This window comes from Zea mays, chromosome 1 (assembly GCF_902167145.1).
Source record: "Zea mays cultivar B73 chromosome 1, Zm-B73-REFERENCE-NAM-5.0, whole genome shotgun sequence".
Lineage (NCBI taxonomy): Eukaryota > Viridiplantae > Streptophyta > Magnoliopsida > Poales > Poaceae > Zea > Zea mays.
The window spans coordinates 183,728,538-183,789,336 of NC_050096.1; the positions used below are offsets into that span (position 1 = coordinate 183,728,538).

Genomic DNA, 60,799 nt, shown 5'->3' on the forward strand with positions numbered 1-60,799 from the left:
TACTTAGGGCGCTAGCTCTCCTCCGCTAGACACATTAGCACTCTGCTACACCCCCCATTGTACACCTGGATCCTCTCCTTACGCCTATAAAAGGAAGGACCAGGGCCCTCTTACAGAAGGTTGGCCACGTGGGGAAGAGGACGGGACAGGCGCTCGCGTGAGGCCGCTCGCTCCCTCCCGCGTGGACGCTTGTAACCCCCTACTGCAAGCGCACCCGACCTGGGCGCGGGACAAACACGAAGGCCGCAGGATTTCCACCTCTCACGCCCGTCTCCTCCCCCTTCGCGCTCCGTCTCGCGCCGACCCATCTGGGCTGGGGCACGCGGCGACATTTCACTCGTCGGTCCAGGGATCCCCCCCGGTCTCGAAACGCCGACAAGATTCAAGAAGAGGCTAGCAAGAAAATGAGATTGGTTCATTGGTCTTTCATAGCTTCTCCTGACTCAACTTTGACTCTGGAAACTTTAACTTGCGGATCAGTTGCTTTGACCTTCAGATGCTCGAGGTCGATTGATATAATTCTTGAGAATCCCTTGGACCTGTGGGTTAGGACCCACACACGCTTCCGCTGCTTCACTTTGATGTTTTCCTCCGTCAAGAGAGAGAAATTCTCAAGTTCAATTTGAGTGTGTTTGGTTCGAGGAATGAAGTGATCCATGTTCTTCTCACTCCTCACTTTTTTATTTGGTTTGTGGAATAAAATGGGTTGATCCATCACCACCCAATTCCTTATAAGCTAATAATTAGTATATACATGAGGAGTGGGTTGATTCCACCAAAATTGATGGAATGAACTTATGATGAATCACCTCATGAAGCATAGAGTGACTCCATAAACCAAACACACCGTTTATCTGCCTTTATTTTTACTTGCTCAAATCCTTGATCGACATGTAATATATGTACAAGCGGTATTTATCTGCCAGGTCTTTATTTGTAGCAGCTACAAGAAATACAAGCAGCAAAGTCTATGACCTCTTGGTATCCATGAGATGCTCTAGCATGGAAGGAGTTTTCCAGTTGCTACACTTGGGTGAACTCCAACGCGTTCCCGTCTGGGTCTCTTGCAAAGATCGCTGGCCTCCCAGATTTGCTTAGCGTGTAGCTGATTCCTGCATTTACCACTATTTCATTAGTATCGAGATAGAGCAAACCATATCTTCATACGGTTGGTAAAAGAAAGTTATGCTGGTTTACAGTCAGTCTTTACTCTTCAATGATAATCTGGCCTGATGAAAAACAGACCACAATACCGAATCATGTCATGGTAAAGGCTTATTAAGGGAGGCCTTATTTATTTTTATCGTATATTATATAAATTGGATTATGGTGGAAGAGTAAAAAGATAAAATATCACTTTGAAATTACAAATAAGCTAAAATAAATTACACAATGCTCGCTTCTTTCAGCTTATTCGTAGTCACAAATTGATATTTTACCCTCCTATTTCACCATAATCCAACTTATATAATCTAGTAGAAAAACAAAAACACTCTAAGTTGAAAGAGTTTATGACTTCACTGACGTTACAAATAGCTTTTCTAGGATTGAGCGAGATGATCAACACAACAAAGATCATGTCACATAGCAGCATATAATTAGGGCAAAACAAAGGAGGAAGTGAAGATCCGGGCGTACCAGCTTCATCAAAAACTTCTTTCAGCTTCAGAACATCTCTAATCGCTATACAGGTATGCCGATCACGTCCGCCGTGCTCGGGGCGTCCGGTCAACGGATCAGGATTCGGCAGCTCCATCAGGTGGATCATCTCAGAACCCACCCAGAGCCAAGCGCCCCTGTACGGGAGCTTGTCGTTTGGCCGAGCTGGATTCACCCTCAGACCTGGTTGAGCAATTGATTCCGTCAGCTCATTTGCTTTCCAGGCGAACACGCCGCAGAGAAGAGCAGAAACACGAGGTGAATAGCCAGCTCACCCAGTAGGTCCTTGTAGAACGCCAGTGACCTCTCAAGATTCTCGCACAGGATCCCGACATGGTGAATGCTTACAACTCCATAATCAGGTTCTGCTGCCCCACCAAAGAGCAGACGGCAAATCTGTTAACAACTCGTACTGGGAAATTAAAGATGAGCAGCCACGGGAAACCTAATGTCCGGTTCTGGATCCAGTGGTAGGATAGTTCGTGGACATAGTGCGAAGCTAACTACAGTGGGTCGGATTGGATTTGACATTTTATATAGCAGCCAGGCAGCAGCAAGAGGCAGTCACGACTCACCGTGCGCCGGTTCCTGCGCGGTGACGAGCTGCTGCTCGCCCCCGCCCGTGGCAACCGAAAGTCGCGCTGGGATGCGGCGTGGCGCGGCGGCGGAGGGGAGAGGCTGTGCCCTGGCCGCCGACGGGGCTGTGGATGCGGAGCGGAGGGGGAGAGACCCTGCGAGCCACCCCGTCGCCATTGCTGCCTTTGTTGCCAGGGACGCCTCCGCTTGCGTTCTACCCCGCGGCCCGCGCGCGACTTGTGGACTGTATGGTATTGGGCCTCTTTCTTTGTGTCGCTCCGGCCTTTCTGTCATTTTCTCCCCCACTTTTGCTTTTGCTGGTTGTTTCAACTTATTTCAGGCTTCTTGTCTCCCCCCCCCCCCCCCCTTGTGTCGCTTCAAGTTGCTGACAACCACCAAACGTTAGTTTTCAGATCGTTTTTATAAGAATCATTTTAATAAAAAATCGTCTAAATTCATCATAAGAATTATTTTAATGAAAATCGTCAAAATTCAACCTAAACATATAATCACAGAGTTGTCACGATAGTAGGAGTCTAGATCTTAACCTCTATAGACATCCTTCATCTTTCTATGTACATAATCACGTGATATTCTTCCCCAACCAAATTCTTAGCAAACCTCGCCAGAAAATAATGAAATAAACATACCCATAATCACTTCTTTCGGACGGTTTTCGACGATTTTTGAATTTTAGATCTGTTTGCAAATTCAAAACAAAAAAAATTTTCATGAATCCCGACGAAAAACCGTGTTTCTGTCTGGTTTTCGGTATTTCTCAAAAAATCGGTGTACAGGTTTTTACTTTTAAAAAAATCCTGAATTCCAATTTTCTTTGGGAAAATTTATTGTTTGTTACAAAAAAAATATGATTTTTTAAATAAAAATAAGTATAAGATATACCATGTTGCTCAAAACACATGTAGTTTTCATCATAATTTTTCCTCTGTTTTTTTTAATGTTTAGAATCTTAAAGCAAAATTTTAAAGACCAGGAACGAGAAATCGGCCTAAACCCCACGGTTCCCGACCGATTTATAAAACTTGATGAACGCCGGCTAATCGGGCACTACAGTTCCTGGAAACTAATACTAGTCGTTAGATTTTTTTTATAGATTATTGTGAATATGAATTCTAATAAAATATATACATATATATAATTTAATATATTAAATCCTATGATATCATTTAGGGATGTGAATTTTGACGGGTTGTATATATAAATTTTGATATATGAAATGTAGGTGTGTTTTGGCTTTTGTTTAAGCGGTATCATTATCTCGTTTGGTGGCTCCAATCAAGATTAATGTTTTTTTATTTGTCGTGAGTCCAACTCTAACTGAGACTAAAGGGGAAAAAAAAACTATTCACTACTAGTGTTGATTAAGGTTGTAACATCGATTATTCAGGATCGTATCGTCTATACTGATTAGCGGTGGCAGCAATTCTGATTAGTGTTGCTGCTTTGAAATTGGTTGTGCTGTTTGGTGTTGTCTAGGATTTTTTTAACTCGAATATTTGTCGTACGGCTAGTTTATTTTTGAACGCAGAAGAAGAAACGTGGATGTCGTGTCTACGGTGCCTCAGGGCTCCCAGAACTCGATCGCTTTGGAGCAAGTTTGTGTATAATTGTGTACGTGATGGAGCTACACTGCTCGATGATGGATGACGATCATCGAGTCTAGAGTACATATTCATAGCAATCAACTGTAATGGCATGCCTTTAGTCATACTAAATGTGTTTAGTCATACTAGTAGTAGATTGTAACACAGTTGTGCGTTAAATCAGATTCAGAGGTGTCTTTGTGTCACGTTGGAGAAGATTCAGATTCAGATTCAGAGGTGAGCAGTCAGAGTGACAGTGACAGTCAGCCGTATCCGAGCAGCTTCGGGGCGAGCCTGAGCAGCGGCTGCAGCGTGCCGGGCGCCAGCTTCCTTGCGAACAAAAAGCACACCTGCGCCGGCTGGCCGTTGTAGGTGCAGTTGCCCTGGTCCTTCCCGGGCGCCGTGAGCCGCCTGAGGAACGCCTCGCCGACGTCGGCCTCCCCGAACGTGGCCGGGTGCGCGCCGCCGCGGGACCAGTCCACCCACGTGACGCTGCGGTTGGCGATCCGCGCGGGGGCCAGGATGGAGAGCGCCGTCGGCAGGTAGTGCTCGTCCGCGTAGCACGGCGGCCGGCAGTGCTCCCGGAACTTGGGGTAGTAGCGGCCGTCGGCGACCACGTCGACGGCGAGGGCGCGCTCCAGTTCGAACCACTGCGCGCCCTTGCGGAACTGCTCGCGGACCACCTCCGGGGCCAGCCCGCCCTGGTACCGGCCCCGGCCTCCCGGGCCCGGGTCGTCGAACGCGCCCACGAAGCTCTCCCGCGACCGCGTCAGGTAGCTGTACACCGCCGGGAAGCCGTACAGCGGCACGCACGACTCGGACAGCAGCACGAAGCGCTCGTTGCCCGGGTCCAGCAGCGCGTTCGCCAGCAGCCGCCGCTCCGCGTCGAACATGCTCGGCTCGCCCCACTCGGCCACCTGTAGCACGCAGTTGAAAATAAATGGCCGTCATTTTCAGCTCCGATCCCCCCCTTCTCCGCCATCCATCCACATTCCACGACCCCACGTCGTCGTCAACGTAGAGGAGCCGTGCAACATGGACGGCCATGATGGTAGGCCGCCGGCCGCCCGGACGATCGTCAAAGCGAAACTGAAACTCGCGAGCCCACGTCAACGCAGAGGATCGGAGAGCTAGCCGCCGTACGTGCGCGGGTGGCGCGCGTACGTACCTGGCTGGGCACTTGGCGGCGGTAGAAGGCGGACGCCGGCGCGAAGTCGGGGCGGTACCCCGGCGTGGCGTGCACGTAGACGGAGAAGAGGCCGGCGTCCCCGCCCCCGGCGCCGGCGAAGAAGCGCTCCCACAGCGGCGCCAGCGGCAGCGGGCCGCGGGTCAGGAACATGAAGGCCACCTTGGGCGTCCGGCGGTACGGGTAGCGCCGGACGCTGGGGCGCCACGACGCCGCCCACAGCAGCTCGTCGTCGGTCATGTTGTGCCACGCGGACGCCGGCGCCCGCGCCCACCGCTCCAGCGGCTGCTTCCCGCCGCCCGACGGCGGCGCGGGCGGCAGGGCGACCGGCGGGCGCGGGAGCGCGGACGAGTAGGCGGGGCCGCCGACGAGCAGCGCCACGGCGGCGAGGAAGCCCGTGCCGAGCACCGCCACGAGGAGGAGAGGGCGGAGGAGCTTCAGGGGCAGCGCCGCCGCCGGACGGACGGTGCTGGGGTCCTTGCCGTGCACTACTGCTGCTGCTGCCTGCGGCATGCCGATCAGCTGAAAGGAAATCAGAGAGATTAGTAATTCGTATGGGGGAATTGATTGCTGAGCCGGAGCCGGAGCCGGGTGAGGCCGCGTGGGATCAAAGAGATGACGAAAGCTTTGGACTGGTCGTGGTCGATCATCAAGGAAGCTGGTAACAGCAGCCAGCACTCAGCAGTGCGGCGGTTATTTGTGAACTGAAGCCTGGATGGAACAGCATAAAGACGACAAGCGCACGCAGCTTCGGTCGGCGCGACGACGGCGGAGAAGACGACGAGAAGAGGTCCCCACGGGCCACGGCCACGCCACAGCTCGGGTAAACGAAAACAAGCAGGTGGCTGAGTGGGAACTGGGAAGGGACGGAACCGTACCATGTGGGCGACGCTGTTTCAGTTCAAGAGAGAGAGGACGGCGTAGGAGAGGAGCCGTCGTCTGCTCGTCTTCGTCTTCTTCTCGGGCGGCGCGCAACGGCCGGCCTCGGTTCAGCTCAGCTCCTCGGCGGGCGCGACGGACTGGCGAGGGAGACGACAACGCAGGGCAGAGGAGGGTGGGAGGGGGCGAGGGCGACGGAGAGGTCGCGGCTCTCCGGTGTGCGTTGGCACTTGGCAGGCAGGAGGTGCACCGGTGCAGTCCAAATCAGAATCCGGGATTTCAGTTTTCAGCAAGCAGTGGTGAAGTGGTGGTGGTGACGAGTTATGTCACGCACTTGTTTATCTCCTCTCCTCTGTTTGCCAGTACAATCCTAGTGCTCAAAAAATTAACTAACAACCAATATTTTCTACATCACAACGAAAGGCGAGCGTATATGATCTGCAAGCGCGTGACTAGATAGATATAAACACTACCGGAATCAGCTCCTTTGCCTTTACACTCGGCAAAGGCTTTGCCGAGTGTAACACTCGGCAAAGAACGCTCGGCGAACTGTACATCGGCAACGGCATCTTTGCCGAGTATTTTTTGTCGAGCACTCGGCAAAAACTTTGCCGAATGCCATTTGGCACTCGACAAAGAAAAGTCACCGTCACGGCGCCAAGTGACGGTGACGGATCCTTTGCCGAGTGCCTACGGCGACACTCGGCAAAGACTGGTCCAGTGGACCCCACAGCCAGTCCCTGTGTCGAGAGCCCTAGTAGGCACTCGGCAAAGGAGGTTTCATGTGTAGAAACCTAGGAGAACTACATTGAAACTCTATGATTTCATGTGTAGTTCTCCTAGGTTTCTACACATAGTGTCCCACAACTTTCTCCAAACATTCTAAAATTTTTATCGCAGCCTGTACATATGATATCATGACACGTGGACAAGTTTCAGGATTTTCTGACTTTGTTTGTGTTTTATACAATTTTTAAACATGTGTATGACAAGTTCACGGCCATGTTTAGTGAGCATGTTGCTCGAAGTTTCCGGTCCGCTCCTAGAATCGGTCGTAACTTATGCTAAGTAACATGAATATCATTTTTGCATGCACGGTTTTCCAAGTTTCGAGTGACCTACAGTTCAAATCTAAATTTTCCGAAGAAATTCAAATAAACGAACTAAATCTACTAACGATTGAAAACTCTGTTAAAATTGTCCACAAATGATACATGTAGGTCTACATAGTGTAGGAACATACCACAAATTTTTTGAGAGACAAAATAAAAAAATACAAATACACTTTGCCGAGTGTCCAGAGATGACACTCGGCAAAGTATGCTTTGCCGAGTGCCTAGTATGCGGCACTCGGTACAGAACCTCTTTGCCGAGAGCCAACGGCTGGCACTCGGCAAAGACTAACGGCCGTCAACTTTGGGACGGCCGCTGACGGCCGTTTGCCGAGAGCCCCTTTGCCGAGAGTTTGACACTCGGCAAAGTTGTCTGTGCCGAGTGTCGTTCTGTGCCGAGTGTTCAACTCTCGGCAAAGCACGTTTTGCCGAGTGCCTAACTTTACCGAGTGCGACACTCGACAAAGCTTTCTTTGCCGAGTGCCCGACAAAAGGCACTCGGCAAAGAAGCCAACACTCGGCAAAGCCTCGGATTCCGGTAGTGAAAGAAAGATAGTGTCCTGAGGATATACTAATATGTTTACACCCTGTAGACTTATATTGTGTACTGCTTCACGTGAACTTAATAAAATCCGTATCTCTAAGAGCGTGTTTGGCATGGCTCCAGAGCAAAACTCCAAGGAGGAGCTGGCTAGGGCATGCCAAACACACTAACTCTAGAGCTGTAAATTCTATGGAGTTTTTGGAGCTGCAATACAATTTTTTGGAGTACCTCTTTTGCTGCTCCAAAAACTCCAAAAAAACAATCTAGTCATGGAGTTTGGAGTTATTTACCCGCCACTGTCACCGGTTATGAGAAACAATCTAAACTCTGGAGCAGAGTTGCTCTACCTAGAGTTTTTAGAGTAGATCTGCTCTGGGGTGGAGCAGAGCCATGCCAAACACACCCTAAATAAGATTTTTAGATAATAGAAAAAAATCAGCTCCGGCTTTTTACAGTTGCTTGCATATGGCTTTGCAAAACAGTACACACAAATCTTGAGCGAACTAAAAGTGACATAAAAAAGAAAGCCTAAGATATATGCAGACAATCACTAAGACGATATAATTATTACGACTAACATGTGCATTTGCAAACGATGTTACTTGGTGAGGTCACAGTGGCGATGACTGTTTCGGACAAATATGGTTCCATGTCTCTATTAAATGGTATTCAATTCCAGTTTTAAAATGGACAAATATGGTTGTCTCTTCATCTACCATGCTATGTTGACTTTTGTCGCTAGAGATGTTAGCCTTCTCTTCATCGTTTGGATCAATTTCATTTGTTAACATAAAGAGCTCTCAACTATGGCCACAGTTGCACGTGTTGTTACATGTGTAGAGCTTTGTGGTTGATGCTTTCGTGATGTCGGTGAGAGCAACTCAGTTTGATGCCATAATGGGTTCGTTGTGATAGCTCAGCTGGAGGAATGAAAAGGATTCCTGAGTAGTAGCACATCTAGCCAATGTATGATCTTCCCTTATGACGTGGCGACGAGGACTAGGCCCTATTGAGCGCCTACCGGCAAGACTTATTCTTCTTTGTCTCTCTCCTGCTGTGGCATCAGGTTCCTTAAAACCTGAACCGATTTCGAGCGCTCTCCGCGTTCGGCGGCTGTTCCGCCCGTCTCGCACCGACCCGTGGCGGACCCGAATTTATTATCAAATTGCGTTGAGCTATCTCGGGTCCGCTCCCTACGGCCTCTCTCTCCCCCGCCTGCTTCCCACTCCCACTGTCCCACGCCGCCTCCCGCTTCCCCTCGCGCTCGCTGGCGGCTTAAGCGTCTACCGACGGTCTGCTTGGTCCCCACCACCGTCACAGACACACGGCTCCAGGTTCAGGTGAGTCTCCATCCTTTCCTCCTCTCCCCACACCTGACCCCGCTTCCCCTCAATCCTGGTCGCCGGCTCGCTAGGGTTACTTCACAGTCACCCGCGCGCGGATCATCGCCTCCCTCACTCCATCTTTCCCATGTGTTTGCTTCCTCCCGCTCCTGGGCCCCTCGCGCGCTACCTTGGCATCCCGTAGATAGCCAGGGCGGCGGTGGCAAGCCAGTGAGCCGTGACGGCCTGGATTCGGCGCCGCCTGGGTGCCGATGTTCGAAGAAGGTGACCTCTGTCTTCCCTGTGAGGCCACGTTCCCGGCCCAGTGGAGGCGCAACATCCTGGAGGACGTGTTGGCGCAGGCCACGTGGCATATTGGGGGTCTTCTTGGGGCGCACCTATCTGCAGTCTAGCTCGATGTTCGGTACAGGCAGGGATGGTTAGTTTCTGGCCGTCGCCTGCTCCTGCACATAACTGTAGGGGTGGATGTCTCCATCCTGGTGATGTCAGAGTACTTGAAGTTGTATATGACCCTAGATTGGATGTTAGGGGTCATATTGATTGTGTGTTGTATTTCCTCGGAGAGGGGAAATGTATGATTTCTATTCTGAAGCTAAAAAATACTATCTCAGAACGTGGCTTTCAATTTCTCTGTCCATGCCTATGAAGCAACCTGTCTACTGAATTGAGACACTATATTTGTCTCTGTTAGCAATGATATCCATATTATGTTAATATCTAGTTGTGTAGCTTACAGTTAGCCATTTGGATTGGTGTTAATGCTTGCACTATCCTTACTTGAAACCTTCAAATTAATTAGGCCTCATCCTAATGGATGCTTCGGGGCGATTTGGATGGTGACCTCTGCTTTATTACTTGGGATGACAAACTGATTCCAAAGAAGGTTGATTATATGGACTACACTGCAATGAGGTCACACATAATGGACCATGTTGTTACACTAGAGGTACGCTCCTTACTCGAGTGTCTTTCAATTGCTTGTTTTTTGGATTATGTATACTGTCGTTGATTTGCCTTTCTTATTTAGTTAAAGTGAGATGCCAGATTTCTATACTTGCAAAATATATATTTACAAATTGCTGCGACCTTTCCCCTAAGAGGGTGCTGCATTCCAATTTAATGATATGTATGTATTGTATCGAGCTAAGGAACCTTGCATGTTTCTAAAATGTGTGTGTAATTAGGGTGACTTCATTAAATAGATGATGATAGGGCAATAACGAGCATATAGATCTGGCTATTAAGACCATTCAGGTAACATGGTAATGTGCATTGGCATGTAGAAGTAATCTACCTACTTGAAAAATACATGCTTAGAATGGAAAAAATAATATTATATTTGTAGTCTAAATTCGTACCCCCAGTTTCTGAGCTAGGTCCAGATGCTCTATTTGAGCCAACGTCTGTTGATAATTTCTTAGACTCCCTGGGTAGAAAGAAAATAGGAGTAAAAACTCTTCTTCAATAGATTTTACTGATATTACTTGATTTGTTCACTTTGATATTAATTGCTTTTGTAAAATACCGTCCAGGTAACATGGTATTAATGTGCATTGCCATGTAGAGGTAATATACCTACTTGCAAAATACTTGAAATCTGTTGTTCAATTGATTTTACTGATATTTCCATATTTAAAGTGCATTCATTTCATATTTTGATACTTCATTTTGTGCTAATGATTTGTGCCATTCTTCTCTGAACTCTAGGTTCCAGGACCAGCTAAGTCGGGTTATTCAGGTGATAGAGATGGATGAGTGTGCGTATCAAGAGATGATTACACACTTGCACCTTTGTTCCATCATGTGCCCAAGAAGGTACATGACATAATCCTTCTATATTGTTGGTACCTTACCATTATGAACTTCTTTATTTGACTTATATACAATTACTAAAAGAACAAGCAGAAAGCGTAGATCTTGCTTTGTGTCGTTGCTGTTTGAGTTGGTGGAATGCAAGTTTTTACAATTTTCCCTGTATATTTTATATTTTATCTGCAAAAAAACAAGTCCTGAGATTTTTTTTCTTGTGCTTTTGGAGATGATGGTTCTTATCAAAGGCTGTTTCCAAGGGGAGCCAAGAGCTTTCCCCTGTGCTGCAAGACAACTAATTGCCATTCCGATCCAAAGCACATGTTGCCTACTTGTTCATGGAGCGATCTTTTTATATCTTTACTATTGTTTTTTATAAATATAAACAGGGACGCCAAGATGAGCCCGAGGCAGAGTCCAGGGACGCTAAGATGAGCCCGACCGCAACCGCCTAGCCGTCAGCTCTAAAGAAGAAGCCAGGGGACCGGTGGACGTCAGGGTTCCGTCGTGGTGGCCTGCTAGATCCAGATTCAGCAACAAAGGTTTGTGATTCGTTTGGCCTTAGGATGACAAACAATTTTTATTTTTCCAGAATCCCACTGAAAGAGAGATGGAGTTGAATGAGAAATCTGAAAAGAATACGCAAGAGGTAGATGAGAAGTTCCAAAACACAAACTTGTATTTCAAGAACTTAGAGATGGAGCTTCGGGGTATGCTACCATTCATGTCTCCAATCATGCTTAGATTACTGTCTGTGTGTATGTTCTAGGGTTGTTTGTTCTGGTCCCCCCTCTTCACAAATTATCTTTACCTTTTTCATGTTCTTTTCGGTAGAGTTACACGTTCTTCATAAGGAATCAGATAGATCTGAAAGTTTTACTGTCACACCCGGTTTTAGAAGGCAAACCGAATGCGAACCATGTACGTGCCAGGATCAGTTATTCACGTACACAGCAGTTACATAATATGGACATCATCACACAGTGCTCAAAATAGTATTAATAAGGGAAATAGTCGATTACATCATACGTCTGAGACGTCCATATAGTTCTTACAATAAATCAAAGTGCGGAAAAGAAACGTAGATAACGCGGCCTTCACAGGCAGCCGACTGGGGGTTGCCGCTAACCCACACCTAGAACTCGTCGTAGTCTTGGAACTCCTGGAAGTCTCCTTCCACAGCTTCATCTTCGCCTGAGCAGTGGTTGCAATGCTGACAACCTGGGGGGGGGTTTGGTGTGTAGAGCAAGGGTGAGTACACATCAACATACTCAGCAAGTATCCTGTTTGGCTGTAGTGGACTAACTTTATGTGGGGATAAGTCAAGCAGTTGCTTTTAGTTGGTCAGGTTATTACTTACTAGTAGAAAGCCAGGTTTTAACATTAACCCAAGTTATTAGCCCAATGTATCCTTTCCAAACGGAAAGAATACCACTTACCAATACCATAATCGTAATCAGAACCATCAATCTCATTGTCACCTGCACCAAAGTATCTCTGATCAAGTATCACTAATCTCTGGAGCTCCCTTGGCCGCTCATAACCGCGAGCACGGCTGATATATCAGTTTCATAACACTCTGCAGAGGTTGTGCACTTTACCCACAAGCCGTGATTCCCTCTCTGGCCCGGGCTTGCAAGACCCTTATTCACTCCCGAGGTGAATGGCCAAGGATTCACTATGAAGCCTTTACAAAGATTCCCCGGGGCTGTAGCCACCCGTTAGGTTTCCTAAATGTACCGCACTCCTCCCCAAGGGACAAATCAACCTTGGCAGAGCGAGCCGCATACACCGAGCCCCATTGACGGCACGACGGCGAAGCGAACTACACCCCGGATCCTCTAATTATTCAGCTAAGGGCACCCCATTCCACCCTTATGGTTGCACTGTTTTCCCGGGCGGTCATCCATTGAACAGGTCCTTACGGAGAGGCACTCGAGAAACCGCTCGAGTCCCCTTAAATGCCACAAGTATAATCATAAATAAGAACGGGAAAACAGCGTATCATAGATAACCACATCATGTTCATTGATTAAAGTTGAGCAATAGCATCAAACTAAGCAGTAATAATCCGACCCAAATAGGTAAACAAGGACATGGATAACAAAAAGCTAGTCAATCCTTAGGTATAAATGTGTGATGCGGGAGGTGAATTAAAGAATGATTAGGACAGAGATAGGTCAAAGGACACTTGCCTCCACCAACCGACTGCTGCTCAGGGGCTTCTCCTGCGAATTCCTCGGGCTCTTCGACCGGATCGTTCTCTATGCGAGCGCAAACATACATACATCCATCCACATATTTAATACAAAAGAACAGTACACCATACAAGGGAACAAATAAAGTGAGTATGCATCAAGTATGACATTCGATATCGCATTTGTTATGGTTAGAAAGAAACGGGAAAGGGTCTCGCAGGGGGTTAAATCTTATGCACTAACGATCAATTACAATTGGTTCTTAACAAAAGACTTCTGTTACATATACACTAATGGAAACCTAATCATTTTAAGTTGATCAACATTGCACGAGATAAACAATTAACTACATGAATCAATTAGTATAACGGAATTTTAAATTAAACTTCCTATTTCAATGGCATGAACAATGATTAGCCTACCTAAAATAAAATAGCTATGAGCGCAGAAAGTAAATAAAATAAAATAAAAAAAATAAAAAAAACAGAGGGGGGGGGGGCGGTTGAACCGGCCCTAGGGGCGGTTGAACCGGCCCTGCGCAGGGGGCGCGGCCAAGGGCCAGGCGGGCGGGCCAGGCGCGGCCAGCGGCCGGCCGGGGCGCGGCTGGGGCGGCTGGGGGCTGGCCGGGGGCGCCAGGGCGCGGCCGAGCGGCCGGCTGGGGCGCGCGGCCAGGGGCCGGCTGGGGGCGCGGCCAAGGCGGTGGCCGAGGAGAGAGGAGGGGGAGGGGAGAGGGAGGGAGGAGGGAGAGAGGGAGGAGGGGGGGGGGCTCACCGGCGGGGGCGGCCGACGGCGGGGAGCGGCGGCCGAGCGCTAGGGCAGGGCGGCGGTTGGGCAGGGGTAGGGGTGGCGGCGGCTTAGGGTGGGGGAGAGAAAATGAGAGAAAATGAGAGGGAGGGAGAGAGAATTGGGGAAAAAGGGGAGGTGGGGGGGGGAGCGGTTGGGCCTTCCAAGGCCCAAGAGGGGGCGCCAGGGGCGGCTGGGCCGGCCGGGGTCGGCCCACGGCGCGGGAGAGAGAGAAAAAGAGGAGAGAGAAAGAGAGAGAAAAAGAAAGAAAAGATCTTCTTCTCATTTTCAAAATCCGATCTTTCTACATGAATGCATTTGCACTTTCAAAGCAATCAAAAGAAATGCAAGGTTCGGCATGGTGCATCAAACAACATAAAGTATTTAGGGTTTTTCTTACACGGGAAATCCAAACCGAATCCCGCTAGAACTTTGGAAAAGGTCAAGGTTTAGCGAGGGAAAAAGAAAAAGAAAAGGTAACGCCCGAATTTTGGCGAGTAAAGAAAAAATTCAACTGCAAAAAATTCGGGGCGTTACAAACCTATCCCCCTTAAAAGAATCTCGCCCTCGAGATTCAGGGCTGGCTAGCAAAGAGCTCTGGGTACTTGGCCACTAGATCATCTTCACGCTCCCAGGTTGCTTCTTCCTCAGAGTGGTGATTCCATCTGACTTTGCACATTCTGATGGTCTTCCTTCGGGTGACTCTGTCTGCAATCTCAAGGATTTGAGCTGGCTTCTCAACATAGGTCAAGTCCTCCTGGACCTCAAGACCTTCCACTGGCAACTGCTCTTCTGGCACACGCAAGCACTTCTTCAACTGAGACACATGAAAGACATCATGCACAGCAGACAAATTCTCTGGCAGGCTGAGCTGATAAGCCACTTCTCCACGCTTTGAGAGGATCTGGTACGGACCAATGTAGCGGGGTGCTAGCTTGCCTTTCACTCCGAATCTTCTGACTCCTCTGATCGGTGACACTTTCAGATAGACAAAGTCTCCGACTTCAAAACTCAGCTCTCTTCTTCTTGTGTCTGCATAGCTTCGCTGCCTCGATTGCGCTATCTTTAGATTCTCTCGGACCATCTTGATGTTCTCTTCGGCTTCAAGCAGAATGTCTGGCCCAAACACTTGCTTCTCTCCAGGCTGATCCCATTGCAACGGAGTTCTACAACTCCTTCCATAAAGCGCCTGAAACGGTGACATCTTCAAACTGGCCTGGTAACTGTTGTTATAGGAAAACTCTGCATAAGGCAATCGCTTGTCCCATCCGGACTGATCTTGCAACGCACAGGCTCTCAACATATCTTCGAGAATTTGATTGGTCCTTTCAGTCTGGCCATCTGTCTGCGGATGATAAGCTGAACTGAAATTCAGATGCGTGCCCAAGGCTTCATGCAACTGCTGCCAGAAGTGAGAGGTGAACTGCGTTCCTCTGTCTGACACTATCTTCTTTGGCACACCATGAAGACAAACGATCCGAGACATATACAACTCTGCCAATACTGCACTGTTGTAACTGGTCTTGACAGGTATGAAGTGGGCTGACTTGGTCAAACGGTCCACCACTACCCAAATAGAATCGTAGCCGGCTCGAGTGCGAGGCAATCCGACTATGATATCCATACCAATTTCATCCCATTTCCACTGAGGGATCTGCAACGGTTGCAACAATCCAGCTGGTCTCTGGTGCTCTGCCTTAATTCTTCGACAACTATCGCACTTAGCCACATGCTCTGCGATTTCCCTCTTCATTCCGTACCACCAGAATTTCTTCTTCAGATCCTGATACATCTTCTCACTACCAGGGTGAATCGAATAGGCTGTCTCATGAGCTTCCTTGAGGATCAACTCTCGAATAGACTGGACATTGGGAACACATAAGCGGTCTTTGAACCATATCACGCCTTCAGCATCTTCTCGAAAATCTTTGCCTCTGCCATCTAGAATCAATCGCCGAATCTCACTGATCTTTTCATCATTCTTCTGCGCTTCTTTGATTTCTCGCTCCAAGGTAGGTTCCAATTCAACTGTGACTCCTCGCGAATTGTTCAGAAACCCGAGACTCAACCTGTCGAACTCCTTGGCCAACTCATAAGGCATCGGGCGAGCGACCATCAGATTGACTTGACTCTTTCTGCTCAAAGCATCTGCCACTACGTTTGCTTTGCCTGGATGGTAATGAATCTCCAACTCATAGTCTTTGATCAGCTCTAACCATCTTCGTTGCCTCATGTTCAGCTCTGTCTGAGTGAATATGTACTTCAGACTCTTGTGATCTGTGTAAACATCGCATTTCTGTCCATACAGATAGTGCCTCCATGTCTTCAGTGCGTGAACCACTGCTGCCAACTCTAGATCATGGATTGGGTAATTCTTCTCATGAACCTTCAACTGTCGGGACGAGTAAGCCACAACTCTTCCCTCTTGCATCAACACGCATCCCAAACCTGTGTAACAAGCATCACAATACACCGAGAAGGGCTTGTGCACATCAGGCAAGATTAGGACAGGCGAGGTAGTCAACTTCTCTTTCAGCGCTTCAAAGGCCTCTCGACATTTCTGGGTCCACTTGAACTCAACTTTGTTGCCTAGCAACGCTGTCATTGGTTTTGCAATCTTCGAAAACCCTTCAATGAATCGCCGATAGTATCCGGCCATTCCAATGAAGCTCTTGATTCCTCGAGCATCCGTTGGCGCTTTCCAGTTCAGAATGTCTGCCACTTTCTTCGGATCCACAGCCAATCCTTCTTTGTTGATTATGTGACCCAAGAACAGGACTTCACTGATCCAGAACTCACACTTGCTCAACTTTGCATACAACTGGTGCTCTCGCAATCTCTGCAATACCATCCTCAAATGATCTGCATGCTCTTCTTCGCTTTGAGAATAAATCAGAATGTCATCAATGAATACCACCACAAACTTATCGAGATAATCCATGAATACACTGTTCATCAGATTCATAAAGAAGGCTGGTGCATTGGTCAAACCAAAAGACATCACTGTGAACTCATATAAACCATACTTGGTAATGAATGCCGTCTTCGGTATGTCTGAAGGTCGGATCCTGAGCTGATGATAACCTGACCTCAGATCGATCTTGGAGAACACACTGGCTCCTCTCAACTGGTCGAACAGATCTTCTATTCTGGGCAAGGGATACTTGTTCTTGATCGTGACCTCATTCAAAGCTCGATAATCGATGCACATCCTCTTGGTGCCATCTTTCTTTTCCACAAATAAGACAGGGGCGGCCCAAGGCGAGGTGCTTGGCCGGGTGTAACCTTTCTCTGACAGCTCATCAATCTGCTTCTTAAGCTCAACCAACTCTGGTCCGGATATTCTGTAAGCTCTCTTAAAGATGGGGGCGGTTCCAGGAAGAAGCTCTATGGCAAACTCAACTTTCCGCTCTGGTGGCATACCCGGTAAATCCTTTGGAAACACATCTGGGAATTCAGACACAACCTTGATACTCTCAACTGGATCTGCTTCACTGCTATCGACAGCCATCTGATAACAACTTCCTTTCTTCGGCTCAGGTGGGACTAACTCGGTCACCACTTCCTCTCCTAGTGGGGACACCAACTTTATTGTCCTCTTATCACAACTGATAACTGCCTGATACTTATCTAGCCAATTCATCCCTAGGATGACATCTATTCCCTGAGTACCCATTACTATAAGGTTGGCGGGAAACGCTATCCCCCTTATTTCCACACTTATATTTAAACAAATGCTATCAGCTCGAATTCTACCACCAGCTGAGTCAATTTGAATGGGGGTTGACATGGTAGTAATCGGAAGATTATGTGCTTCTACCCATGATGCAGTAATGAAAGAATGCGTTGCTCCAGTATCAAATAACACTTCTGCAATATGGGAGTCGACTGGGAACATACCTACTATCATGCCGGGGGTCTCCTGAACTGCTTCAGCCTCCAAGTGATTCAATCTTCCATGATTATAGCGCTGTTGAGGGCGGTTGCCTGCTCCAGGCTGAGACACATTCTGCTTTGCTGGGGCATTGGGGCCTGACTGCTGCTGGGCTGCCTTCTTCGGACATTGCATCACCCAATGGCCCTGCTCTCCATAGTGGAAACATGCCCTGTTTCCAACCTGAGCTGGTGCTGCCTGACTGTTCTGCTGGTTTGCTGGGGCAGGAAGACGGGGTGCTTGCTGATTCTGCCTTTGAAACTGACCTTCTGACTGATTTCTCTGACGGTTCTGGTACTGATGCTGAGGATACTGCCTTTGGAACTGCTGATGCTGCTGACGCTGCTGAGGCGGACGCTGGTTCTGCCTGAACTGCTGAGGTTGATTGCCTGAAAAACGAGGGCGATTGCTGCTTCCAGGCTGGGGTCCACTGATCTTGCGCTTACGATCTTCCATCTCCTTGCGCTTCCTTTCTGTCATGATTGCTCTGTCAATCAGGTGCTGGAATGTTGGGAAGGTGTGATTCATCAGTTGATACTGCAGGGGGTCGACCAAGCCTCTCAGAAAACGGTATTGTCGCTTGGCGTCAGTGTTGACATCCTCAGGAGCATAGCGAGACAATTGCAGAAACCTGTCTCGATACTCACTGACAGATGATGACCCTTGCTTAAGGGCCAGGAACTCCTCCTTCTTCACTGTCATCAGACCTGCAGGCACGTGGTACTGACGAAAGCTACCTCTGAATTCTTCCCAGGTGATGGTGTCGGGGTTGGCATGGGTGGCGAGGTAAGACTCCCACCATGATTGGGCTGCTCCTCTCAACAGACGGGGACCATACAGAACCTTCTCCCTGTCATCGCACTGAGCGGTATGCAACTCCCGCTCCACAGTGCGCAGCCAATCTTTAGCATCCATGGGGTCAGAAGAATGAGCGAACGTTGGTGGATGACCTCTCATGAATTCAGCACGCTTGTCTCTGGGCATCTGAGGCATCTGAGGCTGGGGTGGTGCTTGCTGCTGTTGCTGCTGCTGCTGCTGCTGCTGAATGGCGGCCAGAGTCTGACCGATGGCCTGAACTGCCTGAGTCTGCATCAGAAACATCTGCTCGATCGACATCGGGGGCGGGGGCGGCAGCTGCTGCTGCTGGGGCACCTCATCTTGTTGACCGGCTTGCTCCTGCTGAGCACGCCTTCCTCCTCTGCGCCTGTTCTCTGACATCTGCAGAATGCAACCACACATCAGAACTGATCTGGCAAATCTTGCAGCATAAGAAAAGAGTATAGAATTCTTCAACAGCACTGAGCAGGTGAGCATCTTCACTGATCTCCAACACAGACCACACAGCTTCTCAGATCAAGAGGAAAGTGGAATAAAAGGTTTCCCAACTATATAACTAACTCCATTAACATAATATGTAAACCAAAATGCAGGGGATACCCACACTCTGGTAACAGTCATTACAAAGATCCAAACCAAACATAGTTCATCATGACAAACATAAATGCACAGGATATAGCAAACTACCCTGTCTAACTAAGACTAACTAAGACCGAGATTAACGCTAAGACTGAAGCTTCTATGCATATATTTCGTATTAATTACAAGATCCAACTCTAGCGATCTATGGTTCTAGATTTATCTTGGTCTTGTAGTCGGGATTGCCATAAGGCTGGTGTCCACGCTGAGGTGAGCGGTACGGGTGCTGAGTCCCGACGGGAGCGGGGGAACCACCATCCAGATGACGACGTTCCGCGCGCTCAGCCCGCAGCAGGGCGATCTCAGCACGAGCCCTACTCAGCTCGTCTAATGCATGGTCCAGTTCCGTGTTTAGCACGGCGGCTAGGTTGACTGTGCTGCTCAACCTAGGATTGCCCTCACCGACAGGTGAGACAATCACGCCTCCTGTGCTGCCAGATGGACGGCGGGGGTAATACTTCAGGTCAAGACCGTCAGCTGCCCCACCGAAAACCGAGCAGTAGTGCGAAAGCGCACGCCGTGCAGCATCTTGCATGGCTGCCTCAGCTGAGTCCCGTTCAGAGATAGAATAGTGCTCTGAGCAGGCCTCTGCACCCTGGAGACTGTCCTCCGGACAGCGCACCAAGCAAGTCGCCTCCCAGCGGTCCGGGTAGACCCCGCGACTATGCTGGTAGACCACACAGCGATACTCGACGGACCAAGTATGCCGGTCAAATGCCCGACGTAGCAGGGTGTCGAGCGCATCGTGGAAGTGACACCCGCGAGCAGCGTCGCGAGTGATGGGTCGAGCAACCCATCCTTCCGGCTCAGGGTTAGCAGAGAAGTCGGTGTCGTGGCTCGAGCCGTCGTCGCCATCTCCGTCGTCTGGGTCTCCTCCAGCAGCTACTCCAGAAGCTGGGGCGCCCAGTGGTGGTGCAGGGGGCGCCTCCAGAGGAAGCACAGGAGAGCAGCTCCTCACAGACTCTATCTCCTAGTGGAGCGAGAAAGAAGAGCCCTGCTGCTCCTGTCGTCGACGTTCCTGCTCCTCACGCAGGCGGTGGTGTAGTCTCTCCAAGTGGCTGGACTGTCCGGCCACGGGACGGCGAAGCGGACGCTCAGCAAGGCGAGAGGGTAAGAAGGGGATGACGGACTTTCGTGCAGTGTGTCTAAGTCGAGCCATCTATAAAAGACATCGCAAGCAAAAGGGTGAGAACAGAATTAATATGACCAGCAAATAATGAATCATAAGTGAATGAAGGATTAGAATAAAACATGATTTTCAGCAAGGTATAATATATAGTAGAACATAGGTTTGGTCGGTATGACCAACTTTTGAAGGGATATCAAAGTCAAGGCAGAGACAGGGGTCTATAGTCCTTAGAACGACCATTCTACTCTAGGTCAGCGGTCCTACAGTCAGCACGGCTTTGATACCACTTATGTCACACCCGGTTTTAGAAGGCAAACCGAATGCGAACCATGTACGTGCCAGGATCAGTTATTCACGTACACAGCAGTTACATAATATGGACATCATCACACAGTGCTCAAAATAGTATTAATAAGGGAAATAGTCGATTACATCATACGTCTGAGACGTCCATATAGTTCTTACAATAAATCAAAGTGCGGAAAAGAAACGTAGATAACGCGGCCTTCACAGGCAGCCGACTGGGGGTTGCCGCTAACCCACACCTAGAACTCGTCGTAGTCTTGGAACTCCTGGAAGTCTCCTTCCACAGCTTCATCTTCGCCTGAGCAGTGGTTGCAATGCTGACAACCTGGGGGGGGGGGTTTGGTGTGTAGAGCAAGGGTGAGTACACATCAACATACTCAGCAAGTATCCTGTTTGGCTGTAGTGGACTAGCTTTATGTGGGGATAAGTCAAGCAGTTGCTTTTAGTTGGTCAGGTTATTACTTACTAGTAGAAAGCCAGGTTTTAACATTAACCCAAGTTATTAGCCCAATGTATCCTTTCCAAACGGAAAGAATACCACTTACCAATACCATAATCGTAATCAGAACCATCAATCTCATTGTCACCTGCACCAAAGTATCTCTGATCAAGTATCACTAATCTCTGGAGCTCCCTTGGCCGCTCATAACCGCGAGCACGGCTGATATATCAGTTTCATAACACTCTGCAGAGGTTGTGCACTTTACCCACAAGCCGTGATTCCCTCTCTGGCCCGGGCTTGCAAGACCCTTATTCACTCCCGAGGTGAATGGCCAAGGATTCACTACGAAGCCTTTACAAAGATTCCCCGGGGCTGTAGCCACCCGTTAGGTTTCCTAAATGTACCGCACTCCTCCCCAAGGGACAAATCAACCTTGGCAGAGCGAGTCGCATACACCGAGCCCCATTGACGGCACGACGGCGAAGCGAACTACACCCCGGATCCTCTATTTATTCAGCTAAGGGCACCCCATTCCACCCTTATGGTTGCACTGTTTTCCCGGGCGGTCATCCATTGAACAGGTCCTTACGGAGAGGCACTCGAGAAACCGCTCGAGTCCCCTTAAATGCCACAAGTATAATCATAAATAAGAACGGGAAAACAGCGTATCATAGATAACCACATCATGTTCATTGATTAAAGTTGAGCAATAGCATCAAACTAAGCAGTAATAATCCGACCCAAATAGGTAAACAAGGACATGGATAACAAAAAGCTAGTCAATCCTTAGGTATAAATGTGTGATGCAGGAGGTGAATTAAAGAATGATTAGGACAGAGATAGGTCAAAGGACACTTGCCTCCACCAACCGACTGCTGCTCAGGGGCTTCTCCTGCGAATTCCTCGGGCTCTTCGACCGGATCGTTCTCTATGCGAGCGCAAACATACATACATCCATCCACATATTTAATACAAAAGAACAGTACACCATACAAGGGAACAAATAAAGTGAGTATGCATCAAGTATGACATTCGATATCGCATTTGTTATGGTTAGAAAGAAACGGGAAAGGGTCTCGCAGGGGGTTAAATCTTATGCACTAACGATCAATTACAATTGGTTCTTAACAAAAGACTTCTGTTACATATACACTAATGGAAACCTAATCATTTTAAGTTGATCAACATTGCACGAGATAAACAATTAACTACATGAATCAATTAGTATAACGGAATTTTAAATTAAACTTCCTATTTCAATGGCATGAACAATGATTAGCCTACCTAAAATAAAATAGCTATGAGCGCAGAAAGTAAATAAAATAAAATAAAAAAATAAAAAAAAAACAGAGGGGGGGGGGCGGTTGAACCGGCCCTAGGGGCGGTTGAACCGGCCCTGCGCAGGGGGCGCGACCAAGGGCCAGGCGGGCGGGCCAGGCGCGGCCAGCGGCCGGCCGGGGCGCGGCTGGGGCGGCTGGGGGCTGGCCGGGGGCTGGCCGGGGGCGCCAGGGCGCGGCCGTGCGGCCGGCTGGGGCGCGCGGCCAGAGGCCGGCTGGGGGCGCGGCCAAGGCGGTGGCCGAGGAGAGAGGAGGGGGAGGGGAGAGGGAGGGAGGAGGGAGAGAGGGAGGAGGGGGGTGGGCTCACCGGCGGGGGCGGCCGACGGCGGGGAGCGGCGGCCGAGCGCTAGGGCAGGGCGGCGGTTGGGCAGGGGTAGGGGCGGCGGCGGCTTAGGGTGGGGGAGAGAAAATGAGAGAAAATGAGAGGGAGGGAGAGAGAATTGGGGAAAAAGGGGAGGTGGGGGGGAGCGGTTGGGCCTTCCAAGGCCAAAGAGGGGGCGCCAGGGGCGGCTGGGCCGGCCGGGGTCGGCCCACGGCGCGGGAGAGAGAGAAAAAGAGGAGAGAGAAAGAGAGAGAAAAAGAAAGAAAAGATCTTCTTCTCATTTTCAAAATCCGATCTTTCTACATGAATGCATTTGCACTTTCAAAGCAATCAAAAGAAATGCAAGGTTCGGCATGGTGCATCAAACAACATAAAGTATTTAGGGTTTTTCTTACACGGGAAATCCAAACCGAATCCCGCTAGAACTTTGGAAAAGGTCAAGGTTTAGTGTCACACCCGGTTTTAGAAGGCAAACCGAATGCGAACCATGTACGTGCCAGGATCAGTTATTCACGTACACAGCAGTTACATAATATGGACATCATCACACAGTGCTCAAAATAGTATTAATAAGGGAAATAGTCGATTACATCATACGTCTGAGACGTCCATATAGTTCTTACAATAAATCAAAGTGCGGAAAAGAAACGTAGATAACGCGGCCTTCACAGGCAGCCGACTGGGGGTTGCCGCTAACCCACACCTAGAACTCGTCGTAGTCTTGGAACTCCTGGAAGTCTCCTTCCACAGCTTCATCTTCGCCTGAGCAGTGGTTGCAATGCTGACAACCTGGGGGGGGGGTTTGGTGTGTAGAGCAAGGGTGAGTACACATCAACATACTCAACAAGTATCCTGTTTGGCTGTAGTGGACTAGCTTTATGTGGGGATAAGTCAAGCAGTTGCTTTTAGTTGGTCAGGTTATTACTTACTAGTAGAAAGCCAGGTTTTAACATTAACCCAAGTTATTAGCCCAATGTATCCTTTCCAAACGGAAAGAATACCACTTACCAATACCATAATCGTAATCAGAACCATCAATCTCATTGTCACCTGCACCAAAGTATCTCTGATCAAGTATCACTAATCTCTGGAGCTCCCTTGGCCGCTCATAACCGCGAGCACGGCTGATATATCAGTTTCATAACACTCTGCAGAGGTTGTGCACTTTACCCACAAGCCGTGATTCCCTCTCTGGCCCGGGCTTGCAAGACCCTTATTCACTCCCGAGGTGAATGGCCAAGGATTCACTACGAAGCCTTTACAAAGATTCCCCGGGGCTGTAGCCACCCGTTAGGTTTCCTAAATGTACCGCACTCCTCCCCAAGGGACAAATCAACCTTGGCAGAGCGAGCCGCATACACCGAGCCCCATTGACGGCACGACGGCGAAGCGAACTACACCCCGGATCCTCTATTTATTCAGCTAAGGGCACCCCATTCCACCCTTATGGTTGCACTGTTTTCCCGGGCGGTCATCCATTGAACAGGTCCTTACGGAGAGGCACTCGAGAAACCGCTCGAGTCCCCTTAAATGCCACAAGTATAATCATAAATAAGAACGGGAAAACAGCGTATCATAGATAACCACATCATGTTCATTGATTAAAGTTGAGCAATAGCATCAAACTAAGCAGTAATAATCCGACCCAAATAGGTAAACAAGGACATGGATAACAAAAAGCTAGTCAATCCTTAGGTATAAATGTGTGATGCGGGAGGTGAATTAAAGAATGATTAGGACAGAGATAGGTCAAAGGACACTTGCCTCCACCAACCGACTGCTGCTCAGGGGCTTCTCCTGCGAATTCCTCGGGCTCTTCGACCGGATCGTTCTCTATGCGAGCGCAAACATACATACATCCATCCACATATTTAATACAAAAGAACAGGACACCATACAAGGGAACAAATAAAGTGAGTATGCATCAAGTATGACATTCGATATCGCATTTGTTATGGTTAGAAAGAAACGGGAAAGGGTCTCGCAGGGGGTTAAATCTTATGCACTAACGATCAATTACAATTGGTTCTTAACAAAAGACTTCTGTTACATATACACTAATGGAAACCTAATCATTTTAAGTTGATCAACATTGCACGAGATAAACAATTAACTACATGAATCAATTAGTATAACGGAATTTTAAATTAAACTTCCTATTTCAATGGCATGAACAATGATTAGCCTACCTAAAATAAAATAGCTATGAGCACAGAAAGTAAATAAAATAAAATAAAAAAAATAAAAAAAACAGAGGGGGGGGCGGTTGAACCGGCCCTGCGCAGGGGGCGCGGCCAAGGGCCAGGCGGGCGGGCCAGGCGCGGCCAGCGGCCGGCCGGGGCGCGGCTGGGGCGGCTGGGGGCTGGCCGGGGGCGCCAGGGCGCGGCCGAGCGGCCGGCTGGGGCGCGCGGCCAGGGGCCGGCTGGGGGCGCGGCCAAGGCGGTGGCCGAGGAGAGAGGAGGGGGAGGGGAGAGGGAGGGAGGAGGGAGAGAGGGAGGAGGGGGGGCTCACCGGCGGGGGCGGCCGACGGCGGGGAGCGGCGGCCGAGCGCTAGGGCAGGGCGACGGTTGGGCAGGGGTAGGGGCGGCGGCGGCTTAGGGTGGGGGAGAGAAAATGAGAGAAAATGAGAGGGAGGGAGAGAGAATTGGGGAAAAAGGGGAGGTGGGGGGGGGAGCGGTTGGGCCTTCCAAGGCCCAAGAGGGGGCGCCAGGGGCGGCTGGGCCGGCCGGGGTCGGCCCACGGCGCGGGAGAGAGAGAAAAAGAGGAGAGAGAAAGAGAGAGAAAAAGAAAGAAAAGATCTTCTTCTCATTTTCAAAATCCGATCTTTCTACATGAATGCATTTGCACTTTCAAAGCAATCAAAAGAAATGCAAGGTTCGGCATGGTGCATCAAACAACATAAAGTATTTAGGGTTTTTCTTACACGGGAAATCCAAACCGAATCCCGCTAGAACTTTGGAAAAGGTCAAGGTTTAGTGTCACACCCGGTTTTAGAAGGCAAACCGAATGCGAACCATGTACGTGCCAGGATCAGTTATTCACGTACACAGCAGTTACATAATATGGACATCATCACACAGTGCTCAAAATAGTATTAATAAGGGAAATAGTCGATTACATCATACGTCTGAGACGTCCATATAGTTCTTACAATAAATCAAAGTGCGGAAAAGAAACGTAGATAACGCGGCCTTCACAGGCAGCCGACTGGGGGTTGCCGCTAACCCACACCTAGAACTCGTCGTAGTCTTGGAACTCCTGGAAGTCTCCTTCCACAGCTTCATCTTCGCCTGAGCAGTGGTTGCAATGCTGACAACCTGGGGGGGGGGGTTTGGTGTGTAGAGCAAGGGTGAGTACACATCAACATACTCAGCAAGTATCCTGTTTGGCTGTAGTGGACTAGCTTTATGTGGGGATAAGTCAAGCAGTTGCTTTTAGTTGGTCAGGTTATTACTTACTAGTAGAAAGCCAGGTTTTAACATTAACCCAAGTTATTAGCCCAATGTATCCTTTCCAAACGGAAAGAATACCACTTACCAATACCATAATCGTAATCAAAACCATCAATCTCATTGTCACCTGCACCAAAGTATCTCTGATCAAGTATCACTAATCTCTGGAGCTCCCTTGGCCGCTCATAACCGCGAGCACGGCTGATATATCAGTTTCATAACACTCTGCAGAGGTTGTGCACTTTACCCACAAGCCGTGATTCCCTCTCTGGCCCGGGCTTGCAAGACCCTTATTCACTCCCGAGGTGAATGGCCAAGGATTCACTACGAAGCCTTTACAAAGATTCCCCGGGGCTGTAGCCACCCGTTAGGTTTCCTAAATGTACCGCACTCCTCCCCAAGGGACAAATCAACCTTGGCAGAGCGAGCCGCATACACCGAGCCCCATTGACGGCACGACAGCGAAGCGAACTACACCCCGGATCCTCTAATTATTCAGCTAAGGGCACCCCATTCCACCCTCATGGTTGCACTGTTTTCCCGGGCGGTCATCCATTGAACAGGTCCTTACGGAGAGGCACTCGAGAAACCGCTCGAGTCCCCTTAAATGCCACAAGTATAATCATAAATAAGAACGGGAAAACAGCGTATCATAGATAACCACATCATGTTCATTGATTAAAGTTGAGCAATAACATCAAACTAAGCAGTAATAATCCGACCCAAATAGGTAAACAAGGACATGGATAACAAAAAGCTAGTCAATCCTTAGGTATAAATGTGTGATGCGGGAGGTGAATTAAAGAATGATTAGGACAGAGATAGGTCAAAGGACACTTGCCTCCACCAACCGACTGCTGCTCAGGGGCTTCTCCTGCGAATTCCTCGGGCTCTTCGACCGGATCGTTCTCTATGCGAGCGCAAACATACATACATCCATCCACATATTTAATACAAAAGAACAGTACACCATACAAGGGAACAAATAAAGTGAGTATGCATCAAGTATGACATTCGATATCGCATTTGTTATGGTTAGAAAGAAACGGGAAAGGGTCTCGCAGGGGGTTAAATCTTATGCACTAACGATCAATTACAATTGGTTCTTAACAAAAGACTTCTGTTACATATACACTAATGGAAACCTAATCATTTTAAGTTGATCAACATTGCACGAGATAAACAATTAACTACATGAATCAATTAGTATAACGGAATTTTAAATTAAACTTCCTATTTCAATGGCATGAACAATGATTAGCCTACCTAAAATAAAATAGCTATGAGCGCAGAAAGTAAATAAAATAAAATAAAAAAAAATAAAAAAAAACAGAGGGGGGGGGGGCGGTTGAACCGGCCCTGCGCAGGGGGCGCGGCCAAGGGCCAGGCGGGCGGGCCAGGCGCGGCCAGCGGCCGGCCGGGGCGCGACTGGGGCGGCTGGGGGCTGGCCGGGGGCGCCAGGGCGCGGCCGAGCGGCCGGCTGGGGCGCGCGGCCAGGGGCCGGCTGGGGGCGCGGCCAAGGCGGTGGCCGAGGAGAGAGGAGGGGGAGGGGAGAGGGAGGGAGGAGGGAGAGAGGGAGGAGGGGGGGGGCTCACCGGCGGGGGCGGCCGACGGCGGGGAGCGGCGGCCGAGCGCTAGGGCAGGGCGGCGGTTGGGCAGGGGTAGGGGCGGCGGCGGCTTAGGGTGGGGGAGAGAAAATGAGAGAAAATGAGAGGGAGGGAGAGAGAATTGGGGAAAAAGGGGAGGTGGGGGGGGGAGCGGTTGGGCCTTCCAAGGCCCAAGAGGGGGCGCCAGGGGCGGCTGGGCCGGCCGGGGTCGGCCCACGGCGCGGGAGAGAGAGAAAAAGAGGAGAGAGAAAGAGAGAGAAAAAGAAAGAAAAGATCTTCTTCTCATTTTCAAAATCCGATCTTTCTACATGAATGCATTTGCACTTTCAAAGCAATCAAAAGAAATGCAAGGTTCGGCATGGTGCATCAAACAACATAAAGTATTTAGGGTTTTTCTTACACGGGAAATCCAAACCGAATCCCGCTAGAACTTTGGAAAAGGTCAAGGTTTAGCGAGGGAAAAAGAAAAAGAAAAGGTAACGCCCGAATTTTGGCGAGTAAAGAAAAAATTCAACTGCAAAAAATTCGGGGCGTTACAAACCTATCCCCCTTAAAAGAATCTCGCCCTCGAGATTCAGGGCTGGCTAGCAAAGAGCTCTGGGTACTTGGCCACTAGATCATCTTCACGCTCCCAGGTTGCTTCTTCCTCAGAGTGGTGATTCCATCTGACTTTGCACATTCTGATGGTCTTCCTTCGGGTGACTCTGTCTGCAATCTCAAGGATTTGAGCTGGCTTCTCAACATAGGTCAAGTCCTCCTGGACCTCAAGACCTTCCATTGGCAACTGCTCTTCTGGCACACGCAAGCACTTCTTCAACTGAGACACATGAAAGACATCATGCACAGCAGACAAATTCTCTGGCAGGCTGAGCTGATAAGCCACTTCTCCACGCTTTGAGAGGATCTGGTACGGACCAATGTAGCGGGGTGCTAGCTTGCCTTTCACTCCGAATCTTCTGACTCCTCTGATCGGTGACACTTTCAGATAGACAAAGTCTCCGACTTCAAAACTCAGCTCTCTTCTTCTTGTGTCTGCATAGCTTCGCTGCCTCGATTGCGCTATCTTTAGATTCTCTCGGACCATCTTGATGTTCTCTTCGGCTTCAAGCAGAATGTCTGGCCCAAACACTTGCTTCTCTCCAGGCTGATCCCATTGCAACGGAGTTCTACAACTCCTTCCATAAAGCGCCTGAAACGGTGACATCTTCAAACTGGCCTGGTAACTGTTGTTATAGGAAAACTCTGCATAAGGCAATCGCTTGTCCCATCCGGACTGATCTTGCAACGCACAGGCTCTCAACATATCTTCGAGAATTTGATTGGTCCTTTCAGTCTGGCCATCTGTCTGCGGATGATAAGCTGAACTGAAATTCAGATGCGTGCCCAAGGCTTCATGCAACTGCTGCCAGAAGTGAGAGGTGAACTGCGTTCCTCTGTCTGACACTATCTTCTTTGGCACACCATGAAGACAAACGATCCGAGACATATACAACTCTGCCAATACTGCACTGTTGTAACTGGTCTTGACAGGTATGAAGTGGGCTGACTTGGTCAAACGGTCCACCACTACCCAAATAGAATCGTAGCCGGCTCGAGTGCGAGGCAATCCGACTATGATATCCATACCAATTTCATCCCATTTCCACTGAGGGATCTGCAACGGTTGCAACAATCCAGCTGGTCTCTGGTGCTCTGCCTTAATTCTTCGACAACTATCGCACTTAGCCACATGCTCTGCGATTTCCCTCTTCATTCCGTACCACCAGAATTTCTTCTTCAGATCCTGATACATCTTCTCACTACCAGGGTGAATCGAATAGGCTGTCTCATGAGCTTCCTTGAGGATCAACTCTCGAATAGACTGGACATTGGGAACACATAAGCGGTCTTTGAACCATATCACGCCTTCAGCATCTTCTCGAAAATCTTTGCCTCTGCCATCTAGAATCAATCGCCGAATCTCACTGATCTTTTCATCATTCTTCTGCGCTTCTTTGATTTCTCGCTCCAAGGTAGGTTCCAATTCAACTGTGACTCCTCGCGAATTGTTCAGAAACCCGAGACTCAACCTGTCGAACTCCTTGGCCAACTCATAAGGCATCGGGCGAGCGACCATCAGATTGACTTGACTCTTTCTGCTCAAAGCATCTGCCACTACGTTTGCTTTGCCTGGATGGTAATGAATCTCCAACTCATAGTCTTTGATCAGCTCTAACCATCTTCGTTGCCTCATGTTCAGCTCTGTCTGAGTGAATATGTACTTCAGACTCTTGTGATCTGTGTAAACATCGCATTTCTGTCCATACAGATAGTGCCTCCATGTCTTCAGTGCGTGAACCACTGCTGCCAACTCTAGATCATGGATTGGGTAATTCTTCTCATGAACCTTCAACTGTCGGGACGAGTAAGCCACAACTCTTCCCTCTTGCATCAACACGCATCCCAAACCTGTGTAACAAGCATCACAATACACCGAGAAGGGCTTGTGCACATCAGGCAAGATTAGGACAGGCGAGGTAGTCAACTTCTCTTTCAGCGCTTCAAAGGCCTCTTGACATTTCTGGGTCCACTTGAACTCAACTTTGTTGCCTAGCAACGCTGTCATTGGTTTTGCAATCTTCGAAAACCCTTCAATGAATCGCCGATAGTATCCGGCCATTCCAATGAAGCTCTTGATTCCTCGAGCATCCGTTGGCGCTTTCCAGTTCAGAATGTCTGCCACTTTCTTCGGATCCACAGCCAATCCTTCTTTGTTGATTATGTGACCCAAGAACAGGACTTCACTGATCTAGAACTCACACTTGCTCAACTTTGCATACAACTGGTGCTCTCGCAATCTCTGCAATACCATCCTCAAATGATCTGCATGCTCTTCTTCGCTTTGAGAATAAATCAGAATGTCATCAATGAATACCACCACAAACTTATCGAGATAATCCATGAATACACTGTTCATCAGATTCATAAAGAACGCTGGTGCATTGGTCAAACCAAAAGACATCACTGTGAACACATACAAACCATATTTGGTAATGAATGCCGTCTTCGGTATGTCTGAAGGTCGGATCCTGAGCTGATGATAACCTGACCTCAGATCGATCTTGGAGAACACACTGGCTCCTCTCAACTGGTCGAACAGATCTTCTATTCTGGGCAAGGGATACTTGTTCTTGATCGTGACCTCATTCAAAGCTCGATAATCGATGCACATCCTCTTGGTGCCATCTTTCTTTTCCACAAATAAGACAGGGGCGGCCCAAGGCGAGGTGCTTGGCCGAGTGTAACCTTTCTCTGACAGCTCATCAATCTGCTTCTTAAGCTCAACCAACTCTGGTCCGGATATTCTGTAAGCTCTCTTAAAGATGGGGGCGGTTCCAGGAAGAAGCTCTATGGCAAACTCAACTTTCCGCTCTGGTGGCATACCCGGTAAATCCTTTGGAAACACATCTGGGAATTCAGACACAACCTTGATACTCTCAACTGGATCTGCTTCACTGCTATCGACAGCCATCTGATAACAACTTCCTTTCTTCGGCTCAGGTGGGACTAACTCGGTCACCACTTCCTCTCCTAGTGGGGACACCAACTTTATTGTCCTCTTATCACAACTGATAACTGCCTGATACTTATCTAGCCAATTCATCCCTAGGATGACATCTATTCCCTGAGTACCCATTACTATAAGGTTGGCGGGAAACGCTATCCCCCTTATTTCCACACTTATATTTAAACAAATGCTATCAGCTCGAATTCTACCACCAGCTGAGTCAATTTGAATGGGGGTTGACATGGTAGTAATCGGAAGATTATGTGCTTCTACCCATGATGCAGTAATGAAAGAATGCGTTGCTCCAGTATCAAATAACACTTCTGCAATATGGGAGTCGACTGGGAACATACCTACTATCATGCCGGGGGTCTCCTGAACTGCTTCAGCCTCCAAGTGATTCAATCTTCCATGATTATAGCGCTGTTGAGGGCGGTTGCCTGCTCCAGGCTGAGACACATTCTGCTTTGCTGGGGCATTGGGGCCTGACTGCTGCTGGGCTGCCTTCTTCGGACATTGCATCACCCAATGGCCCTGCTCTCCACAGTGGAAACATGCCCTGTTTCCAACCTGAGCTGGTGCTGCCTGACTGTTCTGCTGGTTTGCTGGGGCAGGAAGACGGGGTGCTTGCTGATTCTGCCTTTGAAACTGACCTCCTGACTGATTGCTCTGACGGTTCTGGTACTGATGCTGAGGATACTGCCTTTGGAACTGCTGATGCTGCTGACGCTGCTGAGATGGACGCTGGTTCTGCCTGAACTGCTGAGGTTGATTGCCTGAAAAACGAGGGCGGCTGCTGCTTCCAGGCTGGGGTCCACTGATCTTGCGCTTACGATCTTCCATCTCCTTACGCTTCCTTTCTGTCATGATCGCTCTATCAATCAGGTGCTGGAATGTTGGGAAGGTGTGATTCATCAGTTGATACTGCAGGGGGTCGACCAAGCCTCTCAGAAAACGGTATTGTCGCTTGGCGTCAGTGTTGACATCCTCAGGAGCATAGCGAGACAATTGCAGAAACCTGTCTCGATACTCACTGACAGATGATGACCCTTGCTTAAGGGCCAGGAACTCCTCCTTCTTCACTGTCATCAGACCTGCAGGCACGTGGTACTGACGAAAGCTACCTCTGAATTCTTCCCAGGTGATGGTGTCGGGGTTGGCATGGGTGGCGAGGTAAGACTCCCACCATGATTGGGCTGCTCCTCTCAACAGACGGGGACCATACAGAACCTTCTCCCTGTCATCGCACTGAGCGGTATGCAACTCCCGCTCCACAGTGCGCAGCCAATCTTCAGCATCCATGGGGTCAGAAGAATGAGCGAACGTTGGTGGATGACCTCTCATGAATTCAGCACGCTTGTCTCTGGGCATCTGAGGCATCTGAGGCTGGGGTGGTGCTTGCTGCTGTTGCTGCTGCTGCTGCTGCTGAATGGCGGCCAGAGTCTGACCGATGGCCTGAACTGCCTGAGTCTGCATCAGAAACATCTGCTCGATCGACATCGGGGGCGGGGGCGGCAGCTGCTGCTGCTGGGGCGCCTCATCTTGTTGACCGGCTTGCTCCTGCTGAGCACGCCTTCCTCCTCTGCGCCTGTTCTCTGACATCTGCAGAATGCAACCACACATCAGAACTGATCTGGCAAATCTTGCAGCATAAGAAAAGAGTATAGAATTCTTCAACAGCACTGAGCAGGTGAGCATCTTCACTGATCTCCAACACAGACCACACAGCTTCTCAGATCAAGAGGAAAGTGGAATAAAAGGTTTCCCAACTATATAACTAACTCCATTAACATAATATGTAAACCAAAATGCAGGGGATACCCACACTCTGGTAACAGTCATTACAAAGATCCAAACCAAACATAGTTCATCATGACAAACATAAATGCACAGGATATAGCAAACTACCCTGTCTAACTAAGACTAACTAAGACCGAGATTAACGCTAAGACTGAAGCTTCTATGCATATATTTCGTATTAATTACAAGATCCAACTCTAGCGATCTATGGTTCTAGATTTATCTTGGTCTTGCAGTCGGGATTGCCATAAGGCTGGTGTCCACGCTGAGGTGAGTGGTACGGGTGCTGAGTCCCGACGGGAGCGGGGGAACCACCATCCAGATGACGACGTTCCGCGCGCTCAGCCCGCAGCAGGGCGATCTCAGCACGAGCCCTACTCAGCTCGTCTAATGCATGGTCCAGTTCCGTGTTTAGCACGGCGGCTAGGTTGACTGTGCTGCTCAACCTAGGATTGCCCTCACCGACAGGTGAGACAATCACGCCTCCTGTGCTGCCAGATGGACGGTGGGGGTAATACTTCAGGTCAAGACCGTCAGCTGCCCCACCGAAAACCGAGCAGTAGTGCGAAAGCGCACGCCGTGCAGCATCTTGCATGGCTGCCTCAGCTGAGTCCCGTTCAGAGATAGAATAGTGCTCTGAGCAGGCCTCTGCACCCTGGAGACTGTCCTCCGGACAGCGCACCAAGCAAGTCGCCTCCCAGCGGTCCGGGTAGACCCCGCGACTATGCTGGTAGACCACACAGCGATACTCGACGGACCAAGTATGTCGGTCAAATGCCCGACGTAGCAGGGTGTCGAGCGCATCGTGGAAGTGACACCCGCGAGCAGCGTCGCGAGTGATCGGTTGAGCAACCCATCCTTCCGGCTCAGGGTTAGCAGAGAAGTCGGTGTCGTGGCTCGAGCTGTCGTCGCCATCTCCGTCGTCTGGGTCTCCTCCAGCAGCTACTCCAGAAGCTGGGGCGCCCAGTGGTGGTGCAGGGGGCGGCTCCAGAGGAAGCACAGGGGAGCAGCTCCTCACAGACTATCTCCTGGTGGAGCGAGAAAGAAGAGCCCTGCTGCTCCTGTCGTCGACGTTCCTGCTCCTCACGCAGGCGGTGGTGTAGTCTCTCCAAGTGGCTGGACTGTCCGGCCACGGGACGGCGAAGCGGACGCTCAGCAAGGCGGGAGGGTAAGAAGGGGATGACGGACTTTCGTGCAGTGTGTCTAAGTCGAGCCATCTACAAAAGACATCGCAAGCAAAAGGGTGAGAACAGAATTAATATGACCAACAAATAATGAATCATAAGTAAATGAAGGATTAGAATAAAACATGATTTTCAGCAAGGTATTATATATAGTAGAACATAGGTTTGGTCGGTATGACCAACTTTTGAAGGGATATCAAAGTCAAGGCAGAGACAGGGGTCTATAGTCCTTAGAACGACCATTCTACTCTAGGTCAGCGGTCCTACAGTCAGCACGGCTTTGATACCACTTATGTCACACCCGGTTTTAGAAGGCAAACCGAATGCGAACCATGTACGTGCCAGGATCAGTTATTCACGTACACAGCAGTTACATAATATGGACATCATCACACAGTGCTCAAAATAGTATTAATAAGGGAAATAGTCGATTACATCATACGTCTGAGACGTCCATATAGTTCTTACAATAAATCAAAGTGCGGAAAAGAAACGTAGATAACGCGGCCTTCACAGGCAGCCGACTGGGGGTTGCCGCTAACCCACACCTAGAACTCGTCGTAGTCTTGGAACTCCTGGAAGTCTCCTTTCACAGCTTCATCTTCGCCTGAGCAGTGGTTGCAATGCTGACAACCTGGGGGGGGTTTGGTGTGTAGAGCAAGGGTGAGTACACATCAACATACTCAGCAAGTATCCTGTTTGGCTGTAGTGGACTAGCTTTATGTGGGGATAAGTCAAGCAGTTGCTTTTAGTTGGTCAGGTTATTACTTACTAGTAGAAAGCCAGGTTTTAACATTAACCCAAGTTATTAGCCCAATGTATCCTTTCCAAACGGAAAGAATACCACTTACCAATACCATAATCGTAATCAGAACCATCAATCTCATTGTCACCTGCACCAAAGTATCTCTGATCAAGTATCACTAATCTCTGGAGCTCCCTTGGCCGCTCATAACCGCGAGCACGGCTGATATATCAGTTTCATAACACTCTGCAGAGGTTGTGCACTTTACCCACAAGCCGTGATTCCCTCTCTGGCCCGGGCTTGCAAGACCCTTATTCACTCCCGAGGTGAATGGCCAAGGATTCACTACGAAGCCTTTACAAAGATTCCCCGGGGCTGTAGCCACCCGTTAGGTTTCCTAAATGTACCGCACTCCTCCCCAAGGGACAAATCAACCTTGGCAGAGCGAGCCGCATACACCGAGCCCCATTGACGGCACGACAGCGAAGCGAACTACACCCCGGATCCTCTAATTATTCAGCTAAGGGCACCCCATTCCACCCTCATGGTTGCACTGTTTTCCCGGGCGGTCATCCATTGAACAGGTCCTTACGGAGAGGCACTCGAGAAACCGCTCGAGTCCCCTTAAATGCCACAAGTATAATCATAAATAAGAACGGGAAAACAGCGTATCATAGATAACCACATCATGTTCATTGATTAAAGTTGAGCAATAACATCAAACTAAGCAGTAATAATCCGACCCAAATAGGTAAACAAGGACATGGATAACAAAAAGCTAGTCAATCCTTAGGTATAAATGTGTGATGCGGGAGGTGAATTAAAGAATGATTAGGACAGAGATAGGTCAAAGGACACTTGCCTCCACCAACCGACTGCTGCTCAGGGGCTTCTCCTGCGAATTCCTCGGGCTCTTCGACCGGATCGTTCTCTATGCGAGCGCAAACATACATACATCCATCCACATATTTAATACAAAAGAACAGTACACCATACAAGGGAACAAATAAAGTGAGTATGCATCAAGTATGACATTCGATATCGCATTTGTTATGGTTAGAAAGAAACGGGAAAGGGTCTCGCAGGGGGTTAAATCTTATGCACTAACGATCAATTACAATTGGTTCTTAACAAAAGACTTCTGTTACATATACACTAATGGAAACCTAATCATTTTAAGTTGATCAACATTGCACGAGATAAACAATTAACTACATGAATCAATTAGTATAACGGAATTTTAAATTAAACTTCCTATTTCAATGGCATGAACAATGATTAGCCTACCTAAAATAAAATAGCTATGAGCGCAGAAAGTAAATAAAATAAAATAAAAAAAATAAAAAAAAAACAGAGGGGGGGGCGGTTGAACCGGCCCTGCGCAGGGGGCGCGGCCAAGGGCCAGGCGGGCGGGCCAGGCGCGGCCAGCGGCCGGCCGGGGCGTGGCTGGGGCGGCTGGGGGCTGGCCGGGGGCGCCAGGGCGCGGCCGAGCGGCCGGCTGGGGCGCGCGGCCAGGGGCCGGCTGGGGGCGCGGCCAAGGCGGTGGCCGAGGAGAGAGGAGGGGGAGGGAAGAGGGAGGGAGGAGGGAGAGAGGGAGGAGGGGGGGGCTCACCGGCGGGGGCGGCCGACGGCGGGGAGCGGCGGCCGAGCGCTAGGGCAGGGCGGCGGTTGGGCAGGGGTAGGGGCGGCGGCGGCTTAGGGTGGGGGAGAGAAAATGAGAGAAAATGAGAGGGAGGGAGAGAGAATTGGGGAAAAAGGGGAGGTGGGGGGGAGCGGTTGGGCCTTCCAAGGCCCAAGAGGGGGCGCCAGGGGCGGCTGGGCCGGCCGGGGTCGGCCCACGGCGCGGGAGAGAGAGAAAAAGAGGAGAGAGAAAGAGAGAGAAAAAGAAAGAAAAGATCTTCTTCTCATTTTCAAAATCCGATCTTTCTACATGAATGCATTTGCACTTTCAAAGCAATCAAAAGAAATGCAAGGTTCGGCATGGTGCATCAAACAACATAAAGTATTTAGGGTTTTTCTTACACGGGAAATCCAAACCGAATCCCGCTAGAACTTTGGAAAAGGTCAAGGTTTAGCGAGGGAAAAAGAAAAAGAAAAGGTAACGCCCGAATTTTGGCGAGTAAAGAAAAGAAAAAATTCAACTGCAAAAAATTCGGGGCGTTACATTTAGCGAGGGAAAAAGAAAAAGAAAAGGTAACGCCCGAATTTTGGCGAGTAAAGAAAAGAAAAAATTCAACTGCAAAAAATTCGGGGCGTTACATTTACTGTGCCAACACATGCACACACTGATGGTGCCTGCATCTAGCTATTCAGATAAAAGCCTGACAGGTATCTCATAGTTCTATACTTCCTTCCTATTACTTATTGAAAACAGTCATGTGTTTTGATGGTTAGCTTCTGAAGTTTGTAAAATACAAGGACATGCTACACCTTAGGCCGCCTGGTGAAGTTTGGACAGACACCACGCTCAGAGGAAAATGTTAATTATCAAGTGCAAGCGCAAATGCTGCACGTACCTGAAACTACTAATGAAACATGTTAAAAATTATTTTATTTGAAGTAGGAACTTGTACAGTGTGTTCATATGTCTTATTTATACATCTTCACAAATAGACAACATTTTATGCACTTCTTTTAGCTACAACCAGTAGGTGTTAAATTTTACACTCCCATTATACGTTAGATGTGAACTGAATTGTGGTATGTGTCGACGTCTTGCATTCTTGCCTCATTGAATTTGCAACCACTTGATCATTCATAGTATGTCGCTTCTCCTCACATGGTGCATCATCTGCAATTTGTTTAATGCTACCTTATTGTTGTTAAAGAAATACTGTCATTATTGTTTCTTGCTTATTTCTCTACTGCTGGTAGAGTGCAGTGTTTCCTGTTACAGTCAGCACCTAAAGGACAAGATGCTAATTAATCATAGTAGCATCAGTGCTAGACCCATATTATGAAGATATTTTTGTTCTTCCTTTTTTTACATGCAGCTCCAAGAACTACAGCTCTTCATGGTTGTTACACTAGAGGTACTCTTCACCTTGTACTGGGCCTTCGGCTCCAAATCGATGAACTGACTGCAAATTTTGCTAGCTCCAAACAATTAATAACCTAGACCGATGCAAAACTAAAACCTTAATGTGGCGGTACATTGTTCTCCAGATCACTTGCTAGCTACAAAATAAATTATCTGGCAGTGAAAGGCATTCTGTTAGGGTGGAAGATTATTTTGATCATTAATTATGTGTTTGTTTTGGTAGGTGTCATGCAGAGGAGCATAATACGGCACAGAAGGACAGGCATCCAGCCATCATAAAACGGAAGCATGCGTGCCAATCTGCGGTTACGTGCAATAAATATAACCTTCTAGGGTAAAATAAACTAGCAACACTTATAATATAGCCGCACGCATGCACCCGTTCTATTTTTTGTTGGAATCAGATGCATTTATGATTTAGGGGGGGTTGTTTGAGATTATAACCTACCCAGATTATATAATCCAACAATTTTTTAACTGGTAGTAGTTTAAAAATTATTGGATAATATAATTTGGGCAGATTATAATCTCAAACAAACACCCCCTTATTATTGTAAGAGTATCACTTTAATAATTGTTGCAGATTTCATTCTTCTGATGTTTTGTTTGTAGTGGACAGTAACTCTGCTCCCTTTTTTCTACAGCCACTTTACAGCAGAGCACCTCAAAACCTATTTGCTGGAACTTCAAAGAGCCTAACCACATTGCTAGCGAGTGCAAGGATGAGGCACTGTGCCACACTAGCATCAAAAATAGGTCACTTGCCATGCGATTGCCCCTACTTCATGGGCTAACGTTTGATAGTTAGAGACTTTGTCGCACGGTTTGGCATTTGTCATAGTTTGTGATATTTCCAAAATACTACAGAAAAGGGAAAGATAATATGCGTGTCATTATTTTTGTTTGTGATTGCCTTCCTTCTCTGAATATTTCGCTTTAATGATAAATGGTTCCCTTCAATGTATAATACAATTTGAGATGATCTTGTACATAAGTGATTGATACAACGCCCGATAGGGCGCACCTTTTTCTAGTAAGAGGTAAAGGGACTAGCTTTGAGACTTTCGTTTGATAAGCAGAGGTGATATTCTTGAACCCTAATAGGAGTCCAAGTTGGTTTGGGTTGTGGTTGTTCCATGGCTTGGAAGCTGGCTTAGAAAAGTTGGTTATGTTAGAGTCGAACTCAAATTGTCCTAGTTTTTCTCGTTTAAGTCAGACTAGAAATCAAAAGTTCGCTAAAATTCTAGACAAGATAATCTAGAAAGTTTCGATGAAGAGTTGGAGGTGTTTAGTTTTTTTTTGTATTTCCTGTGAGGCAACCATGAAGTCTAATGAAGTTACCCTTTGATCCGTGCGGACCCATGAACGCCAAAGACGCAAGTTGGCCTGCTATGTATGTCGAGTTGATCGTGAGGTCTATCGAGTGCTTTTTCGTCTAGATATGATATTAGACGTGTCAATTGCCGATGTTTGATCTTGACCGACAAGTCTATTGTGTAGTCACCTAGAGTAGGGGTTGGTGGACTTCGACAAAAATCTAAACTCGATGATAAACATAGGACAACGATGCGTACAGATTTAGCTCGATGTATATCATAAATAACTGAAAGGGAAATGTGCCCTTGGGCCATTTCTAAGTATTTTGGTGATTTAGTGTCCAACACAAGTGCCTAAGTGTTAAATGGTGGACAAAGTACAAACCAAGTATAAAGGTATGTTTCTCAGACTTAGTACATTGTTTTAGAAACTAATGTATTGTGTCTAAGTGCTGGAAACAGGAAAAATCAAGTTGGAATTAAAGATGACTTTGTTCAGCCTAAGTCAGCTCTCTCTGGGTGCACCGGACTGTCCGGTGGTGCACCGGACAGTGTCCGGTGCGCCAGGCTGGCTCAGGCGAACTTGCTGCTCTCGGGAAGTAATTAACGGCATACGGCTAAAATTCACCGGACTGTCCGGTGTGCACCGGACTGTCCGGTGAACCAACGGTCGGCCGGGCCAACGGTCGGCCGCACGATCCGCGCGGGACACGTGGCCAAGCCAACGGTCGGAAGGGGGCACCGGACAGTGTCCGGTGCGCCAACGGCTCCCAAGTGCCAACGGTCGACTTCGCCAAATAAGGAAGGAGATCCTCACCGGACTGTCCGGTGCGCCAGGCGACAGAAGGCAAGAATTGCCTTCCTGGAATGCACTCAACGGCTCCTAGCTGCCTTGGGGCTATAAAAGGGACCCCTAGGCGCATGGAGGAGTACACCAAGCATTTCTTGAGCATTGTTGATCACTCACACTTCATTCTTGCGCACTTGTTCGACATTCTTAGTGATTTGAGCTCCGTTCTAGTGTGAAACTCGTGATAGTCTTTTGAGCTCAAGTCTGGGTCTTGTGTGTGCGTATTTGCTGTGACCTTTGTGTCTTGTGTGAGTTGCTCACCCCTCCCTTACTCCGTGCTTCTTTGTGAACATCTTTGTAAGGGCGAGAGACTCCAAGTTGTGGAGATTCCTTGCAAGAGGGATAAAGTAAAGCAAAGCAAAACACTGTGGTATTCAAGTAGGTCTTTGGACCACTTGAGAGGGGTTGATTGCAACCTTCATCCATTGGGACGCCACAACGTGGAGTAGGCAAGTGTTGGACTTGGCCGAACCACGGGATAAACCACTGTGTCTATCTGTGTTGATCTTCTTGTGGTTATTGTGTTTTGCTAAGACTCCTCTCTAGCCACTTGGCATTATTTGTGCTAACTCCTAATCAAGTTTTGTGAGTTAAATATCAAGTTTTTACAGGATCACCTATTCACCCCCCCTCTAGGTGCTCTCAATTGGTATCAGAGCCATTCTCTTCAAGAGAGGGACTAATCGCCCGAAGAGATGGATCCTAAGGGCAAGGGGATTGTGATCAATGATAAGGAGAAGGAGTCCTTTTGTCAACGAGCCTAAAGATGACAAGCCTACCGACTCGGGCTCGGGCCACAAACGAAGAGATGGGAAGAAGAAGAAGACGAGGCACATCAAGGAGATCGTCTACTACGACGACAGCGACGAGTCCTCCTCTTCCCAAAAGGATGACGACAACGACTACGAGAAAAAGAAGATGGTTAACTCAAACTTCTCTTTCGATTATTCTCGTATTCCGCATAGCTCGAATGCACATTTGCTTTCCATTCCTCTTGGCAAACCTCCTCACTTTGATGGAGAGGACTACGGATTTTGGAGTCACAAAATGCGTAGTCACTTGTTCTCTCTCCATCCAAGCATATGGGAGATAGTCGAGAATGGAATGAAATTTGATAGTACTGATAGTCCCATGTTCATTAATGAGCAAATTCACAAAAATGTACAAGCTGCTACTGTTCTCCTAGCTTCCTTGTGCAGGGACGAATACCATAAAGTGAGTGGCTTGGATAACGCCAAGCAGATCTGGGATACCCTCAAGATCTCACATGAGGGGAACGACGTCACCATGCTCACCAAGATGGAGTTGGTGGAGGGAGAACTCGGGAAATTCGCGATGATAAGGGGCGAGGAGCCAACCCAAACGTACAACCGGCTAAAGACCCTCGTCAACAAAATAAGGAGCTACGGAAGCACGCGATGGACGGACCATGACGTTGTCTGCCTAATGCTAAGGTCCTTTACTGTTCTTGATCCACATCTTGTGAACAATATTCGTGAGAATCCTAGGTACACCAAGATGTCGCCCGAAGAAATTCTTGGGAAATTTGTAAGCGGATGGTTGATGATCAAGGAGGCAAGATACGTCGATGATGCACTAAATGGACCAATCCAAGAGCCTCAAACTATCACTCTCAAGGCAACAAGGAGCAAGGAGGCGCTACCTAGCAAGGTGGCGCAAGTTGAGGCGGCCGGGCTTAATGATGAAGAGATGGCCCTCATCATCAAGAGATTCAAGACGGCGCTAAAGGGTCACAAGGAGCACCCCAACAAGAACAAGACGAAGGGGAAGCGCTCCTGCTTCAAATGTGGTAAGATTGGTCATTTTATCGCTAATTGTCCTGATAATGATAGTGACCAGGAAAAGAAGAGTGGAAAGTGGGAAAAGAAGAAGAACCACAAGAAGGCAAAGGGCGAGGCACATCTTGGAAAGGAGTGGGACTCGGATTGCTCCTCGTCCGACTCCGACAACGAAGGACTCACCGCCACCGCCTTCAACAAGTCATCCCTCTTCCCCAACGAGCGTCACACATGCCTCATGGCGAAGGAGAAGAAGGTATGTACTCGGAATACTACTTATACTTCTTCAAGTGAGGATGAGTCTAGTGATGATGATGAAATAGATTATTCATGTTTATTCAAGGGCCTAGATAGAACCAAGGTTGATAAAATTAATGAATTAATTGATGCCTTGAATGATAAGAATAGGTTATTAGAAAAGCAAGAGGATCTTTTGTATGAAGAACATGATAAGTTTGTAGAGGCTCAAAATTCTCTTGCTCTAGAAATTAAAAGGAATGAAATGCTTGCTTGTGAACTATCTATGTGTCATGAAACCATTTCTACTTTAAAAGGTGTTAATGATGATTTAAATGCTAAACTAGAAATAGCAAATAAATCCAACTCTTGTGTAGAACATGTTAAGATTTGCAATAGGTGCAAAGATTTTAATGTTGATGCTTGTAGTGAACACCTAGTTTGCATCTCTAAATTAAATGATGAAGTAGCTAGTCTTAATGCCCAACTTAAGACTAGCAAAAGTGATTTTGATAAACTAAAATTTGCTAGGGATGCCTACACGGTTGGTAGACACCCCTCAATTAAGGATGGGCTTGGCTTCAAGAGGGAAGCCAAGAACTTGACAAGCCATAAGGCTCCCATCCCCATCAAGGAGAAAGGGAAGGCCCCTATGGCAAATAGTGAGCAAAAGAACCATGCTTTCTTATACCATGATAGGAGATATTCTAGGAATGTTCATTATGATAGGAGTTGTAATGCTTACAATTCAAATGCCATGGTTGCTTCTAGTTCTTCTATTATGCATGATAGAAATTTGACTAGGAAAAATGTTATGTCTAGAAGAAATGATGTTCATGTTTCTAGGAAAGTAAACAATGAACCTTCTACAATTTATCATGCTTGAAATGCTTCATTTGCAATTTGTAGAAAGGATAGGAAAGTGATTGCTAGAAAATTAGGGGCGAAATGCAAGGGAGACAAGACTTGCATTTGGGTCCCTAAAACTATTTGTACTAACCTTGTAGGACCCAACATAAGTTGGGTACCTAAGACCCAAGCCTAAATTGCCTTGCAGGTTTATGCATCCGGGGGCTCAAGCTGGATTATCGACAGCGGATGCACAAACCACATGACGAGGAAAAAGAGGATGTTCTCTTCCTACGTCAAGAACAAGGATCCCCAAGATTCAATCATATTCGGTGATGGGAACCAAGGCAAAGTGAAAGGGTTAGGAAAAATTGCTATTTCTTCCGAGCACTCTATTTCTAATGTGTTTTTAGTTGAGTCGCTTGGATATAACTTGTTGTCTGTTAGTCAACTCTGTAATATGGGATATAACTGTTTATTCACAAATGTAGATGTGTCTGTCTTTAGAAGAAGTGATGGTTCATTAGCTTTTAAGGGTGTATTAGACGACAAACTTTATTTAGTTGATTTTGCAAAAGAGGAGGCCGGTCTAGATGCATGCTTAATTGCTAAGACTTGCATGGGCTAGCTGTGGCATCGCCGTTTAGCTCATGTAGGGATGAAGAACCTTCACAAGCTTCTAAAGGGAGAACATGTAATAGGTCTAACAAATGTTACTTTCGAAAAAGATAGACCTTGTGCAGCTTATCAAGCAGGGAAACAGGTGGGAAGCTCTCATCATGCCAAAAATGTGATGACAACATCAAGACCCCTGGAGTTACTTCATATGGACCTCTTCGGACCCGTCGCCTATCTAAGCATAGGAGGAAGTAAGTATGGTCTTGTTATAGTTGATGATTTTCCCGCTTCACTTGGGTATTCTTTTTACAGGATAAATCTGAAACCCAAGGGACCCTCAAGCGCTTCCTAAGGAGAGCTCAAAATGAGTTTGAGCTCAAGGTGAAGAAGATAAGGAGCGACAATGGGTCCGAATTCAAGAACCTTCAAGTGGAGGAGTATCTTGAGGAGGAAGGAATCAAGCACGACTTCTCCGCTCCCTACACACCACAGCAAAATGGTGTGGTAGAGAGGAAGAACAAGACGCTTATAGACATGGCGAGGACAATGCTTGGAGAGTTCAAGACCCCCGAGCGCTTTTGGTCAGAAGCCGTGAACACGGCTTGCCACGCCATCAACAGGCTCTACCTTCATCGCCTCCTCAAGAAGACGTCATATGAGCTTCTAACCGGTAACAAACCCAATGTTTTGTATTTCCGATTTTTTGGGAGTAAATGCTACATTCTAGTGAAGAAGGGTAGGAATTCCAAATTTGCTCCCAAAGCTGTAGAAGGGTTTTTGTTAGGTTATGACACAAATACAAAGGCGTATAGGGTCTTCAACAAATCATCGGGTTTGGTTGAAGTCTCTAGCGACGTTGTATTTGATGAGACTGATGGCTCTCCAAGAGAGCAAGTTGTTGATCTTGATGATGTAGATGAAGAAGACGTTCCAACGGCCGCAATGCGCACCATGGCGATTGGAGATGTGAGGCCAATGGAACAAAAGGAGCAAGATCAACCTTCTTCCTCAACAATGGTGCATCCCCCAACTCAAGAAGATGAACAGGTTCATCAAGAGGAGGCGTGTGATCAAGGGGGAGCACAAGATGATCAAGTGTCACACCCGGGTTTCGGGGCACCAAGACCCGGGCGCGAACATAATCACCAGGTGTGTTGGGACCAAGTCTCACACATATGATGAATCATGGCACAGGATCGAATGTCACATCTTTACTATATAGTACGAGTTCTGTACAAAATAAATAAATAATTACATTATAAGGAGACAACGGTCCAGCAACCCAAAGTTGACTGGGAGACGACGGCCTAGATCTCTCTCACGAACTCATCGCAGCATCCTCCATGCGCCTCATCCTGCGGTACCTGTTCTTGACCTGTGGGGGGTGTGAGACAGCAAGAGTGAGCTCACATGCGTTCATCGCTCAACAAGTTGTGGGGAATAATGTGCATGAACTCGCCAAAGGTGGGAGCTCACGTGAAGTGTAAGGCTTACCAAAGAGGATGGTTAGAGCTGAGCATTGCTTTTAAAGTTGGTCAAAATTTTATTAGCAATTACTAAGTATAAGTAAATACCAACCCAATTAAGTAGTAGAACAAAAGTAACAACATCACCTGCGATGCAATGCATATGACAAATGGAATTTAGTTCCATAATTTAATCATCAGAGAGTCCTGAGCTGCTCATGACCGTGAGCTCGGCTAGTATACCAGTTTTACACTCTGCAGAGGTGGTACCCTTTACCCACAAGTCATGTTACCCATCTGCCAAGGGATCGCGACTACCCATACACCTCTACCGAGGAGGCGAGGCAGGGTAACACTACGAGGCCTTTACAAAGTTCCACTAGCTTCAGAAAACCCGCTACAGTTTATAGGAAGCTCCAATGCAGGGTTCTTGCCTGACCGCCATCGCAGCAAAATCAACCAAGGACCTCCCTACACTGACCACTCCCCTACTGCCCTTGCCCCTTTCGGGTAAGGTAGTCCTCCACTAGCTTTCATAATTAATCAGCCAAGGGCGTCCATAAACCCTTGTGGTGGCACGTGTTTCTCAAGTTAAGCTCTATGTTCCAATTAACATTAATGATCTTGACATGAACATAAATAGAATAACAAAATAACTGGAACATAGATATGATAAATAATTATCCCAAATCCATGTAAAGCAATAGCAAACTACCCAAGTGATTCAGGGGTAAACAAGGTAATGAGATAAACAATCTAGGGAGACCTATTGGGTCCCATCAAAATTAAACCTATGCATTGAATAGTGATAATGACGAATATTATTGGGTAACAGAAGTGATCAAGGGCACAACTTGCCTTTCAATGAGCTCCTGCTCAGCTACTTCAATCTGCTGCTCACCAGGATCCTCAGTACGGGCTCTTCTACTCGCCACAATACAAACAAGCATAGTGTATATAGAGAAATTAACATTACACCAAACATATAAACAAAATACACAGTAATAATATACATATTAAATTAGAATCTTAGGAACATGAATCATAATTTTTGGAGTTATAGATTTTAAGTTATGAATTTCTAAAGGTTTTATGTGCTTAAAATAGGATGGAGTGAGGGATTAATTTTCTTACTGTTTTCATGACAAACAGAGACTCTAAGTGATAGACAATAAAATTACAAAATTTTAGAAACTGGAATGGAGTAATTTGGAGTTCATATGCATTTTCTATGAATTATTGAAGTTCTAGCAATTATTTTCCTATTAAAAATCTATTTTCTATTTCATTTATTCAATTTAAACGATCTCTGGACTGGGCCTCATTTTCTGTGAAGCGCAGGGGGCTCTGCGCAAGATATCCTAGACTCATACAACTGTCCACAACGGACGGTGGGTTGGTTATATAAAAACAGAGGGTCTCTTTTGACTAATGTGCTCGCGAAGGGGTACGGGCCACGATGGGCCGTCCGATCAAAACCCAAGCGCCAGGATTCAATCCTACATATGATGAACCGGTATGTTGTGCAAGCGCTCGGATCACGATCCTACGATCCAGATTTTAAAGAACCCGCGACAACCCAGGTCCGCACGATGTCCATCCAACCGCCCGAACTGGTCCAACCGAACGGTTGCGCCCTGTCTAATCTAGGCCGCCCAAAGTCGATCGGACGATCCGAAGATCGCCCCCAACCTCAGCCCAACGGGGGAGCGCCGCCGAGACAACCCCACGGCGGAGCTGGTCGCCGATGCCCATCGTTTGACGCCCCCGAGCCCGAATCCCATGATTACTTGCCCGCGCACAACCACCCGACCCCCCTGAACTCGAAGACCGACAGCAGGTAACCGATTGACATGCCTAGCTTCACATCCATGGCGAGTCACGGCGACCGAAGCTGGGTGAACACCAGTGTGCAATTCTCGCCCTAATGAGGAGTAATTTCCTCCCCCGCGTGATTCTACACCACCGAAATTAGCTAACGACCCCAACGAAAGCGACCATACCAGAGGATTTGTGGTGATGAGGACAGTCCTCGACGCGGGGCGGAGAAGCGGCGCCAATGAACGCCAGTGAGTGATTCCGCCAGTCCCTGACCACGGCCACGGCTCCGGTCCGCGTGTAAGGTGTCGTAGATCCCCCAGCGCGACGGTATGGAGCCCAGGACGGCGTACAAGACCACGCGTACCTTCTCCCTTCTCCTTTTCTCTCTCTCTCTCTCGTCGTCGGTACTCTTACTCGCACGGGTTGGTTTCAGGGTCAAGCGCCTGCGCCAATGGCGGAGTCCACGGAACTTATAAGCTTACGCCCCCGTGGATCTCGATGTGCAGCTGAAGAAGCGGTCGCGATCCCCGCGCGGATTTCGGAGTTATAGTGGTGCCGGCGCGGCGTCCACGGGCGAACGGAGTTGAGCTGCACGCGGAACACGCGCGCGACGATTATGACATGTGGACCCAGCGAAGCAGTCACACAGCGAGCGCGAGGATAGCGGTATGACAACGTGGGACGTAGGCGTCAACGGCTCACAGCGCTGGCAACGCTCTCGCCTGGGCTGCGCAGAGGGGGAGTGCGGAGCTGGGCCGGATTGGAGACAGTCGGCCCAGTTAGGGGTTTATTCCTTTTTTTTACTTTCTTTTCTTTTGTCTTTTCCCTTCTTTCCTAATTCAAACTTCAATTCAATTTCAAACTTTGTGGCACTTTGTACACTGGCTAATTATTTATTTTTATCATACCAACCGTGATGAAGTTATTAAATTATAAATTTTATTTGTATTGAACAATATTCCTTCCTCTCTATTTTCATGGTTTTATTCCCAAGTTAGAGTTTAAATTTTTATGGATCCATTGATATGTTGTTAATGACTCATTTATTTTATTAACCACAAATGCGCAATCGGGTAAAACTCAGCATGATGCAAGATTTATTTAGGTGTCTTTGGGGTATTTATTTAATTGTGTAAGTGGTGTGTTCACGTATGATAGTAAGTAGAAATAACTGAAAGGGAAATGTGCCCTTGGGCCATTTCTAAGTATTTTGGTGATTGAGTGCCAACGCAAGTGCTTTTGTGTTGATCTATGCAATGTGGTGGACAAAGTGCAAATCATGTCAAAAGGTATGTTTCTAGACTTAGTACATTATTTTATGGACTAATGTGTTGTGTCTAAGTGCTGGAAACAGGAAAAATCGAATTGGAAATGAGATGGCTTTGCTCAGTCAAAGTCTGCTCAGTCTGGGAGCACCGGACTGTCCGATGGTGCACCGGACAGTGTCCGGTGCGCCAAGCTGGCTCGAGCGAACTGGCCGCTCTCGGGAATTCACCGGCGACGTACGACTATAATTCACCGGACTGTCCGGTGTGCACCGGACTGTCCGGTGAGCCAACGGTCGGCCGGGCCAACGGTCGGCCGCGCGATCTGCGCGGGACACGTGGCCGAGCCAACGGCTAGAAGGGGGCACCGGACTGTCCGGTGTGCACCGGACATGTCCGGTGCGCCAACGGCTCTCTGGCTGCCAACGGTCGGCTGCGCCATTAAAGGAAAGAAATCGGGCACCGGACAGTGTCCGGTGTGCACCGGACTGTCCGGTGCGCCACGCGACAGAAGGCAAGGATTGGCTTCCCAGATTGCTCTCAACGGCTCCTAGCTGCCTTGGGGCTATAAAAGGGACCCCTAGGCGCATGGAGGAGGACACCAAGCATCCTTTGAGCACTATTGATCACTCACACATCATTCTTGCGCACTTATTCGACATTCTAGTGATTTGAGCTCCGTTCTAGTGTGCTAGTCTTTTGAGCTTAAGACTGGGTCTTGTGTGTGCGTATTTGCTGTGATCTTTGTGACTTGTGTGAGTTGCTAATCCCTCCCTTACTCCGTGCTTCTTTGTGAACATCTTTGTAAGGGCGAGAGACTCCAAGTTGTGGAGATTCCTCGCAAACGGGATTAAGAAAAGCAAAGCAAAACACTGTGGTATTCAAGTGGGTCTTTGGACCACTTGAGAGGGGTTGATTGCAACCCTCGTCCGTTGGGACGCCACAACGTGGAGTAGGCAAGCGTTGGTCTTGGCCGAACCACGGGATAAATCACTGTGTCATCTCTGTGATTGTTCTCTTGTGGTTATTGTGTTTTTGCTAAGACTTCTCTCTAGCAACTTGGCGATTACTGTGCTAACGTCTAACCAAGTTTTGTGGCTTAAGTTTAAAGTTTTATAGGATCACCTATTCACCCCCCCCCCCCTCTAGGTGCTTTCAATTGGTATCAGAGTCGTTCTCTTCAAGAAGGGACTAATCGCCCGAAGAGATGGATCCTAAGGGAAAGGGGATGGTGGTCAACAACAACGAGAAGGAGTCTATCTTCAACGAGCCGAAGGATGACAAGCCTACCGACTCAGGCTCGGGCCACAAGCGCAAAGACGGGAAGAAGAAGAAGACAAGGCGCATCAAGGAGATAGTCTACTACGACAGCGACGAATCTTCCTCTTCCCAAAAGGATGACGACGACTACGAGAAAAAAGAAAACGGTCAATTCGAACTTTTCTTTTGATTACTCTTGTATTCCTCAAAGTACAAATGCTCATTTATTATCTATTCCACTTGGTAAACCTCCTCATTTTGATGGAGAGGACTACGGATTTTGGAGTCACAAAATGCGTAGTCACTTGTTCTCTCTCCATCCTAGTATATGGGAGATTGTAGAGAGTGGAATGCACTTTGATAGTACGGATAGTCCCATGTTCATTAACGAGCAAATTCATAAAAATGCACAAGCTACTACTGTTCTTCTAGCTTCCTTGTGCAGGGACGAATACCACAAAGTGAGCGGCTTGGATAACGCCAAGCAAATTTGGGACATCCTCAAGATCTCTCATGAGGGGAATGACGTCACAATGCTCACCAAGATGGAGTTGGTGGAGGGCGAACTCGGGAGATTCGCGATGATAAGGGGAGAAGAGCCAACCCAAACGTACAACCGGCTCAAGACCCTTGTCAACAAGATAAGAAGCTATGGAAGCACGCGATGGATGGACCACGACGTCGTCCGCCTAATGTTAAGGTCTTTTACTGTCCTTGATCCTCATCTTGTAAACAATATTCGTGAGAATCCTAGGTACACCAAGATGACGCCCGAGGAGATACTTGGAAAGTTCGTGAGCGGTCGAATGATGATCAAGGAAGCAAGATACGTGGACGACGCATTGAATGGTCCAATCAATGAGCCTCAACCTCTTGCTCTCAAGGCAACAAGAAGCAAGGAGACGCTACCTAGCAAAGTGGCACAAATTGAGGCGGTCGGACTTAATGATGAAGAGATGGCTCTCATCATCAAGAGATTCAAGACGGCGCTAAAAGGTCGCAAGGGGCAGCCAAGCAAGACCAAGACAAAGGGGAAACGCTCATGCTTCAAATGTGGTAAGCTTGGTCATTTTATTGCTAACTGTCCCGACAATGATAGTGATCAGGATCAAGGGAACAAGAGGGAGAAGAAGAAGAACTATAAGAAGGCAAAGGGTGAGGCGCATCTAGGCAAGGAGTGGGATTCGGATTGCTCCTCTTCCGACTCTGACAATGAAGGACTCGCCGCCACCGCCTTCAACAAGTCATCCCTCTTCCCCAACAAGCGTCACACATGCCTTATGGCAAGGGAGAAGAAGGTATGTACTCGAAACTCTACTTATGCTTCTTCAAGTGAGGACGAATCTAGCGATGAGGATGAAATAGATTATTCATGTTTATTTAAGGGCCTAGATAGAACCAAGGTAGATAAAATTAATGAATTGATTGATGCCTTGAATGATAAGAATAGGCTTTTAGAAAAGCAAGAGGATTTGTTGTATGAAGAACATGACAAATTTGTAGAAGCACAAAAATCTCATGCTCTAGAAGTTAAAAGAAATGAAATGCTTTCTTGTGAATTATCTTCTTGCCATGAGACAATTTCTAACTTAAGGAGCATAAATGATGATTTGAATGCTAAGTTAGAAAAAGCTAGTAAATCAACATCTTGTGTAGAAATTGTTGCAACTTGTAATAGGTGTAAAGATTTTGACATTGATGCTTGTAGTGAACACCTAGTTTCAATTTCCAAACTTAATGATGAATTGGCTAGTCTTAATGCTCAACTTAAGACTAGCAAGAGCGAATTTGATAAGCTAAAATTTGCAAGGGATGCCTACACGATTGGTAGACACCCCTCAATTAAGGATGGACTTGGTTTCAAGAGGGAAGCCAAGGACTTAACAAGCCATAAGCCTCCCATCCCCGCCAAGGAGAAAGGGAAGATCCCTATGGCTAGTAGTGCTAAAAAGAACCATGCTTTTATGTATCATGATAGAAGACAGTCTCATAGGAGTTGTAATGCTTATAATGCTTTTGGTTCACATGCCTATGATTCTTATGCTATGGTTGCTTCTAGTTCTTCCTATATGCATGGTAGATATATGCCTAGGAAAAATATTCATCATGTGCCTAGGAAGAATATTGTTCATGTTTCCAGGAAAGTTATGGATGGTCCTTCTACAATATATCACGCTTTAAATGCTTCCTTTGCTATTTGTAGAAAGGATAGGAAGATAGTTGCTAGGAAATTAGGGGCAAAATGCAAAGGTGATAAAACTTGCATTTGGGTCCCTAAGACAATTGTGACTAACCTTGTAGGACCCAACAAGAGTTGGGTACCTAAGTCCCAAGCCAAAATTTGCCTTGCAGGTTTATGCATCCGGGGGTTCAAGCTGGATTATCGACAGCGGATGCACAAACCATATGACGGGAGAGAAGAAGATGTTCACCTCCTACGTCAAGAACAAGGATTCCCAAGATTCAATAATATTCGGTGATGGAAACCAAGGCAAGGTAAAAGGGTTAGGTAAAATTGCAATCTCAAATGAACACTCAATTTCTAATGTGTTCTTAGTTGAGTCTCTGGGATATAATTTACTATCTGTTAGTCAATTGTGTAATATGGGATATAACTGTTTATTCACAAACATAGATGTGTCTGTCTTTAGAAGAAGTGATGGTTCATTAGCTTTTAAAGGTGTATTAGACGGAAAGCTTTACTTAGTTGATTTTGCAAAAGAAGAGGCCGGTCTAGATGCATGCTTAATTGCTAAGACTAGCATGGGCTGGCTGTGCCATCGCCGCTTAGCACATGTGGGGATGAAGAACCTTCACAAGCTTCTAAAGGGAGAACACGTGATAGGAATAACTAATGTGCAATTCGAAAAAGATAGACCTTGTGCAGCTTGTCAGGCAGGTAAACAAGTGGGAGGAGCACATCACAGCAAGAATGTGATGACCACATCAAGACCCCTGGAGCTGCTACATATGGACCTCTTCGGACCCGTCGCCTATCTAAGCATAGGGGGAAGTAAGTATGGTTTAGTTATTGTGGATGACTTTTCCCGCTTCACTTGGGTATTCTTTTTGCAGGATAAGTCTGAAACCCAAGGGACCCTCAAGCGCTTCCTAAGGAGAGCTCAAAACGAGTTTGAGCTCAAGGTGAAAAAGATAAGGAGCGACAATGGGTCCGAGTTCAAGAACCTTCAAGTGGAGGAGTACCTTGAGGAGGAAGGGATCAAGCACGAGTTCTCCGCTCCCTACACACCACAGCAAAATGGTGTGGTAGAGAGGAAGAACAGGACGCTCATCGATATGGCAAGGACGATGCTTGGAGAGTTCAAGACCCCCGAGTGCTTTTGGTCGGAAGCCGTGAACACGGCTTGCCACGCCATCAATAGGGTCTACCTTCACCGCCTCCTCAAGAAGACGTCGTATGAGCTTCTAACCGGTAACAAACCCAATGTATCTTACTTTCGTGTATTTGGAAGCAAATGCTACATTCTAGTGAAGAAGGGTAGAAATTCTAAGTTTGATCCCAAAGCTGTAGAAGGGTTTTTGTTAGGTTATGACTCAAATACAAAGGCGTATAGGGTCTTCAACAAATCATCGGGTTTGGTTGAAGTCTCTAGCGACATTGTATTTGATGAGACTAATGGCTCTCCAAGAGAGCAAGTTGTTGATCTTGATGATGTAGATGAAGAAGATGTTCCGACGGCCGCTATACGAACCATGGCGATTGGTGATGTACGACCACAGGAACAAAAGGAGCAAGATCAACCTTCTTCCTCAACAATGGTGCATCCCCTAACTCAAGATGATGAACAGGAGGCGTATGATCAAGGGGGAGCACAAGATGATCAAGTAATGGAGGAAGAAGCACAACCGGCACCTCCAACCCAAGTTCGAGCGATGATTCAAAGGGATCATCCCGTCGATCAAATTCTGGGTGATATTAGCAAGGGAGTAACTACTCGATCTCGATTAGTTAATTTTTGTGAACATTACTCCTTTGTCTCTTCTATTGAGCCTTTCAGGGTAGAAGAGGCCTTGCTAGATCCGGACTGGGTGTTGGCCATGCAAGAGGAGCTCAACAACTTCAAGAGGAATGAAGTTTGGATGCTGGTGCCTCGTCCTAAGCAAAATGTTGTGGGAACCAAGTGGGTGTTCCGCAACAAACAAGACGAGCACGGAGTGGTGACAAGGAACAAGGCTCGACTTGTGGCAAAAGGTTATGCCCAAGTCGCAGTTTTGGACTTTGAGGAGACTTTTGCTCCTGTGGCTAGGCTAGAGTCCATTCGTATTTTGCTAGCATATGCCGCTCACCATTCTTTCAGGTTGTTCCAAATGGATGTGAAGAGCGCTTTCCTCAACGGGCCAATCAAGGAGGAGGTGTACGTGGAACAACCCCCTGGCTTCGAGGATGAACGGTACCCCGACCACGTGTGTAAGCTCTCTAAGGCGCTCTATGGACTTAAGCAAGCCCCAAGAGCATGGTATGAATGCCTTAGAGATTTCTTAATTGCTAATGCTTTCAAGGTTGGGAAAGCTGATCCAACTCTTTTCACTAAGACTTGTGATGGTGATCTTTTCGTGTGCCAAATTTATGTCGATGACATAATATTTGGCTCTACTAATAAAAAGTCTAGTGAAGAGTTTAGCAGGGTGATGACGCAGAAATTCGAGATGTCGATGATGGGCGAGTTGAACTACTTCCTTGGGTTCCAAGTAAAGCAACTCAAGGATGGCACCTTCATCTCTCAAACGAAGTACACGCAAGACTTGCTAAAGCGGTTTGGGATGAAGGACGCCAAGCCCGCAAAGACTCCGATGGGGACCGACGGACACACCGACCTCAACAAAGGAGGTAAGTCCGTTGATCAAAAGGCATACCGGTCAATGATAGGGTCTTTACTTTATTTATGTGCTAGTAGACCGGATATTATGCTTAGTGTATGCATGTGTGCTAGATTTCAATCCGATCCTAAGGAGTGTCACTTAGTGGCAGTGAAGCGAATCCTTAGATATTTAGCTGCTACGCCTTGCTTCGGGCTCTGGTATCCAAAGGGGTCTACCTTTGACTTAATTGGATATTCAGATTCCGACTATGCTGGATGTAAGGTCGATAGGAAGAGTACATCGGGGACGTGCCAATTCTTAGGAAGGTCCCTGGTGTCATGGAACTCTAAGAAACAAACTTCTGTTGCCCTATCCACCGCTGAGGCCAAGTACGTTGCCGCAGGACAATGTTGCGCGCAACTACTTTGGATGAGGCAAACCCTCAGGGACTTTGGCTACAATCTGAGCAAAGTCCCACTCCTATGTGATAATGAGAGTGCTATCCGCATGGCGGAAAATCCTGTTGAACACAGCCGCACAAAGCACATTGACATCCGGCATCACTTTTTGAGAGACCACCAGCAAAAGGGGGATATCAAAGTGTTCCATGTTAGCTCCGAGATCCAACTAGCCGATATCTTTACCAAGCCTCTAGATGAGCAGACCTTTTGCAGGTTGCGTAGTGAGCTAAATGTCTTAGATTCGCGGAACTTGGATTGATTGATAGCATACACGTGTTTATGCCTTTGATCATGTTCCTTATGCATTTTGTTGCTTAATAATGGTGCTCAAGTTGTACAAACACTCCCTGGACCTCACAAGTCCGTTGCAAAGTGATGCACATGTTTAGGGGGAGATGTGTTACAACTTGACCCTTTGAGACTAACCATGTGCTTGAGTTTGCCTGATTTAGTCTCAAAGGAGGATTGAAAGGGAAAAGGTGGACATGGACCATGAAAGACTTCCACTGCACTCCGATGAGAGGGTAACTTATTTCAAGTTCATCTCATGTACTCTTATTGCCTTTGTATTCTTATTGAAGATTTTGGTGAGGCAATGGGGTTCTAGGGCCAAGATCAATCCCGTGTTGCTGCTTGATGCCAAAGGGGGAGAAAATAAAGGCCAAAGTGATAAATGGATCAGCTACCACTTGAGAGATTTTGAAAATAGTAGAATAGAGCTTTTATTGTCTCTCTTGTCAAAAGTTGGTTTCTTGTGGGGAGAAGCCTTGATTATGGGAAAAGGGGAGTTTTTGAAATCGTGAATCAATTTCTCTTGGAATGACTCTCTTTATGTCTTAACATGTGTATTTGACTTAGAGATAGAAATTTGAGTTGATTTGCAAAAACAAACCAAGTGGTGGCAAAGAGTGATCCATATATGCCAAATCTGATTCAAAACAAATTTGAGTTTTATTTGAAGTGATTTTGCACTTGTTCTACTTGCTTTATGTTACGTTGGCATAAATCACCAAAAAGGGGGAGATTGAAAGGGAAATGTGCCCTTGGGCCATTTCTAAGTATTTTGGTGATTGAGTGCCAACGCAAGTGCTTTTGTGTTGATCTATGCAATGTGGTGGACAAAGTGCAAATCATGTCAAAAGGTATGTTTCTAGACTTAGTACATTATTTTATGGACTAATGTGTTGTGTCTAAGTGCTGGAAACAGGAAAAATCGAATTGGAAATGAGATGGCTTTGCTCAGTCAAAGTCTGCTCAGTCTGGGAGCACCGGACTGTCCGGTGGTGCACCGGACAGTGTCCGGTGCGCCAGGCTGGCTCGAGCGAACTGGCCGCTCTCGGGAATTCACCGGCGAGCGAACGTGGCCGAGCCAACGGCTAGAAGGGGGCACCGGACTGTCCGGTGTACACCGGACATGTCCGGTGCGCCAACGGCTCTCTGGCTGCCAACGGTCGGCTGCGCCATTTAAGGAAAGAAATCGGGCACCGGACAGTGTCCAGTGTGCACCGGACTGTCCGGTGCGCCACGCGACAGAAGGCAAGGATTGCCTTCCCAGATTGCTCTCAACGGCTCCTAGCTGCCTTGGGGCTATAAAAGGGACCCCTAGGCGCATGGAGGAGGACACCAAGCATCCTTTGAGCACTATTGATCACTCACACATCATTCTTGCGCACTTGTTCGACATTCTAGTGATTTGAGCTCCGTTCTAGTGTGCTAGTCTTTTGAGCTTAAGACTGGGTCTTGTGTGTGCATATTTGCTGTGATCTTTGTGACTTGTGTGAGTTGCTAATCCCTCCCTTACTCTGTGCTTCTTTGTGAACATCTTTGTAAGGGCGAGAGACTCCAAGTTGTGGAGATTCCTCGCAAACGGGATTAAGAAAAGCATAGCAAAACACCGTGGTATTCAAGTGGGTCTTTGGACCACTTGAGAGGGGTTGATTGCAACCCTCGTCCGTTGGGACGCCACAACGTGGAGTAGGCAAGCGTTGGTCTTGGCCGAACCACGGGATAAATCACTGTGTCCTCTCTGTGATTGTTCTCTTGTGGTTATTGTGTTTTGCTAAGACTTCTCTCTAGCCACTTGGCGATTACTGTGCTAACGTCTAACCAAGTTTTGTGGCTTAAGTTTAAAGTTTTATAGGATCACCTATTCACCCCCCCTCTAGGTGCTCTCAATAACACACACAAATAGATAAAGGGATTAATTCCTCCTATTTTATTATATGTTACAAACTGGGTGTTACAAATCCTACCCCCCTTAACAGAAATCTCGTCCTCGAGATTTGTAAGGAAAGGGATACAGAAGGATTGGTTTGTAATTAAGACTTTAATCTATGATTGGTTCAAAAATCCAGAGTCTCGTTTTTTTATATTCAATAGTGGGTGATTAGGAGAATAGGAATCTAGCTATTTATTATGTAGGATATAAGCTGGACAGGTTTGAGGTCAGAAATATTATGGCAAGGGAAAGACTTCATCTGAAATGTTTAGGTCTTGATTCATCTCGAGATTCGCTTTGACTATTATATCCTTCCTTGTCGATGTTGATCTTTTCCTTCTCCGATCTTGGTCTCATTGCTTCGAGGTTTAGTGTATATTATCGGGGTTGGGAAATATGTTTGTTAGGTCAAGATGAGTCTCTAAGATCATGGTAGAATCTTTTGATATTAGTTAGATCTATTAGGATAAGATGAGAATCCTTTCGAGAAGAGATGAGTCTATTATGGTAAGAGAGTATCTTTGAAGATAAGATAGATCTATCAAGATAAGAAAGAATCTTTTGAGATAAGATAGATCCATTAGGCTTGATATATGCTAATGGAGTATTTTTAGTTGGTCTAGTGTATCTCATAAACAGTTTAAGAGGATAAGAGATTTTTTAACACAATATGAACCTATGAGGATAAGGTAGATTTATTTAAGTTAAGAGGGATCCATTAAAGTAGATACACTTTAATGGAGGGTAATCTAGGCTGTTTAGTTACCTTATGAATTTTATTTATTTATATTTATGCTTATAAGTATATGTAGATGTAACTGTGGACGTTACTCCACGACTCATCACACTCAATCAAAGATCCAAATCAAACAAGTATCATAAGAACAAGCATTAAAGCACATAGATATGTATAAAATAGTTTTGTTTTTGTTCCTTAAGATTAGGTCTCCTATTCCTAAATGTTACTTTAGGTACGGGATTTCAAAGTGTGAAATCCACATTTGTCTTTGGAAAGAAAAGATAAGAATAATCAGAGTAAGCGGAATTAGATGAGAAAAGATTAAGGGAAGTTTAGAAAAGAATCATAGTAGTAAAGGTAAGTAGAAATGGTTGTCCAGTTCTATCTAGGTTTCGTCCTACAGTCAACATTGCTCTGATACCACTTCTGTCACACCCGGGTTTCGGGGCACCAAGACTCGGGCGCGAACATAATCACCAGGTGTGCTGGGACCAAGTCTCACACATATGATGAATCATGGCACAGGATCGAATGTCACATCTTTACTATATAGTATGAGTTCTGTACAAAATAAATAAATAATTACATTATAAGGAGACAACGGTCCAGCAACCCAAAGTTGACTGGGAGACGACGGCCTAGATCTCTCTCACGAACTCATCGCAGCATCCTCCATGCGCCTCATCCTGCGGTACCTGTTCTTGACCTGTGGGGGGGTGTGAGACAGCAAGAGTGAGCTCACATACGTTCATCGCTCAACAAGTTGTGGAGAATAATGTGCATGAACTCGCCAAAGGTGGGAGCTCACGTGAAGTGTAAGGCTTACCAAAGAGGATGGTTAGAGCTGAGCATTGCTTTTAAAGTTGGTCAAAATTTTATTAGCAATTACTAAGTATAAGTAAATACCAACCCAATTAAGTAGTAGAACAAAAGTAACAACATCACCTGCGATGCAATGCATATGACAAATTGAATTTAGTTCCATAATTTAATCATCAGAGAGTCCTGAGCTGCTCATGACCGTGAGCTCGGCTAGTATACCAGTTTTACACTCTGCAGAGGTGGTACCCTTTACCCACAAGTCATGTTACCCATCTGCCAAGGGATCGCGACTTCCCATACACCTCTACCGAGGAGGCGAGGCAGGGTAACACTACGAGGCCTTTACAAAGTTCCACTAGCTTCAGAAAACCCGCTACAGTTTATAGGAAGCTCCAATGCAGGGTTCTTGCCTGACCGCCATCGCAGCAAAATCAACCAAGGACCTCCCTACACTGACCACTCCCCTACTGCCCTTGCCCCTTTCGGGTAAGGTAGTCCTCCACTAGCTTTCATAATTAATCAGCCAAGGGCGTCCATAAACCCTTGTGGTGGCACGTGTTTCTCAAGTTAAGCTCTATGTTCCAATTAACATTAATGATCTTGACATGAACATAAATAGAATAACAAAATAACTGGAACATAGATATGATAAATAATTATCCCAAATCCATGTAAAGCAATAGCAAACTACCCAAGTGATTCAGGGGTAAACAAGGTAATGAGATAAACAATCTAGGGAGACCTATTGGGTCCCATCAAAATTAAACCTATGCATTGAATAGTGATAATGACGAATATTATTGGGTAACAGAAGTGATCAAGGGCACAACTTGCCTTCAATGAGCTCCTGCTCAGCTACTTCAATCTGCTGCTCACCAGGATCCTCAGTACGGGCTCTTCTACTCGCCACAATACAAACAAGCATAGTGTATATAGAGAAATTAACATTACACCAAACATATAAACAAAATACACAGTAATAATATACATATTAAATTAGAATCTTAGGAACATGAATCATAATTTTTGGAGTTATAGATTTTAAGTTATGAATTTCTAAAGGTTTTATGTGCTTAAAATAGGATGGAGTGAGGGATTAATTTTCTTACTGTTTTCATGACAAACAGAGACTCTAAGTGATAGACAATAAAATTACAAAATTTTAGAAACTGGAATGGAGTAATTTGGAGTTCATATGCATTTTCTATGAATTATTGAAGTTCTAGCAATTATTTTCCTATTAAAAATCTATTTTCTATTTCATTTATTCAATTTAAACGATCTCTGGACTGGGCCTCATTTTCTGTGAAGCGCAGGGGGCTCTGCGCAAGATATCCTAGACTCAGACAACAGTCCACAACGGACGGCGGGTTGATTATATAAAAACAGAGGGTCTCTTTTGACTAATGTGCTCGCGAAGGGGTACGGGCCACGATGGGCCGTCCGATCAAAACCCAAGCGCCAGGATTCAATCCTACATATGATGAACCAGTATGTTGTGCAAGCGCTCGGATCACGATCCTGCGATCCAGATTTTAAAGAACCCGCGACAACCCAGGTCCGCACGATGTCCATCCAACCGCCCGAACTAGTCCAACCGAACGGTTGCGCCCTGTCTAATCTAGGCCGCCCAAAGTCGATCGGACGATCCGAAGATTGCCCCCAACCTCAGCCCAACGGGGGAGCGCCGCCGAGACAACCCCACGGCGGAGCTGGACGCCGATGCCCATCGTTCGACGCCCCCGAGCCCGAATCCCATGATTACTTGCCCGCGCACAACCACCCGACCCCCCTGAACTCGAAGACCGACAGCAGGTAACCGATTGACATGCCTAGCTTCACATCCATGGCGAATCACGACGACCGAAGCTGGGTGAACACCGGTGTGCAATTCTCGCCCTAATGAGGAGTAATTTCCTCCCCCGCGTGATTCTACACCACCGAAATTAGCTAACGACCCCAACGAAAGCGACCATACCAGAGGATTTGTGGTGATGAGGACAGTCCTCGACGCGAGGCGGAGAAGCGGCGCCAATGAACGCCAGTGAGTGATTCCGCCAGTCCTTGACCACGACCACGACTCCGGTCCGCGTGTAAGGTGTCGTAGATCCCCCAGCACGACGGTATGGAGCCCAGGACGGCGTACAAGACCACGCGTACCTTCTCCCTTCTCCTTTTCTCTCTCTCTCTCGCCGTCGGTACTCTTACTCGCACGGGTTGGTTTCAGGGTCAAGCGCCTGCGC

General features: G+C 47.3%; 2 protein-coding genes and 1 non-coding gene across 4 annotated transcripts; 1 reads left to right on the forward strand and 2 right to left on the reverse strand.

The window, feature by feature from the left end:
- Positions 1-825: 825 nt before the first annotated feature.
- On the reverse strand, positions 826-2,549 carry LOC100283949 (uncharacterized). Of its 2 annotated transcripts, none has more exons than XM_008679690.4 (4): positions 2,235-2,549; positions 1,935-2,024; positions 1,639-1,842; positions 826-1,112 (listed from the first exon to the last, which is right to left on the reverse strand). In XM_008679690.4, exons 1-4 carry the CDS (start codon positions 2,527-2,529, stop codon positions 1,024-1,026), a joined length of 678 nt encoding a protein of 225 aa, XP_008677912.3. In that variant the 5' UTR covers positions 2,530-2,549; the 3' UTR covers positions 826-1,023. The 2 variants fall into 2 exon arrangements, with proteins under 2 accessions (XP_008677912.3, NP_001150319.2); NM_001156847.2 differs by having other exon boundaries at positions 857-1,112; positions 1,935-2,027; positions 2,235-2,495.
- A 1,449-nt stretch (positions 2,550-3,998) lies between these two features.
- Positions 3,999-6,120, reverse strand: LOC100384266 (Core-2/I-branching beta-16-N-acetylglucosaminyltransferase family protein). The gene is made up of 3 exons (NM_001176831.1): positions 5,904-6,120; positions 5,008-5,547; positions 3,999-4,756 (listed from the first exon to the last, which is right to left on the reverse strand). The coding sequence occupies exons 1-3, from the start codon at positions 5,904-5,906 to the stop codon at positions 4,103-4,105; spliced, it is 1,197 nt and encodes a 398-aa protein (NP_001170302.1). The 5' UTR covers positions 5,907-6,120; the 3' UTR covers positions 3,999-4,102.
- A 4,813-nt stretch (positions 6,121-10,933) lies between these two features.
- LOC111590743 (small nucleolar RNA Z119) lies at positions 10,934-11,030 on the forward strand. Its single transcript, XR_004855783.1, has one exon. It is a non-coding gene; the product is annotated as a small nucleolar RNA Z119 (small nucleolar RNA).
- Positions 11,031-60,799: the final 49,769 nt, after the last annotated feature.

Bases quoted from the DNA above. Each gene is read 5' to 3' on its own strand.
- LOC100283949 (XM_008679690.4), bottom strand. From the start codon at position 2,529: ATGACAGAAAGGCCGGAGCGACACAAAGAAAGAGGCCCAATACCATAC. The intron at 1,843-1,934 runs GTGAGCTGGCTA...TTGCTCAACCAG, and splicing joins GTTCTACAAGGACCTACTGG to GTCTGAGGGTGAATCCAGCT. The intron at 1,113-1,638 runs GTACGCCCGGAT...TGGTAAATGCAG, and splicing joins AGAAGTTTTTGATGAAGCTG to GAATCAGCTACACGCTAAGC.
- LOC100384266 (NM_001176831.1), bottom strand. The intron at 4,757-5,007 runs GTACGTACGCGC...TGCGTGCTACAG, and splicing joins GCCGCCAAGTGCCCAGCCAG to GTGGCCGAGTGGGGCGAGCC.